We start from the raw sequence: 71236 nt of genomic DNA on the forward strand, positions 1-71236 counted from the left end.
CCGCACTTCTGAGCTGTCACCCCAAGCCTCCCGGGCCCTTCTCCCCCGAGGCAGCTCTAGTCTGTCCTGGGCGTCTGCGGCTTTTCCTCCTCTGGGCGCCTCGTGTCCATGGAGTTGCACACGCCGTGTCCTTGTGTGACCGGCTTGTTCTGCACAGCACGAAGATTCAAGGTTCACCCATGTCGTGTCATGGGCCACTGCTTCATTCCTTTTCATTGCCTACTAATACTCCATGGGGCGGACAGTACCATTTCTCGCTTCTGGCTTTCTGAGCAGAACGACCCTGGAGCTGGCGGCCAATCCTTTGCTAATGACTGCCGCTGGTTGGCAGTTAGCAATCCCCGGCCTTGCTCTTCCTCCCCATCTTTAGCTTATCTGCTGCGTCCCTACCTGATCCACATAAAAAATTCAGCAGAGAGAAGGGCTTTTAAGACAGCCTCTGGTGCATGAGCTCAGGAAGGAGCTTAGAGGGTGGTAGTTAGTGCTGACCACAGCGTGGAGAAGTGCTTCCACCACGGGCAGAGGACAAACCCACAGCGCCTTCCCACAGGGAAACTGGACTGTACGCGCCAACGCTGAAGAATTGTTCTTAACTCCGGATCCCGAAGTTTCAACACTAAGGACTTTCCTTAAAAAATCATCATGGTTGTGTACAAATGTTTGTGCAGGTAAAATATCAAGACAATAGAAATCGCTTAATGGCTAACAATAAGAAAACTGTAAGAAAGGAAGTGTGTGTGTGTGTGTGTGTGTGTTGTTACTGGGGATTGAACCCAAGGGCTTACAAGCTCTGAACCACATTCTCAGCCATATATATATATATATATTTTTTTTTTTTTTGAGGTACTAGGGATGGAACCCAGGGGCAGTCTACCTCTGAGTGACACCCCCAGCCCTAATTTTTTTATTCTTTATTTTTGAAACAGGGTCTCACTGAGTTGCAAGGGGCCTCACTAAGTAGCTGAGGCTGTCCGCGAACTGTGATCCTCCTGTTTCCGCCTCCCGAATGCTGAGATTACAAGCTTGTGCCACCACACCCAACTCCTATTTTTTTTTTTAAAACGGGATATTGCTAAGTGGCTAAGGCTGGGCTTGAACCTGCGATCCTTCTGTCTCAGCCTCTCAAATAGTAGGATTACAGGTGTGCACCACCATGATTGACTCATAAAGAAACTTTTATAGGTAGACTTCATGCAGGCATTAAAAAAAAAAAAGTTGTAGAAGAATCTTTGAGGGGCTGGGTGCAGAGGCACATGGCTGTAATTTAAGTATTTCGGAGGCTAAGATAGGATGGTCACAGATTTAAGACCGGCCACAGCAATTTTAACAAGACCCTGTTTCAAAATAAAAGTAAAAAGGGATGCAGGTGTAGCTTGGAGGTAGAATGCCCCTGGGTTCAATCCCCTGTACAAAAGAAGAACTTGAGTATTTAACTGGGTATGGTGGCACATGCTTGTAATCCAGTACTTGGGAGGCTGAGATCAGAGGATCGGAGGTTCAAGGTCAGCCTCAGCAAGTAGCAAGACTCTCAGTAACCTAGCCAGACCCTGTTTCAAAAGCAAAAACTAGAAGCTGGATATGGTGGTATACACCTGTAGTCTTGGGAGGCTGAAACAAGAGGATCGCAGGTTTGAAACCAGCCTCAGCAATTTAGTGAAACCCTGCTTCCAGATGAAAAATAAAACCAGGTGTGTAACTCAGAGTTAGAATGCCCCTGGGCTCAATCCCCAGTACCAAAAATGAAGGAAGGAAGAGAAAGAGGGAGGAAAAGAAAAAAAGAAAAAGAGCTGCGATGTGGCTAAGAGGTAGAATGTCTCTGGGTTCAGTTCCTGGTACCACAAAAAAAAGACTATTTGAGGAGTCAAAGAAATGTTCACAATACGCCATCAGGTGGCTGTCAATTATTATAACAAATGTCTGAGATAACCAGTGTACAAGGAGGAAAGGTGTATTTTGTCTCGGTGTTCTGGAGGTCTGTCTCAGATGGTGTGGGCTGGGGATGCCCTTCCTGGCAGGAGCAAGGGCGGAGCAAAATCATCCAGCTTGTGACCCGGAAGTGAAAAGTGGAAGAGAGGAAGGGACCGCAGTCCCATATTCTGTCCCCTGGCAACCTAAACAGCCTCACTTTTGGGCCCACTTACGTGTGTGTTCCAAGGCCCTGTGCGTGCTAGGCAAGCCCTCTGCCACTGAGCTCGCCTCTTGAAGTTCCACCACCTCCTAATTACACCAGATACTGAGGACCAAGTCTTTTGCACAGGGGTCTTTGGGAGACATTGAACAGCATATATTGTATGAAAAAAAGCAAGTTCCATGACAGTACTAACTGATCTTATTTTTATTTTATTATTATTATTATTATTTTATTTTTATTATTTTTATTTATTTATTTATTTTTTTTTTTGTGGTACCGGGGGTGGAACCCAGGGGCTTTCTACCTCCGAGCTATACTCCCAAACCTTTTTTATATTTTATTTGGAAATAGGGTCTCACTAAGTTGCTGAGAGCCTCACTAAGTAGCTGAGGCTGGCTTTGAACCTGCGCCATCCTCCTGTCTCAGCCTCCCAAGCGCAGGGATTACAAGCGTGCGCCTCCACGCCCGGTGTCTGATCTTATTTTTATAAAAAAGAGAACATCTATGTACGCAGGCAACAAGAAGCTAACATGACGACTTAAAAGAGAAAAGCAAACTAATTTTTCTCCTATATTTTATAAATGGCTGAAATGAACATATATTACTTTTTCTGTCTGCTTTGGTACTGAAGGTTGAACCCAGAAGCCTTTTACCTCCAGGATAGACCCCGTGTCCTATTTTTTATATTGAAATAGAGTCTCTCTAAGGTGCTGAGGCTGGCTTCAAACCTGCCATTCTTCTGTCTCAGGCTCCAGAGTACTGGGATTACAGGCGTGCACCACCATGCCCGGCAAAAAGGTGGTGTTTTTAACCACAAAATACTGGTGGCATGTTTATAAAAGGAAGTGTCTTTTACAGAATTATTAATCAACTAGAAATAGTGGGAAAGCTGTTTACTAAATAATTGTACAAAGATCAGGGGTTATTATAAATCAACAATTACCATTTAGAGAATATAGTGGTAATTTTTTTTTGTAATAGAACAAAAAAAAAACCCCACTAAGAATGTATTTAATAGAAAATGTACAGGAGAGCTGGGCGTGGTGGCACACGCTTGTCATCCCAGTCTTGGGAGCCTGAGACAGGAGGATTCCAGTTCGTGGCCAGGCTCAGCTACTTAGTGAGGCCCTCTGTAACTTAGTGAGACCCTGTTTCAAAACAAAGAATAAAAAATTGGGATGGAGGTGTAGCTCAGAGGTAGAATGCCCCTAGGTTCCAATCCCAGTACCACAAAAAATAAAAAAAGAAAAGAAAAAGTACAGGGGGTCAAGGTATGCACCTCAGTGGTAGAGTGCTTTCCTAGTGTGCATGCAGCTCTGGGTTCAATCCTCAGAACTGCCAGAAAGAAGAAAAAAAAATAAAATGTTTATTTTGCTGGGTGCAGTGGCTCATGCCTATAATCCCAGTACTTGGGAGTCTGAGGCAAGAGGATCACAGGTTGTGGCCAACCTCAACTACTTAGTGAGATACTCTGTAGCTTAATTAGACCCTGTTTCAAAATAAAAATTACAAGGGCTGGGAGTGTGGCTCAGAGGTAGAATGCCTCTAGGTTCAACCCCCAGTACAAAAATAAAATTAGTTCAAGAAGATATATTTAGCAATTTATTGATTGATTTTTTTTTTTTTGGTGGTACTGGGGGTGGAACCCAGAGGCTTTCTACCTCCGAGCTATACTCCCAGACCTATTTTCTATTTTTATTTGGAAACAGGGTCTCACTAAGTTGCTGAGAGCCTCACTAAGTAGCTGAGGCTGGCTTCGAACCTGCGCGATCCTCCTGTCTCAGCCTCCCAAGCGCTGGGATGACAAGCGTGCATGCCCGGCTTCTCCCACATATTTTAACAAAGCTGCACCCCCCCCATCCCTGTCTTAACATCTGCGAGATCAGGCAGCGTTTAGACTTAGTGATCTGAGCTGTCAAGATCAACCAGCAGGGTGTTAAAGTTACTGAAATTACAAAGTTATAATAATAACCTCTTATTCCATGACAGATCAAGAGGGCAAAAGTAAGGAAAAATGCAGAGAAATGCAAAAGGTGAAATCCCCAAAAATGTTTAAAACGCAGAACCCTTAAAACAGAGGAACAGACGATGCCCCCTCTGGGGAACCAGTGGCAGTCATCTGAACTAACCCTGGAGGAGCTCTGGGGACAATTCCACAGCAAGAAAACAGTACAGAGCCGGGCGTGGTGGCGCACGCTTGTAATCCCAGCATTCTGGAGGCTGAGACAGGAGGATCGCGGTTGGCAGTCTCAAGTACTTAGTGAGGCCTTCCACAACTTAGTGAGACTCTATTTTTTTATTTTTTTAGGTCTGGGGATAGAACCCAGAGGCATTCATCCTCCAAGCTACACCTCCAGCCCTATTTTTTATTCTTTATTTTGAAACACGGCCTCACTAAATTGCCGAGGGCCACATTAAGTAGCTGAGGCTGTCTGCCAACCGCGATCCTCCTGTCTTAGCCTCCCCGAATACTGGGATTACAAGCGTGTGGCACCACACCCAGCTTATTGAGACCCTATTTTAAAATAAAGAATAAAAGCTGGGGGTGGTGGCGCTCCTTTGTAATCCCAGTACTTGGGAGGCTGAGACCGGAGGATCGCAAGTTTGCAGCCAGCCTCAGCTACCGAGGCCCTCTGCAGCTTAATGAGACTCTATTTCAAAATAAAGAATAAGCCGGGCATGGTGGCGCACGTTTGTAATCTCTCCCTGCGCTTGGGAGGAGACAGGAGGATCCCGCGGGTTCGAAGCCAGCTGCGCTGGCTTAAGAGACCCTGTTTCCAAATAAAAATATAAAAATAGGTCTGGGAGTGTAGCCCGGAGGTAGAAGGGCTTCCAGGAACCCCAGTACCACTAAGAAGAAGAAGAAGAAGAAGGAGAAGGAGAAGAAGGAGGAGGGGGGGAGGAGGAAGAGAAGAAGAAGAAGAAGAAGAAGAAGAAGAAGAAGAAGAAGAAGAAGAAGAAGAAGAAGAAGAAGAAGTAGTAGTAGTAGTAGTAGTAGTAGTAGTAGTAGTAGTAGTAAAAACGATGTCCAGGGATGAGTATTTGAACTAGCAAAAAGTTGGAGCAATTAGCTTCAGGAAGGAGAGTAAAGGAGGCGGCAGGGCTGCGGAGGATGCTCTGAGACCCCCTAATTGAGAGCAAAGCGCCAGGCTGGGCCGGAGCTCGAGCACGGGAATGAATTATGCATGGGCCTGGTGAATATTTTATCCAGCCTTCTCCATTATTTGTCTTCATCGAGCTGAAAGAGGAAAAATCCCGCGTCGGAATCAGTCTTATTTTCCTCTGCTGCAAAACTGCCCCTAACACACACACACACACACATGTGCACATGCATGCACACGCATGCACACATGCTTGCACACACACATGTACACGCACACCCCTCCTGCAGCCTGGGTCACTGGATCCAGGGCGTCGGGCAGCTTCCCCTCCCGCCAGCTGGCCGGCCTTCGAGGGCACCAGCATTCTGCTTTGCTGAACGTGCTGTTTTCCAAACTGCAGCCGTGGCTTCTTGGCGATGCCCAGGAGGGGGGGCTTGAGTCCCCTGGGCGCCCGCGGTGGGAGGGAGAGGGCGGTGAGGCCCTGGGGGCCCCTGCCCTGGCTGCCCCCTCCCGGCTCCTCCCTCCCGTCCGTTTCCTCCCTCTCCTTGGCTCTGTGCGCCCGGCTGCGGGGGAGCATGCCAGTGCCACTGGGCACCGAGCTGGTGCCGGGCACCTGGGTGGAGGAAGGGCCCGGAGCTGCTCCGCGAACCTTCCCGTGGGCCACACCTCAGCCTTCAGGGTCTCCCGCAGGGACCAAAGCGGGGAGGCTCGGGGCTTTTGTTTCGCTCCTTCTCGGTTCTGGGGATTGAACACGGGAGAATTCCACCCCTGAACTCCACCCCTAGCCCTTTTCTTTTTTTTCTTTTGAAACAGAGTCTCACTAAGTTGCTGCGGCTGGCACCAATCCTGCAACCCTCCGGTCTCAGCCTCCCATGTGTTAGGATTCTAGGCATGTGCCACCACACCCAGCTTCGGGCATTTTTGGGGAGATTTATTTGCAAACACTTTTCATGGTCCGCCCGTGGATGCTGTGCGAGCCAGTGTAACTTCACATCTAGGTAGACCAGATGTGCGTGTGTGCGTGCGTGTGTGTGTGTGTGTATGGATTCATATACCCAGCTTGTTTTTTTTTTTTTTTTTTTTTTTTTTGGTGGTACTGGAGTTCCTAGAAGCCCTTCTACCTCCGGGCTACACTCCCAGACCTATTTTTTTTTATATTTTTATTTGGAAACAGGGTCTTCTGAGCCAGCGCGGCTGGCTTCGTACCTGCACGATCCTCCTCTCTCTGCCTCCCAAGCTCGGGGATTACAAGTTTAGCCCAAGTTTTGTTTTGTTTTTTGTTTTGTTTTGTTTTGGTGGCACTGGGGTTCCTGGAAGCCCTTCTATCTCCGGGCTACACCCGCAGACCTATTTTTATATTTTTATTTGGAAACAGGGTCTCTTAAGCCAGCGAGGCTGGCTCTGAACCAGTGCAATCCTCCTGTCTCTGCCTCCCAAGCGCGGGGATTATAAACATGCGCCACCGAGTTTTTATTCTGTATTTTTTTTTTTTTTTTGTGGTACTGGGGGGTGGAAATCAGGGGCTTTCTGCCTCCGGGCTATACCCCCAGCCCTATTTTATAATTTATTTGGATACAAGGTCTCTCTAAGTTGCTGAGAGCCTCTCTAAGTAGCTGAGGCTGACTTCAAATCTGTGCGATCCTCCTGTCTCCGCCTCCCAAGTGCTGAGATTACACCACCACGTCCAGCTTATTCTGTATTTTGAGATGGAGTCTCAATAAATTACGGAGGCCTCACGAAGTAGCTGAGGCTGGCCACGAACCTGCAATCCTCCTGTCTCAGCCTCCCAAGTACAGGGATTACAAGCTTGCACCAACATGCCCAGCTCATATACCCTGTTTCAAATCATCTCATGAGCCACGTGTGGTGGTGCACGCTTGTAATCCCAGCATTCGGGAGGCTGAGACAAGAGGATCGTGGTTCGCGGACAGCCCCCGCTACTTAGTGAGGCCCTTCACACTTAATGAGACCCTGTTTCAAAATAAAGAATGAAGCTGGGCGTGGTGGCGCACGCTTGTAATCCCGCACTTGGGAGGCTGAGACAGGAGGATCACACAGGTTCGAAGCCAGCCTCAGCTACTTAGTGAGGCTCTCAGTAACTTAGTGAGACCCTGTTTCCAAAAATAGGTCTGGGAGTATAGCCCGGAGGTAGAAAGCCTCTGGGTTCCACCCCCAGTACCACAAAAAAAAAAAAAAAAAAAAAGAATGAAAAAATGAAAAATAGGGCTGGGGGTGTAGCTTGGAGGTAGACTGCCACTGGGTTCCATTCCCAGTACTGCAGGGAAAAAAAATTAAAATCAAAAGTTGTATGGAGCCGGGCGTGGTGGTGCACGCTTGTAATCCCAGCATTTGGGAGACTGAGACAGGAAGATCACAGTTCGAGGTCAGCCTCAGCTACTTGGTGAGGCCCTTTGCAACTCAGTGAGACCCTGTTTCAAAATAAAGAATAAAAAATAGGGCTGGGGGTGTAGCTCAGAGGTAGAGTGCCCCTGGGTTCCATCCTCAGTACTGTTAAAAAAAAAAAAGTTGTAAGTAGTCTGGACATGGTGGCATATGCCTATAATCCCAGTACCTAGGAGACCCACAGGAGGATTGCAGGTTTAAGGAAAACCTCAGCAATTTACTGAGACTCAGCAATCTAGTTTCAAAACAAAAAATTAAAAAGGCCTAGGGGTGTAGCTTGGAGGTCGAATGCCCCTGCGTTGAATCCCCTGAAAAAATGGCAGTCAGGCAGGTTGGCGCATGTCTGTAATCTCAATAACAAGGGAGGCTGAGGCCGAAGGATCCAAAATTGGAGGCCAGCCTGGTCAATTTTGGGAGACCCTGTTTCAAAAGAAAAGGGGATCCAGGGGTGTAGCTCAGTATTAGAGGGCCCCTAGGTTCCACCCACAGTGATCCCAGTAGAAGGAAGGCCGAGACAGGAGGATTGCAGGCTTGAGGTCAGCCTTAGCAACTTAGTGAGGCTCTCAGCAACTTAGCAAGACCGTGTTTCCAAATAAAAAATACAAAAATCTGGGGTATAGCCCGGAGGTAGAAGGCCCCTGGGTTTCATCCCTAGTACCATAAAACAACAACAACAAAAACAGAAACAAAATAACCGTCACAACTCAAAGGACTGTGGTCCGGGTGATCCGAGTCTGGCTCACGGAGGACGCTGGGCCAGGCTTGTGCGAGGCAGGGGCGCGTGTCTGCCTCCTTCAGCCTCCTTCCCCAGCTCCGCAGCCGTTTACCTAGTTAATGATTCCGTGTCTAAGTCACTAAGCACACACAGCTTCGCTGGGTCAGGCTGGGCCGCATACCTGAGCAGCAGCTGGAAGCCGGAGGGAACCTGCGTGCAGCTCCCAGCGGCCAGGGCTGAGGGGCCTGGGAACGCAGCCCCCCATTAGAGAACGGGGAGGCGCTGGACTCAGAAACCTGCTCCAGGACTTAGAAACAATGACAAGAATGGTATTTCCTTGAGGTTTTGAGCTCGTTGGAGGGTCTGAAAGGGAAAGGAATGCTCGAGATAGGATCTGGGTGGGACTGTGAGTCCAATTCTAGCTTTTCCCGTCCTTGTCCTTTCCTCTCAGATAACTTCGCACAGAACACGGCCTGGTTGTCAGAGGCCTGGTTGTTCCGCCCCTGGAGTGATATGTGTGCAGATCTGACAGTCAGATCTGTAATTCTGAACAATAAGAATTCTGAGCCGGGCGTGGTGGCGCACGCTTGTCATCCCCGCGCTCGGGAGGCTGAGGCAGGAGGATCGCACGGGTTCGAAGCCAGCCTCAGCTACTTAGTGAGCCTCTCAGCAACTTAGTGAGACCCTGTTTCCAAATAAAATATAAAATAGGTCTGGGAGTATAGCCCGGAGGTAGAAAGCCCTTGGGTTCCACCCCCAGTACTACCAAAAAAGGATAAGTAAATAAAAGAATTCTGATCAATTTAGTTACTAGAAGGCGGGGTTCTCCTCTCTCGAGCTGGATTTAGCTGAACGCAGAAGCTTACTTCTGCTGAGTGAATTAACAGCCGCTCCCCAGCAGCTTGGGAGGCTGAAGCAGGAGGGTTTCAAGTTCAAGGCCAGCCTGGGCAACTTAGCGAGACCCTGTCTCAAAATAAAAAATAAAAAGGGCTGGGGAGAGCCGGGTGTGGTGGTCCTCGCCTGTAATCCCATACTTAGGAGGATGGGACAGGAAGATCACAGGATCGAGGTCAGCCTCTGCAAGGTCGTGAGACCTCCATTTCAAAATAAAAAAATAAAAGAAGGCTGGGGGTGCAGCTCAGAGTTACAGTGTCTCTGGGTTCAATCCCAGCACATGAAAGGAAGGAAGGAAGGAAGGAAGGAAGGAAAGAAGAAAGAGAAAGGGAGGGGCTGGGATGTGGCTCAGTGGTAGGGCACCTCTGGGTTCATCTTCCAGTACCAAAAAACAAACAGGACATTTTACATGAAACTATGGGCTTCTGAAATCTTCTGAAAAGTTAGAAAAGTTGACAACACTGGGTCTGTACAAGTTCAGCGGACAGTTATGGTGCATGTAGTCTTGGCCTCTTTTTTCTTTTTGCAGTACTGGGGATGGAACCCAGGGGCATTCTACCTCCAAGCTACACCCCCAGCCCTATTTTTTTTTTTTTTTTTTTGGTGGTACTGGGGATGGAGTCCTTCTACCTCCAGGCTACACTCCCAGACCTATTTTATATTTTATTTGGAAACAGGGTCTCTTAAGCCAGCGCGACTGGCTTCAAAGCTGCACGATCCTCCTGTCTCCGCCCCCCAAACGCGGGGATTACAAGCATGCGCCACCGCACCTGCTCCCCAGCCCTATTTTTAATTCTTTATTTTGAAACAGGTCTCACTGAGTTGCAAAGGGCTTCACTAAGTAGCTGAGGCTGGCCACGAACCCGCGATCCTCCTGTCTCAGCCTCCCAAATGCTGGATTACAAGCGTGCGCCACCACGTCCGGCTTAAAGGGTATAGTTTAAAAATTAATTGGTTTTAGGGAAATGTGTACTCCATTCCAAAGTGAGCGAGGGGCATGATCTCTGTGACTTGTTCTCAAATGGCTCCAACGAACGTGGGTACAGAAGAGCAGGGGCTGGGGCTTTCACGTGGCTCTTTTCTAAAGATAAAATTAGGCAAGGAAGTAGAATACAGTGCTTCTCCCCCTCCTTCAGAGGGGATGCCATGTCATATATCTGAAGTGCAAAATAAAGTTTGTCAAAGTGTTTTTCAAACAGTACATATGGAAACTGGTTTGAGGATGTCAAAATATACACTTTTTTTAGGGTTCTGCAATTCAAAATTGAAACATTTATTCTCGTTGCTTTAGAATCTGATAAGCGTTTCCAGATCATGCTTCCCAAATCCAGTCTTTGATATTTTCTGAACTTCTAAAGCCTAGTATTTATTCATTTATACTTTATTTATTTATTTTTTATTTGGTGGTACTGGGGTTCCTGGAAGCCCTTCTACCTCCGGGCTGCACTCCCACGGGCTACACTCCCAGACCTATTTTTTAACTATGTGGAAACAGGGTCTCTTACGCCAGCACGGCTGGCTCCGAACCAGCGCGATCCTCCTGTCTCTGCCTCCCAAGCGCGGGGATTACAAGCGTGCGCCACCACGCCCGGCTATTTTTATTTATTTTTGCAGGTCTGGGGATGGAACCCAGGGACATCCGACCTCTGAGCTATAATAAATACCCCCAGCCTTTTTTTTTTTTTTGGTGTGGGTTTGGGGATGGAACCCAGGGGCATTTGACCTCTGAGCTACACCCCCTGCCCTATTTTTTATTCTTTTATTTTGAAACCGGGTCTCACTGAGTTGCTGAGAGCCTCACTAAGCAGCTGAGGCTGGCTTCGAACCCGTGCGATCCTCCCGTCTCAGCCTCCCGAGTGCTGGGGTTACAAGTATGTGCCACCACATTTAGTTCGACCAAGTGAGTTTGAATTTCAGAAGATAAACCACCACATTACAAACTTCTGGATCCAGTAATCAGGAGCCACGCTGAAGGTAACGGTGGGTGCATATCACACCTTTCACACTGTCAGAGTCATTTCACAGCCCGAGGTGGTGGGGCACGCCTGTACTCCCAGTACTTGGGAGGCTGATTTAGGACCGTCCCAGGTTCGTTGCCAGCCTCAGCAACTTAGTGAGGTTCTTCTCAACTCAGTGAGATCCTGTTTCAAAATAAAGAATATAAAACAGGGCTGGAGCCGGGTGTGGTAGAGCACGTTTTCATCCCAGTACTAGGCAGGCTGAGACAGGAGGATCGTGGCTCACAGACAGCCCCAGCTACTTAGTGAGGCCCTTTGCAACTCAGTGAGACCCTGTTTCAAAATAAAGAATAAGCTGGGCGTGCTGGCGCACGCTTGTAATTCCCACGCTTTGGAGGCGGAGACAGGAGGATCGCGCGGGTTCGAAGCCAGCCTCAGCTACTTAGTGAGGCTCTCAGCGACTTAGTGAGACCCTGTTTCCAAAATAAAATATAAAAAAGGTCTGGGAGTATAGCCCGGAGGTAGAAAGCCTCTGGGTTCCACCCTCAGTACCACCAAAAAACAAACAAACAAAAAACAAAATAAAGAATAAAATCTAGTGCTGGGGGTGTAGCTCGGAGGTCGAATGCCCCTGGGTACCATCCCCAGACCCCCCCCCCACACACACACAAAAAGAACCCTCTCTGGCATGACCTTCCAGTCCTCACCCACATGCTCAAAGTCGCAGAAAATGTCCATCAAGGCAGTGCTCACCTTTTAACAATGACAAGCGATGGAACTGACAAGGCCCGCCGCCTGCAATCCCCGCTGCTGGAGGCGGAGGCGCAGGACCACATCCCAGGCCAGCCCGGGAACTTCTGGAGCCTGTCTAACATAAGAAATAAAAAGGGCTGGGGGTATAGTTCAGTGGGACAGGGCCTCAGTGTTCAATTCCCGGTATTGTGGGGGGGGAAAAATTAAGGATCTGTTTGTTAACATAGTAATAGCCAGTTTACATGAGAAATATGTATTGGGGTGACTTTTCACACAGTTTCAGACAAGAAAGTAGCCTTTATACAAGTCTATCTTTATTTGTAAAAAATAATATACAACTAAAGCTAATTTGATTTTTAAATCAAAGTTCATTTAGTGATAATGTACATTTTATAATAAAATTGTAGTAAAATACTGACATTTGATAGTTTAAACAAAGTATCATTTATGTAAAAATCATGTGAGAGCATGTAAAATTTAATTAGAAAATTCATAGTTCACAAAAGTACGTATATTTTGTTGACAGCTTGAGAACGTTATCATAAACTTACTTAAGATACAGAACAAAATTCACAGTTAGGCTTGACGTTTAGTACTATGAAGTTTTACATTGAATCCACTGATAAGTTTTGTTAATAAGGTGCACTTAAAATAATCGATTCGGCCTACCAATGAATTGACATTCCGTTGTATAACCAAGATCTACTGGTTTTACAAGACGTCTAGTCATCAATTATTTCGCCAATAATTTAAATGACAGAGATCTAGTTGTAAATACCACCGACACGTATCCTCAACAGGATGAAAGCGGCACTAGCAGCCTCGATTCCTGCATTCACCAACGGACGCCAGACACATCTGCGTCTTACAGTTAAAATTTGTACAAAAGTCAAGCCCTGAAGTACTTTTTCCCCAAGAGAAAAGTTCTAATGTTAAAACTTTGTTAAAAAAAAAAAAGAGACAGCGAGAGGTAGTGTGTAGAAGTGTTTTATAAAATGTCAAACCCCTGCACTTACATCACGAACGAAATTGAACCTTCCACACCTAATGTCATCTTGCCACCCGAGAGTCCAGGGTCCGAGACTCACAGAACACGAAGCCGGGCTGCTCGACGGAGGGGAGAAGGTGGGCGAGGCCGACAGGAAGCCCGCGGCTGCGGAGGGCGCGATGCGCCTGGCGGTGCCGCGGGCGACACTCGGGGAGGCGCGAGTCCAGGGACCATTTAATCGCGGCTTCGCTTCTTCATTTATTTTGCCAGAGAGAAAACATCCTTCAAAACGGAGTCATCGAGTCTTCATTGTCTTAATAGCACACAACTGTTACCTAGCCCTACTGTTAAGATTAATAAATAACTCTCCGCGAGCCCGGGACTTAGGCTCTGGTCCTGCTCTGGGTTCTATATACACGGTACCGGGGCTCATGCCGCCCAGCGGAGCGGGAGGGGCGGCAGCAGCAGCCTGGCTCTTAACTTACCCCACGTGGAAGCAGTGGAAAGTAATAAATAGCCTCATAAAATTCATAAGCTCTACCTGTCGTGGGTGAATACTACACACTTTTCATAAAGTGTAGTCAGTGTTCCTAGAAAGCCCACAGAGGAAAACCCAGTACCTTGTATAAAAAGTGCACACGCTTGTCCTGGATGTAAAAATCTCTTAACTGTGGGTGCCTTTTTAATCCAAAATGATCCACGCCACTCGAATACACTGAGAGGGTATAAAAGCACACCAACAAAACACACCAACACAAAAGGAATGATCTGCTGTGAGGAGTGGGAGGGCGAGGGCCGCGGAGCCCGGGGAGGGGCCTCCTGCACACGCCACCGCGGCGGGCGGGACCCCGCGCCCCGGCCCTCTAGGACGGCGGACGCCAGCGCTATCGGCCATCTCAGGCTTCAGTGCTGTGTAACTCAGGCAGCAACTCCTGAAAACGGCCAGCTGGCTGGATTTTGCAGAAATTGGGGGAAAAATGTGTTTGGGAAAATAGCTTGCTGCCATTAAACAGCGGGTGAAAAAAAAATCAAACTACAATACTGGGACACAATAGCTGAGGCCCCAGGGTACTAAAAGAGAATCAGCCCTCCTCGTGTCAGAATGCTAAAAACAGTGAACGGGACGAGAAGCTGGGCTCCGCACAGCGGGTGCAAAACACAACCGCCTCCAACGGAACGGATCCCGCGGACGCCCACACGGGCTGGGATGTGCTCGCGTTCAGGTCTCCACAGAAGAAACAGCAGACGCACGGCACCGCATCGACTGAAGTTCACCTCTGAGCCGCCAAAGTTCAGATGAACAACAACGACTGACGTTCTATTTTAATGACACTGTGGGCTTGCGACACTATTTTCCCCATGCCCAGGACCGCGCCACTGGTTCAGAGGAATGGATATTAGTCACCAGCCAAGTCTGCGGCCCCCACGGAGTCCTCTTCACTCGGAAGACATTCCGAAGCTGGTTCACAACGTTATGATCGTCCCGTCTTCTTCTAAGAGTTTGTGACCCGGAGCGCGTGTTTCCAATTCTGCGTTTGTGCCGCTGGCCACGGGCGCTGAGCTCGCTTCACGGGAGGGAAGAAACCCATTGTGCCCGGACTCGAAACTGAGCTCCACCTGTGCCAGAGACTCCAGGCTCTCGGCCGGGGGGGCGGCTCTGGGGATCTGCCGCGGGGCCCCATCGCCCTCGATGATGAGGTCCTCCTCCTCGCTGTCCTCGTCCTCTGGCTCGAAGCTGGGCTCCGCCGGCTGCGGGTGGCCCGGGAGGCTGTTGTCGGTGGACTGGCCCGAGCTGCCGGAGGCCCGGCTGTTCCTCACGACGTTGTTCCTCTGGTTGGCCGGCCGCACCGTGATGATGAGGTTGCGGCTGTTGGCGATCATCATGTCCGTCACTTGGTCCAGGCTTTTCCCCGAGACCTCGATGCCGTTCACTTCCAGCACCTCGTCGTTCACGGCCAGCAGTCCTGTGCTCTGAGCCAGCCCTCCGGGGACGAGCCTGGATATGAAGATGCCCGGCACCTTCTCCAGGCCGTGCGGCGTCACGCGGACACTGGAACCATCCCGGATGTAAAACCCCAGGGGCTTCTCAGTGCCGTACTTGTAAAGGCGAACCCGCCGATGCGTTTCCGGGAGAATATCCACGTCTATGATGGAAGACACGGGCCGGAAGTCTTGAGGCATACTGATGACTATGTGCGGCTTTTTTCTGTGGTTGTCGGGCCGTAACACGTTGGTTAAAACATTCTTCTTCTTTGTTAGCGTATCTGTACCAAAGGCACTGTAGTCTGCTTCTTCTGTTTTAAAAATAAAAGAAAATAATTAGAAATGTCCATTTACCTGTAGTTGTACAGACAGGCTAGCTCAAATGCACTCGGCACATAAACAAGCAAGCTAAAGGTCAGCTTATTCGATCAGTGTGGGAGAGTAGTGTTTGCCATGCCAGGAAGGTCCACTAGGGGGCGCCCCCAAACACCACGACGCCACAATGCTCACTGCCGGCTCACAGCCTTAAATACGGCAGTGACACCCCCGACAGACCTTTGGAGACGGTTCCTCTGTGTTGCCAGGCTGGCCTAAACGCCTGGCCTCAAGTGATCCTCCCACCTTCGCCTCCTGAATATCTGGGACTACAAATGTGCACCCGCAATTCCAGCTATAAACTCATTCCTAAACAGAATTTTAATTTTTGTGGTACTGGGGGTGAAACCCAAGAGTCGGCTACCTCCAGGTTATACCTCACCCTTCTTTAGTTTTTATTTGGAAACAGGGTTTCCCTAAATTGCTGGGAGTCTAAGTTGCTAAGGCTAGCTTCGAACCTGCAATCCTCCTGTCTCGGCCTCTCAAGTACTGGAATTACAAGTGTGTGCCACATCACCTGGCTATAAACATCATTTTATTTATTTTTTTTTTGTGGTACTGGGGTTCCTGGAAACCCTTTTACCTCCAGGCTACACTCCCAGACACCTATTTTTTATATTTTTATGTGGAAACAGGGTCTCTTAAGCCAGAGAGGCTGGCTTCAAACCTGCGTGATCCTCCTGTCTCCGCCTCCCAAGTGCGGGGATCATACAGGTTCGAAGCCAGCCTCAGCTACTTAGTGAGGCTCTCAGCAACTTAGTGAGACCCTGTTTCCAAATAAAATATAAAATAGGTCTGGGAGTGTAGCCCGGAGATAGAGGGCTCCTGGGTTCCATCCCCAGTACCACAATAAACAAACATACATACATACATACATACATACAAACAAACCACCTACTTGAGCTGGGTGTGGTGGGGTATTTCTGTAAATTCCTGTACTTGAGAGGCTGAGACAGGAAGATCGCAGGTTCGAGGACAGTCTCAGCAAGTAGTGAGACTCATCAACCTAACAAGACCCTGTTTCCAAATAAGAAATAAAATTGGGCTGGGTCTGGTGGCGCACACTTGTGATCCCAGCATGTGGGAGGCTAAGACAGGAGAATCAAGTTTCTCGGCCAGCCTCAGCTACTTAGTGAGGACCTCTGCAACTCAGTGAGCCCGTTTCAAAATAAAGAACAAAAACAGGGCTGAGGGTGAAGCGCGCAGAGGTCGAATGCCCCTGGGTTCCATCTCCAGTACTGCAAAAAAAAAAAAGAAAAGAAAAAAGAAAGTCTCCGAGGCCGCAGAGGCACATCGCGATGTTCCGGGGCTCCAGAGGTGTCCTTATCCCGGGGCTAAGCCATCGTCGCCCTAGCTGAGCCAGGAGGGCGTTCTGGGCACAGAACACGTGACGAGGTGGGACCAGAAGCCGGTCTTCCTTCTGAGTCGGCTCCCTCATGTTCACAGGAGGCGCGCCCGCGTCAGGACCGGGCACTGGTCTTCTTTTCCAGTGCTGTGTGAACTGTTCCAACCTTTCAAGTAAGTGTGTAGGAGAAGTGCGGCCCGTACTGCGGCCCCTCCTGCGCCAGGGCCGTTATCTCAGCTCATCAAGCATTGACACTGTGTTCTCACCAAGACGGAGACTCACCTCCATCCAGTGCTGGGATAAACCCACGGATGCAGGAGTTCTTTTGCAAAATGTGACCAAAAAAACCTATGGAGATTAGTCAACTGAATGTGCTTTCTCAAACACATATGTAATATTTTTATTTCAAAACAATCAATAAGAGCCTACATAACACTTATAAGGGACATTCCAGACCATACAAACTGAGAACAAAGCCAAGCTGCCTCCAAACCCACTCATGGGAAACCTGACCAGAAAACCCCCCAAATCTGCATAATTTGGCATCGCATCCAGACCCCATTTGAATGCTCTCCGCTAAATTCTCAAAAGCAATATTCTCCGGTACAAAGGCACTTTTGTTCTCTCATCTAGCTAATCAGTTTCCAGCCACTGGGAAAAGAAATATTTTGGCAGAAAGCCAGGGTGCAGGGTGTTAGTGTAAAGTGTAAAGGTGAACGGCCCCAAGGAGCCGCGGCCACGGGTGAGATGCACCTCGGAGCCCCGGGCTGGAGAAGAAGGGGGTTCGCAAACTTCACTTGCAGCAGCCTTCCGCTGGCGTGAGCCCTGACTTACGCAACAGGCAGGACAAAGGCCTATAAAGCAACCCCGCACTTATCCCAGCCTGTCCCAGAGCCAACAATCTCAGCTCGCTGCAAAGGGTAGGGACCCACCTAGGCAGCCTCGGGGGGCCGAGTGGGTGTCTTCTCCCGAACACAGGTCTCCTGCTCCCAACTTACAGGTGCCTCAAGACTCCAGACAACCTCGTGCTCTTGAAGCATTAGTTCTGAGAAGCTGGGCTCTCTCTCTCCTTAGCTCATGGAGGGTCCTGAGTAACTCACTCAGAGCGGAAGGTAAGGAAGGGTCCACTGTGAGCAGCAGGCACAGATACAAGAGGTAAAAGCCTATGCTGACCGGGCATGGTGGCACAGGCTTGTAATCCCCGCGCTTGGGAGGCTGAGACAGGAGGATCGCACAGGTTCGAAGCCAGCCTCAGCTACTGAGTGAGGCTCTCAGCAACTTAGTGAGACCCTGTTTCCAAATAAAATATAAAATAGGTCTGGGAGTATAGCCCGGAGGTAGAAGCCCCTGGGTTCCACTCTCAGTACCACACACACACACACAAATTAAATAAATAAAAAACAAAAGCCTACGCTGAACAGAAAGCAAATTCCAAAAAGAAAAAGAAAAAGAAATCTCTGTTTGAACTGTCAGCATCCCCACACAGCAAATAAAACAGTAATAATCCATGGCAGTCATCAAGAAAGCCCAAGATTATGCCCCGTTTGAAGGTCAAAGAAGCTGGGTGTAGTGGCACATGCCTGTAACCTCAGAACCTGGGAAGCTGGGACAGGAGGACGGCAGGTTCAAGGGCGGTTTCAGCAAGTAGTGAGACTAATCAACCTAGGAAGACCTTTCTTTCTCTCTTTCTTTCTTTCTTTCTTTCTCTTTCTTTTCTTTTTTGCAGTACTGGGGATTAAACCCTGGAGCATTTTACCTTTGAGCTACATCCCCAGCCCTATTTTTTATTATTATTATTATTATTATTATTAATTTGTTTTGAAACAGGGTCTCACTAAGTTGGAAGGGCCTCACTAAGTAGCTGAGGCTGGCTTTGAACCTGCGATCCTTCTGTCTCAGCCTCCCAAGTACTGGGGTTACAAGTGTGCGCCACCACACCTAAGAGCCTAAATAAGAAATAAAATTGGACTGGGGTGTAGTTCAAAGGAAGAACGCCCCTGGGTTCAATCCCCAGTATCACAAAAAAAAAAAAAAGAAAAAAAGAAATAAAAAGAAAAGAAAAGAAAGGGAAGAAGTTCAGAGAAAGACAGGAATGAAATAGCTGTTTAAAGCACTGGAATCCGGAGGCTTGTGGCCCTTTCCCATCAAGGGTCAGCTCCTGTCTAGGCAGGCCGTCTGGTCTCTTTACAAATGCAGCCGTAAGCAATACAGGAGTAAGTGTGGGTGTACTCCACGGAAACGTTATTTACAGATTACTGCCAGCGGGTCTTGGTTTGCTAGCCCTGGTCTAAGACAAAACAGCTAACTGAAAACAAAGCTGGCAGCCAGGCGCCACGGCCCACCTGTGATCCCAGCAACTTGGGGCCGAGGCGGGAGGACCACGGGCCTCCCGACAGGGAGCTCAGGGTCGTGGCCGCTCTCCTGGGACTCCCAGGCCAGCCAAGCGTGGAGCGGCTGGAGGACCGCACAGGCGCTGAGGGCCGTGGTGCGGGGCGTGCGAGGGGGACCCCTGTGGGGACGTGAGGCTTCTGCCAGGATGGGAAGAGCAGCCGAACTAACCAAGTGGAAGGGAAGGACGTGCCCATCCGTCACAGGAAGCAGAGGAGGCAAAGTGATGGCGGCAGCAGGCCGGAGGCGGCAGCAGGACCCAAGGAAGTATTCGGGTTTGCGGAGCTCGGCCTCACAGCCGGGGAGAAAACCAGGGAAAATGAGGGACACTGACGGCAGCCTCATCTGCTTCTGCAAGCTCAGGGCAGCAAGCTGGGGAAGGACTTCAGGGGAGGCTGGGAGACGGCAGCAGCGATTGTGATGGCGCCAAGCTGGAGCAGAGGCCGTGGAGATGGGGACAAGATGGGGACGCAGCGTGAGAAGCCATTAGGGCGTGGCGTCGATGGGCTTGGTGACTGACCGAAGGACAGGCTTTTTTTTTTTTTTTTTCCAGCACTGGGGTTGGAACCCAGGGGTATTCTACCTCCAAACTATACCCCCAGCCCTATTTTTTATCCTTAATTTTGAAAGAGGGTCTCACTGAATTGCAAAAGACCTCAGTAAGTAGTTGAGGCTGGCCATAAACCGCAATCCTCCTGTCTCAGCCTCCCAAATGCTGGGACTACGAGTACGCGCCACCGCGCCCGGCGAAGACAGGTGTGTTTAAGGTGATCCCCAGGTTTCTCTGATGAGAAGTGACGTCACCATTCCTTCTTACTCATCACTTCGGGGCCATACCTTCTGCTAAGCTGTATTTTGCAATTCACTATTAAAAAATTGTAGTCTACATTTTTTGTGTGTGTGGTACTGAAGATGGAACCCAGGGGCATTCTTCCTCTGAGCTACACCCCCAATCCTAATTTTTTACTCTTTATTTTTGAAGCAGGGTGTCACTGAGTTGCAAAGGGGCCTCACTCAGTAGCTGAGGCTGGCCGCGAACTGCGATCCTCCTGTCTCTGCCTCCCAAAAGCTGGGATTACAAGCCTGCGCCACCACGCCCAGTTAAAATGTGGGCTATTTTACTGCGATTCATTAGTGTGTAACCTCAATAAATTTACACAATAATGTTCAATGTGAGGTCAAGTCTACAAGATGAGTTTGTTGCCCAGTTACTGGTCTCTGGGCCACGGAGGTCAAGTCCTCCTGACGGCTTGTCCTAAGCAAGGCCCTCTGGCACTGCTGACCAACTCCTCTGGACAAGCCCGAGGTATAAACATGTTCCCCTGATACACAAAAACAGCAAGAAGCCTGGGCCCAGCCGCTCTGACGGGCCTGGCCTGCCTGGCGTGGGGGAGGGCGCTGCGCTCCAACATGTCCCAGAGATCCCAGAGCGGATCGGGACTGTTTGGGAGCCTCTCCCTGGCTGTGTCCCAAACGTACACGAATGACCTGGGTTAATCTTTAAAGGTACAACCTCAAACTCTTTCTAAAACTGTCTAGTGCACAGCAGTAACTGAACAAGAAGGCGGGCTAGGCCTCCTCTGCACCTTCTCGCCCTCTCCCGAATACATGAGACGGAGCTCAGCCCTCCGGCGGGGGACGGGGGAAAGAGCCGAGAGGCCCCTGTGAAAATGACTTCTGAGATATCAGGTGTTTTGTTGTGTTTTTGCTTCCATGATAACAGCCCAAGAAATGGGGCGTGGGGTTCTCCCTCTAACAATAAATTGCTATAAAACACAATGTGCAACCAGGCTCTCTCGGAGTTTGGTCTGTAAAGCAGTTAGATTCCATCGGGAGCTTTCGCTTCGAAGAAACTTTGCTACGGTATTAGATTTTAAAAGATCAACTGGTCTTGAAACTTAAATGGTTCTGGAATTTGTGTTTTGAAAATAACACGAGCAATCCCTTGCTTGGTTGGGGCTCAAGTGTGACTGCTGCCCTGCTGGTCCTGCGAGGAGCGAGGCCCAGAACCCGTGGTAACTAAGCGCGGAGCAGCTACACTCGATGTCATGCTATCAGTTTCCCGACCCTACTCTCAATGAAGGTTTACAAGAAACCAGCTTTCTAAGTAAGCATCTGCCCCGCTTAGCTTACAGGACAAAAAGTATCAACACGAATCCGCCGCCTAAGCCCCACATGGATGTGACGCTGGGCCTCTGGTAAACAGACAGAAGATGAACACGTCAACAGAGCTTAGACAAGGGCTTCCAGGCCCCCACAGGGAACTCTGAAGAGCAGGCCGGTGGTCGGAAGAGACCCGCCCGAGCTGCGGAGCAGCGGCAGCGGAGCGGAGGGAGAGCTGGGCTGAAGCGCTGGCAGGGAGGAGGGCTGCCGGCAGTGACCGGGAAGCGGGAGCGGGGAGCCTGGCGAGAACGGGAGGCGAGGAAGCCCACACCAGAAAGAGCGCTCTGATCACAGCAGAAGACCAACAGAGCCAGGCGAGGTGGACACGCCGGTCATCCCAGCATTCGGGAGGCTGAGACCGGAGGATCACGGTTCGCGGACAGCCTCAGCTACTTAGTGAGGCCCTCTGCAACTCAGTGAGACCCTGTTTCAAAATAAAGAATGAAAAATTGGGCAGGGGGTGCAGCTTGGAGGTCAAATGCCTCTGGGTTCCATCCCCAGACCCACAAAAAAAAAAAAAAAAAAAGAAAGAAAGAAAGAAAGAAAGAAAACCAACAGAAGCAAATGGCCTTAACCTACATTATTTTGTTATTTTGTTTGCAGGTTTGTAGCCAGCCTCAGCAACCTAGTGAGACCCTAAGCGACATTAAAAAAAAAAAAAAAAAAAAGAAAATATAGAGCCGGGCGCGGTGGCGCAGGTGGTGACTTGTAATCCCAGTACTTGCGAGGCTGAGACAGGAGGATCGCACGGGTTCGAAGCCAGCCTCAGCTACTTAGTGAGACCTTGTTTCCAAATAAAAATGTAAAATAGGTCTGAGAGTATACCCCAAGGTAGAAAGCCCTGGGTTCCATCTCCAGTACCAAAAAAAACAACAAAAAACAAAACAAAAAAACCCAGGTGTGGTAGTGCATACGTGTAATACAATACTTGGAAAGCTGAGACAGGAGGGTAGAAGGATTGAGACTTGCCTTGGCAATTTAGTGAGACTATCTGCCAACATAAAAATAAAGAGCTGGGGGTGTACCTGGAGGCAGAATGCCCCTGGGTTCAATCTTCAGTACCAAAAAAAAATAATAATAATGATCATTAAAAAATAGGACTGGGAGCCGGGCGTGGTGGCGCACACTTGTAATTCCCGTGCTTGGGAGGCTGAAACAGGAGGATCGTGCAGGTTTGAAGCCAGCCTGAGCTGGCTTAAGAGACCCTGTTTCCAGATAAAATATAAAATAGGTCTGGGAGTGTAGCCTAGAGGTAGAAGGCCCCTGGGTTCCATCCCCAGTACCACCAAAAAAAAAAAAAAAAAAAAAAAAAAATAGGACTGGGGTTACAGCTTGAAGGTAGAATGCCTCTGGATTCAGGTTCTAGTATCAAAAACAAAACAACAGCCGGGCGTGACAGGGCACACTTGTAATCCTAGCGCTTGGGAGGCTGAGACAGGAGGATGGTACAGGTTCGAAGCCAGCCTCAGCTACTTGGTGAGCTTCTCAGCAATTTATTGAGACCCTGTTTCCAAATAAATTATAAAATAGGGCTGAAAGTATAGCCCGGAGGTAGAAAAGCCCCTGGGTAACACACACACACACACACACACACACACACACACACACACACACACCAAAAAAAAAAAAAAAAAAAAAGCTGGTATAACCTGACTCTTATACTCTATCAAGGGGATAATCTAACAAATTTTTTTTCAGAGTTATAGTTTAAGAAGCTATTGTACATTTGAATACATATCAAGTAACAACTAAATTTTTAATGAAAATTATAATTGCTAATAAGGAAGGCTTATTATTGAGCCAAAACTATTTACATTAGTATGCTTAAAAAGACAAGTTCCATTAAAGTGCCGTGGCCTCGCCTCTCCTGGACCGCTCCTCCCTCTGCTGCGCCGAAACTCAGGTCTCAGGTGTGTTGCTGGTCATTCCCACTGGCCCCAAAGTCTCCACCCAAGACGCCGAAGGCCCAGTTTGTGCAAACTAGTAGTTTTTCCAAACTACTAGTCTCCATTCCCCCAAGCTCCAGCCCACCGTTCCCAATCTCCTGCTCCATGTTCGACTCGCCAGCCTGGTGCGACTGACTGCTTTAGGATTAAGCTCATTTCCTTCCGCAAATCAATCCTTCTAATGCTGCTGGGCGGACGCCGCAGCGCTGGCGACACCAGAAGCCGGCTGTGCTAGCCCCCTGCCGCCTGCCTTGGCCCCGCCCGGCCCGGCCCAGGGGCGGGTGCTCGAGGGTCTCGCCTCTCCACCTGCTCCCGGCTGTGCAGCAGGCCGCTACTAGCTCAGCACCCGAGCAGCCAAAGGAGCTCCGAAGGTCATGGCGGTCACACCACACCGTCAGACAGCGACGATGACCCTCCGGGGGCCTTGGGGAAATTAATTTGTGTGGCGGTCTTTGCAAGCGGGTCAAGGGACAAAGGATGACGATACCCTTGGCAGTACATTTTGGTGGTGGACTTGTTTCTTCAAACCCCAAAAAGCAAAGACCTGCGATCAATGGAGTTTCCCAGCCTGGGAGTGGCCACTGCGTATCAATTAATTGGATGTAAATTTCCACGACTCTGCAGGTTGGCTCACCAAGTCATAATTATGACCAACACCATAATTATCCCAGCAGTGGGCTTGCTGCTATCAGCTGGCTTCCCAAACCTCCATGTTTACCACAGGAAGGAATAAACAGCAGACTACGACTCCTGCCCTGCCCATCTGTGGGTGAGCGGGCAGGCGCACACACGCATACACGCATGCACGCGCGCGTGCGCAGGGAGGAGGCTATAAAGGTAAAAAAAACCCTCAAGTACTCAAGACACTTGAAACGCCTGCCAGAGAGTCAGGGCAAATGTTCTCATGAGACGCTGTCCGTACGTCTCCAAGGTCATGACTTGCTACCTCATTTTCTAGATAACTGGTTTTATACTACGTCATGAAACAGGTATCAAAAGGGAAAAGAAAGAAGATGTTTACTGGGTACCCAGGATACACACTGAACTCTTTTAATCTGTAGAGGACCGTTAAAAGCTATTATAGTCAGTCTATAAAGAAATGGAGACTAGGTGGGCGCTGTGGCCCCTACCTATAATCCACATAACTTGGGAGACTGAGACAGGAGGATTACAGGTTCAAGGCCAGCCTCAGCAACTCAGTAAGCCCCTCAGCCTCTTAGGGAGACCAGGCGTGGTGGCACACACTTGTAAATCCCAGCGCTCGGGAGACAAGAGGATCGCACAGGTTCGAAGCCAGCCTCAGCTACTTAGTGAGGCTCTCAGCAACTCAGTGAAACCCTGTTTCAAAATAAAGTATAAAACAGGTCTAGGAGTGTAGCCCAGAGGTAGAAAAAGCCCCTGGGCTTTTCTACATTCTACATACACCCCAGTACCACACACACACACATACCAAAAAAAAAAAAAAAAAAAAAAAAAGCAAAAACAAACAACAAAAAATACAAGCTGGGGTGTATGTAGCTCAGAGGTAAAATGCCTTTGGGGTCAATGCCTGATACTCTCCCCCCCAATAAAAAGAATTAAAAAGAGAAAGAAAAAGAAAAGACATGGAAAGTTAGAAGATGGGTCACTTTGTTTAGGTTTCTTTGAGGTGGTTAATAATACCTAAGGGCAGGTAACCACCAGAAACTGCAGTGTCTGACTCTAAAATAATATTCTCATCACTATGTCTTTCTGAGTGGACAATGATCCATTCAGTGAAGCACAGTAAATTTCTAATTTCTTTTTTTATTTTTTGTGGTACTGGGGATGGAACCCAGGGGCGTTCTACCTCCGAGCTCCACCCCCAGCCCTATTTTTTGCTCTTTACTTTGAAACAGGGTCTCACTGACTTGCAAAGGGCCTCACTAAGTAGCTGAGGCTGGCCACGAACTGTGATCCTCCTGTCTCAGCCTCCCAAATGCTGGGATTACAAGCGTGCGCCACCACGCCTGGCTTCTATTTTGTATTCTTTACTTTGAAATAGGGTCTAAGTTTTAGAGGCCCTCACTAAATAGATAAGGCTGGCCGTGATTTTTTTTTTTTTTTTTTTTTTTGGTGGTACTGGGGGTGGAACCCAGGGGCTTTTCTACCTCTAGGCTATACTCCCAGACTTATTTATTTATTGCAGATCTGGGGATGGAACCCAGGGGCATTCGACCTCCGAGCTATACCCCCTACCATATTTTTTATTCTTTATTTTGAAACAGGGTCTCACTAAATTTCAGAGGGCCTAACTAAGTAGCTGAGGCTGACTGCGAACCACAATCCTCCAGTCTCAGCCTCCCGAATGCTGGGATTATAAGCGTGCGCCACCAGGCCCGGCTCCCCAGACCTATTTTATATTTTATTTGGAAACAGGGTTTAAGTTGCTGAGAGCCTCACTAAGTAGCTGAGGCTGGCTCTGAACCTGTGCGATCCTCCTGTCTCAGCCTCCCAAGTGGGGGGATTACAAGCGTGCGCCACCACACCCGGCTTGGCCACGATTCTTAATCCTCCTGTTTTAGCCTCCCAAGTACTGGGATTACAGGAGTGTGCCACCATGCCCGGCTCCTCATTTCTATTTTTAAAAAACCTAGAAGCCGGGTATGGTGGCACACACCTATAATCACAATGCTTGGGAGGCTAAGACAGGAATATCTCAGGCTCAAGGCCAGTCTTAGCAACTTAGCAAGACCCTATTTCAAAACAAAAAAATTAAATTAAAAAGGACTAGGGGTATAGTTCAGAGGTAGAATGCCCCTGGGTTCCGGGCCGGGTGTGGTGGCGCACGCTTGTAATTCCTGTGCTTGGGAGGCTGAGACAGGAGGATCGCACAGGTTCAAAGCCAGCCTCAGCTATTTAGTGAGGCTCTCTATAACTTAGTGAGACCCTGTTTCCAAATAAAATATAAAAAAGGTCTGGGAATATAGCTCGGAGGTAGAAAGCTTCTGGGTTCCACCCCTAGTACCACCAAAAAAAAAAAAAAAAAAGAATGCCCCTGGGTTCAACCTCAGTACCAAAAAAAGAAAAGAAAACAAAACCTAGGGCATTGAAACAATCAGCATTGAAACAATCAAAACACAGCTGGGGTACACACCTGTAATCACAGTACTTGAGAGGCTGAAACAGGAAGATCACAGGTTCAAGGACAGCTTCAGCAAGCAGTGAGACTCTCATCAATCTAACAAGACCATGTTTACACACACACACACACACACACACACACACACACACACACACGACTCAAATTAAAATACAAAGAGTGAGAGGGCTCGCTAATGATAGTGACCCTGAATATCATTAAAAAAATTGACTAAACCAACAATATCACTAATGTGTTAATCTTTCCATTAACACAGGAAAAAGATTTATGCAGTATTGTTTTTTTTAACTAAGTTTGTGGCAAAGTCTATGTGTCCTATCAATCAATGGAGCAAACACACTACTTCTATTCCTAAAATGATTTTTGTAGACAGTGGTACTCACCCTTCTTTTGTATAAAAATCCTAAGCAGTGGATTGGCTGTTGAGACGGCCTTGTGGTAATTGTCGTCGTTATTTATAGGCAGTAAGTCTCCGTGGATGTCTGCGTAGCCCACGAGCACGTCAACGTTGGGGATCTTATGAACGTGCTGCAGTAGGCCGTAAAACTCCTCAAACTTTCCAGGCTTGGATCTTTCCAGTGAAAACCGACGAAACTCAGCTCCAAACTACAAATATAACAAACGCAGTGTTAAAAAAAAAAAAAAAAGTAATAGAAGGACCCAATTTGAAACTGTGTATCACAAAATAAAGAACAAGCATGGTGGTGTTTCCCTTGATACAGAAGATGGCCCATCGTCAGTGATCTGTTATCTGAAGTTTCAAAAGCAGAAGGATGAGCCGGGCGTGGTGGGCACACCTGTGATCCCCCGTGCTTGTGAGGCTGACAGGAGGATCCTGGGTTCAAGGACAGCCTCACCAACACAGTGAGATCCTGTTTCCAAACAAAAAAATAAAACAGGGCTGGGAGTGTAGCTCAGAGGTAGAATGCCTCTGAGTTTAATCCCCAGTACCCCCCCACACACACAGAAAGAGAAGGATGGCACAAGATTACGTCTCCTGACTGCTGGCCTCCACAGGGAAATCCAGCCAAGACACGCAGGCTCCACTCAGTCCCCGGGCACGAAGGCCCACCTGGGGGCTGCCAGGCACAGTGACTCAGCTAAACTCTGTAGGGCTGGGGTACCAAAGACCTGCCTGAGTCTATTCTGACCACTAGTGAAAAGCGTCTAAGCTCCTTGCCTACCAAAGGGACTACAATCTCAAGGGATGTGTCAAGAATCAATAGTAAAATACACAAAAAGGACTTTGAGCTTCTTGGCATAAGAGCGGGGCACACCATATAATAGGTGGAGGAGCCGGGCGTGGCGGCGCGTGCTTGTAATCTCGGAACCTGGGAGGCTGAGACAGGAAGATCAAGGTTTGCAGCCAGCCTCAGAAACTTAGTGAGACCTGGTTTCAAAATAAACAATAAAAATAGGATTGGGAGTATAGCTTGGAGGTAGAATGTCCCTGGGTTCAATCTCTAGTACCTCGGGGGAAAAAAAATTGGGTGTAGGGTTGGGGACATTCGTGGCTCAGTGGTAGAGTGTGTGCCTCATGGGCACAGAGCCCTGGCTCGATCCTGAGCCCCAACACCTAGGGTTAAGAAGCATCTTCCCTGCGTTAATGCATAAAAAAGCTTTGTTACTACATCAAATAAATGTCCTACCACTATCTAATTAACACAAGAAGTGTTTATGTGCTTGGCACTGGGCTAGGCCCTAGAGACCCGAGGGCTTAAGCCTGCCTCCGAAGCTCACCAATCAGTGGGTGCGGGGATAATTACTGCAGGGAGGCATTGAGGGAGAGGAAGACACGCCCGACTCCCTGCAAGTCAGGGGCTGAGAAGGACTGCAAACCTGAGGCCAACCTGGGCAACTCAGCGAGACAGTCTCAAAATAAAAAATAAGTAGGGCTGGAGATGTAGCTCAGTGGTTCAGAGCCCCTGGATTCAATGCCTAGTACTGAAAAATTGTAATTCCTACCAAAGAGGAAGACTGTCCGTGGTGCGAAGTGTTTCATCACGACAGTTCTGTTTTTCAGGTTGGCCTTCCTGTGGCAATCCCTTACCGTGGTTCCTATTCAACACCCAGGACCGGCTTTATCCACTCTGACACACAGGATTAATAACTTACTGTGGGACTAGAGTGGATGCTGCGCGCTCTCAAACAGGAAAACCTAAGACAAGTTAATCAGCCTTCCTCAGAAGTGTCCCCGTCGCCCAAGTTTGGGAGATGCTACCCGACTTTAACCACCCTCTTAGGAATCACTGTGCAGACCAACACAGGGAAGGCTCAGTCGGCGCAGGGGTGTGGCTGCGTGGTCACTGCCCAGCGAGCTTGAGGACCTGGGTTCCAGCCCAGCCCTTCCCTGCCCCTCCAAAAGGGCTTAGTTTTCTCTTACAGTTGATATATAAGAAAATTTTAGGTACATCTCTGCGGTGGAGCATATGTTCAACATGCACAAAGCCCTAGGTTCAATCCCCACTAGCACGGACGCGCGCGCGCACACACACACACACAATACACACACACACACACACACACACACACACATATGTATATATATATAATTTTTTTCAGTACTGGTGATGGAACCCAGGGGCATTCTACCTCCAAGCTACACCCCCAGCCCTACTTTTTATTATTTATTTTGAAACAGGGTCTCGCTAAGTAGCAGAGACTGGTTGTAAACCTGTGATCCTCCTGTCTCGGCCTCCCAAGTACTGGGATTACAAGCATGCACCACCATGCCCAGCTAAAAAAGTAATAATTTTAAACAAATGTTTGGCAAACATGTTTGACCACTGAATATGTATTTCAAATACTTGTTATTACCGGGAAATGTTAATGTGGCACAGGGACCCACTTGAGCACCTCATGCAGAGAAAGCCCCTCACACAACCACTGGAAGAGCTCACAACTATGTCTGTTTTCCCAAAGGCCCTCAGGGTTACCTGTGTGTGTGTGGGGGGGGGGGGGGTCACAAAGGCCCTCAGGGTTACCTGTGTATGTGTGTGGGGGGAATTCACTATCTTGCTTCTATCTAAAAGGTACAGGTCTGAGCCAGGCGTGGTGGCACCCACTTGTAATCCCAGCGTTTGGGAGGCTGAGACAAGAGGATCAGCTCCTACTTAGTGAGGCCCTTTGCAATTCAAAATAAAGAATAAAAATAGGGCTGGGGGTGTAGCTTGGAGGTAGAATGCCCCTGGGTTCCATCCCCAGTACCACAAAATAAATAAATAAATAAATAAATAGTCCTTCTGCCTGGCTTATGCCTACTCACTGGTTTATTTTTATTTTTTTCAGGTCTGGGGATGGAACCCAGGGGCATTTGACCTCCGAGCTACACCCCCTGCCCTATTTTTTATTCTTTATTTTGAAACAGGGTCTCACTGAGTTGCAGAGGGCCTCACTAAGTAGCTGAGGCTGTCCGCGAACCGCGATCCTCCAGATCTCAGCCTCCGGAACTACTCACTAGTTTAAAATCAAGACCCGGTGGCGCACGCTTGTGATCCCCGCGCTTGGGAGGCGGAGACAGGAGGATCGCGCAGGTTCGAAGCCAGACGCGCGCTGGCTTAGGAGACCCTGTTTCCAAATAAAAATGTAAAAATAGGTCTGGGAGTGTAGCCCGGAGGTAGAAGGGCTTCCAGGAACCCCAGTACCACCACCAAAAAAAAAAAAAAAAAAAAAAAAAAAATCACTAAAACCACCTCTTACCTCTAATAACTAAAACAGTTTCCAAAACACATTCCTGAAATATAAACACTAACATTTGTCAAGAAAAAATGGTGACTCATAGCTGAAGCTCAAAAAGTTTAGTCACACCTCCATGTTTCAGAGTCAATAAAAACGAAGGGCACGCCCTTCGTATCAGTCTTATGTTATCAAAGTCATAGTTTCTCCTCCATTTTCTTGACTCTGGTATCGACAGTCTAGGGCTTTCTGACTCATGCACAGGGTTTATGGGGACAGCGAGTCATTTCACCTTTTAGGTCTAGGGTTCTGCTAGAGCGTCTGGATGAAAATTCTTTGCTCGTTTCCCCCCTTTTAACTGTTATGATAAGAACAATGGAAAACCGTGTGGCTTCACAGTAGATGTGTCTTTTCACAAATATTGACAAGAAGGAAAAAAAAAATCCCCAAGAGAAACAGTTATGCTTCTTGCAGCTAAACAATAGGATTAAGAGAACGTTTTACCACATGAAGAAAAATACTAGCATAGAGATAAAATTCCGGGCATGCTGGTGCACTTGTAACCCCAGGATCTGGGAGGCTGAGCCTGGAGGATCGCGGTTCGAGGACCTACTCAGCTACTTGGTGAGACCCTCTGCAACTCAGTGAGACCCTGTTTCAAAATAAAGAATAAAAATAGGGCTGGAGGTGTAGCTCAGAGGCAGAGTGCCCCAACCAGATAGGCTCCATGACACATGCCTACTGTAACCCCAGTACTTGGGAGGCTAAGGCAGGAGGATTGCAGGTTGAAGGACAGTGTGCGGTAACTTAGCAAGACCTTGTTGCAAAATAAGAAATAAAAAGGGCTGGGGGTAAGCTGGGCGTGGAGGAGCACAATTAATAATCCCAGTACTTGGGAAGCTGAGACAGGAGGATCACAGGTTTACGGCCAGCCTCAGGAACCTCGTGAGGCCCTCTACAACTTACTGAGACCCTGTTTCAAAATTAAAACATAAAAGCTGGGCATGGTGGCACACGCTTGTAATCCCCGCGCTTGGGAGGCTGAGACAGGAGGATCGCACGGGTTCGAAGCCAGCCTCAGCTACTGAGTGAGGCTCTCAGCAACGTAGTGAGACCCTGTTTCCAAATAAAATATAAAACAGATCTGGGAGTGTAGCCCAGAGGTAGAAAGCCTCTGGGTTCCACCCCGAATACCACAAAAAACAAACAAACAAACAAAAAAAACAAACAAAAAAACCACACATAAATATAGGACTTGGAGGTGGAATGCCCCTGGGTTCAATCCCCATAACTGGAAGAAAAAAAAAGGCTGGGGATGGTTAATGATCCTGGGTTCAATCTCCAGTGCCCCGCAGCCCCAAAGACCCAATCAACATTGTTCAGTAGGTAAATCATCTATAACTTTTCCCTCCTGGTCTAGTGTGGGGCATCCTTTCTTCTAGCATTGCTGGTATATTCTAGAAATGCAAATCTAATTTTAATATTCTATTTTCCCTATCTGAATAATAATGAGATGTTATGGCTCAAAGACTGCTCCATGGTTATTCACCTGGTGATGGGAAAGACGTAACCCAGGTTCTCCTGCACGCTAGGCAGGCACTCTACCACTGAGCTGGATTTTCAGCTCTGTCCCACGGTTATTTTATCTATTTATTTATTTTTGCGGTCCTGGGGATGGAACCCAGGGCCCTTCTACCTCCAATCTACGCCCCCGGCCCTATTTTTTATTATTTATTTTGAAACAGAGTCTCACTGAGTTGCAAAGGGCCTAAGTAGTAGCTGAGGCTGTCTGAGAACGGGGATCCTCCTGTCCCAGCTTCCCGAATGCTGGGATTGCAAGTGTGGGCCACCACGCCTGCTGGTTCCAAGGTTATTAAAGGGCATCGCCATGATTATTAAAAACCCTCCCAATTCTAGAGAAACAATCAGGAAGATAAGTCACTTACTAGAGAAGTCATGTGCTGGCCCCTATCACAAATTTAACTAGTCATATTTACATTATCCATTATTTTACTATCTGTATCTTTTTCTCCTATCCAGAGCAAAGATAACAGAGTTGACACTACTTCTTTTGGTGCAGAAGAAGAAGAGATCCTGAAATGTGGACTGGAAGCTGGGTGTGGTGGCGCATTGTTGAAATCCCAGCACTTGAGAGGCTGAGACCGGAGGACTGTAGGTTCCAGGCCAGCCTCAGCTACTTAGTGAGGCCCGCTGCAATTTAGTGAGGCTCTGTTTCAAAATAAAGAATAAAAGCTGGGTTTGGCACATACACTTGTAACCCCAGTATTTGGAAGGCTGAGACAGGACAGACTCAGCTATTTAGTGAAGCCCTTTGCAACTCAGTGAGACCCTGTTTCAAAATAAAGAATAAAAAATAAGGCTGGAGGTGTAGGTTGGAGGTAGAATGCCCCTGGGTTCCACCCTCAGGCTAGGTGTGGTGGCGTACGCTTGTAATTCCAGCACTGGGGAGGCTGAGACAGGAGGATCGGAGTTCCCAGCCAGTCTCAGCTACTTTGTGAGGCCCTCCGCAACTGAGTGAGACCCTGTTTCAAAATAAAGAATAAAAATAGGGCTGGGGGTAGAGCTCAGAGGTAGAATGTCCCTGGGTTCCATCACCAGTACTGAAAAATAAATAAATAAATAAATGTGCATCTGCTTACTATCTAGATTTGGTTATAACCTCATAAGTCTTCAGTATTGTAAAAAGCTATGATATCACTAAAGTAGCATCAAAGGAAGTATTTTCAAAAATCTGGGCTCAGGGGTGTAGCTCAATGTTTAACTGCTTGCCTGGCATGTGGCCCTCAGTTCAATTCCAAGTACCTACCTCCACATTTTTTTTTTGGTGGTACTGGGGGTGGAACCCAGGGGCATTCTACCTCTGAGCTACACCCCCAGATCTATTTTATTCTTTTATTTGGAAACAGGGTCTCACTAAATTGCAGAATGCCTCAATATATTGCTGAGGCTAGCCGCAAACCTGTGATCCTCACATCTCAGCCTCCCAAGTACTGGGATTACAAATGTGCGACACCGTGCCCAGCCCCAAATATTTTTAAGTTGTTAAGGTGACGAATATCTTCTTTTTCCATGGTGGTGCTGGGGACTGAACCCAGGAATATTCTACCTCCAAACTACATTACAGGCCTATTTATTTCATTTTATTTAATTTAGAAACAGGGTTTCACACCTGGCAGGTTGGTGGCACTCCTGTACTACTAGTATTTGGCAGGGTGAGACAGGAGTATTGCAGGTTCAAGACTAACCTCAGCAACTTGGTGAACCCTGTGTTTCAAAATAAATAAAATCAGGCTGAGTGTAGGTCGGAGGTAGAATGCCTCTGAGTTCAATCCCCAGACACACACACACACACACACACACACACACACACACACCAAAGACCAGGGTCTCACTACCTTCGTGAGGGCCTCACTAAATTGGTGAGACTGGCCTCAACCTGTGATCCTCCTTTCTCAACCTCTCAAATACTGGGATTACAGGCCTTTGTACCAAGCCTGGTCAAATGTTTCCTTTAATCCATTAAAGATCAAATGTACCAACAATATATATTTAGAACATAAAGAGGCTCAGACAGGCTCTTACTGTGTCTATTCGTCTCCAGCTGGGACAGGACGGTACATTTTGCTCAGAAATTGTCTGCTTAAGCGATGTGGTTCACCAGAAGCAAGGCGGCAGGGCGGTTATACGCTATTAAGTTTAGACCAAAGTATGCGAAAGTTTCACTAAGCAGCGGACAGAAGATAAAGACAAAACACCTGAAGTTCCAGCCCTGAAGTGCTTGAGGTTTTCTACTATGCTAGAAATCAATTCCTATTTTAGTTTATCTATCGGTTGCCTAGAATCCCTGCTCAATTTTTCCTGTAATAAAAAATTAAAGGCTCGTTACCAAGATTAGGACCATAAACCGAAATTTTAGGAAAATGCAATATCACAAATGCGTTTCGTTTCTTTTCTTTTTCATTTTTGGTTCTAGGGACTGAACCCGGGGGGGGTTCTACCTTAGAGAAGATACAGCCCAGCCCAGCACTTTTTATTTTGAAACAGGGTCTCGCTAAGTTGCTGCGGCTGCCTGCAAACCTGCGATCTTCCGGTCTCGGGCTCCCAAGTCCCGGGATTACAGGTGTAGAGCACCCTGTCTGATCAAGTGTTTTTTTCTCTTCTTACTTCAGCTTCTACAAACAAAAACTAGATGCTTAAGAAATGCTGGGCTTGGAATCCCAAGCGCTACCACACTGCCAGGGGAACAGCTCCTTCTCTTTTGATCCATTTAAACCTTTCCATTCGAGCAAGTTCCCTCAATTTGCCATGCCGTACCCTTTAAATCACCGTTTCTATTCTCACTACACAGAACTATTTCTGAAACTAGAGCCTATGCTGACAGGAGTTTGTAATCGCAAATAGTGTTCAAAAAAACAACCACGCAGACCATTCTCAATGTGATTCTTAGTTACAGAAACTTACAGAACTTTGCTTATCAACCCTAGACAATAACACCATTCTACCCTGAGGCTCCAGGAAGCTTTCCTTAACACCACTCCAACCACTTCTCGGTTCTGCATTGTGTGTGTGTGTGTGTGTGTGTGTGTGTGTGTGTGTGTGTGTGCGCGCGCGCGCGCGCGCGCGCGCTACAGGGGATGGAACCCAGGGGCATTCTACCTCCAGGCAACATCCCCAGCCCTTTTTATTTTCTGTTTTGAAACAGGATCTTTTCAGAGTCTCCCTACATTGCTGAAGCTTGATCCTCCTGGTCTCAGCCTCCCGAGTACTGGGATTACCGGCGCGCACCACCACACCGGGCTGCCCCTGGTGTTCTTACCTTCCCCGAGGCTTCGTTATTTCTGAAGCTGATACGTATTTACACTTCTTTTACCTGGTCTGCCCTTCTCGATTCTAGATTACATGCTCCAAGCCCCCCACTCCTGTGTCCCCTGGATGTGTGTTCTATCGTGTCTAAAAGCTCTTTAGTAAGAAGGCTTTGTCGTAGGCAGAGCCTGGAGAAGTCCAAACCTTTCTGAGTCCAGCTTCTTAACTCAGCCTTGATCTCAGAGAACCCGCCGGGGTGATCTAAGCTCCTTCCAGCTCTTCAAAGCTGCCTGAAAAACGTTCCCGCGGCTGCCGACCACCTTCAAATTCCAGCTGAAAACCCCCTCTGGAAAGCATTCCCTCGCTAATCCCCCCGGGCTGCTCTGCTCCCCGAGCCTGGCGGACGCCGAAGTCCTCATCGGCAGCCTGGCGTGCCGGTGGTCAGGGGCGGAAGGCTCCCGGTGCGGGGCGGGCTGGAAGGGCACCGACGCAGGCTGCAAAGTGCTGCCCAGCGCAAGGCGGCCGCGCCAATTTCACGTCAAATGCATGCCGGCGCGGGCGCACTTCCCGGGGTCCTCCGGCTCCCTGGCCCCCGCGCCCCCGGACCCCCGCCCGCCCCGGCCCGCGCCTCCCGCCGCGCCCGCGCACCTTGCTCTTCACCTCCATGGTGCCCAGGCAGCCGCTGCCCGCGCCGTGCCGGTGGCCGCGGTTCATGCCGAGGCCGGGCCGCCCGGGAGCGGGCGCGCGCCGCGGCCGGCACCTGCAGAGCGGGGGCGCGCTGCTCCGCCGCGGGGCCGAGGTCCGACTGGCGGCGCGGCGGGCGGGACGCGGCGCCTCCCTCGGAGCCTCGGGGGCGGCGGCGGCCGCGGCGGAGGCGGAGAGGGCGGAGCGGAGGCCACAGGCGCCGCCGCAGCCTCGCTCAGGGCCGCCTCCCCCGCGCGCCCGCGCCCGCGCCCGCGCGCGCCCAGCCAGCCCGGGCCAGAGCCGCGGCGCGCGCGCGCGCGCGCGCGCTCACCTGCAGCCTCGGAGCGGCTCGCGCTCCACCCACACCCAATAGGAAGCGCGCACCTGCGCCCGCGGCGCCAACCAATCGCCGTGCGCCTCGCGCGGCACGTGGGCGGGCCGTCTACGCGAGAGCCCCGCCCGCCGCCGCGCGATTGGTCCCGTGCTGCGAGGGAGGGGCGGGATCACCTGAAGCCCGGGGCCTCCGCGGCGGACCCGGCAGGAGAGCTGGAAAGCGCATGCGCGGGTCTCCGAGTTTCCGCCCCGAGAAGGCCGGGCAGGGAGGCCGGCCGGAAGCGGGAGCGCACCTGGAGAGGGGCGCGAGCGTGTGGGCCCGTTGCGCACGCGCGGACGCGCGCCCGGAGTCGGGCCGGCTCCGAGCTGGGGTGGCTGGGCGCTCGCGGGTCGCACGCTCAGCCTGGGGATCCCGGTGCGCCGCTGGGCTGGTTATCCCGGCACCGTGGTGCAGCTCCGTCTCCGTTCGCCCGCTGCTGGGCTTGCACTCTGGAAGACCCTCGGCCACGCTTTTGCAACGTTTAAGCGTCAGGCTGCAGCGCTGGGTTGCAACGTTCAAGTTTTCCCGCCTCTGCAGCAGCTCCCGGGGAGAGCCAGGGCTCGCTCGGCATCTTTTGTCCCAGGACTCTGCACCGCTTACCCTAAATGCGTTTGCTCCCGAGGTGCCATGGGGAAGGAAAGCGGCCTGAAGCCGGTGTGGCTCCACGCAGGCCCAGGCTCCCCGGGAACCCACAGATCGGCCCCTCTGGGCTTTTGTTTTATTCTTTTTAAACCTCTCAACTCTCCCCGCCAGCCATTTCTTGGCCGGCTACTGTTTCCACAAACGCAGGCTCTGAATTGTGTTGGGTTCCCCCAGTGACCAGGCTGTGTCCCTGGTAACAGAACACCAGAGCCATCGCTGAGCTCCCTAGGCGGGGGTTCTCACACCGGCCATTCCCAGGTCTCCCACCCACAGGAGGCCTCCCTGAGGGGCTACAGGTCCGCCCTGGGGGCCCGGGGCTGGAAGGAGGGGTTCTAACCCGCCATGGGCGAGGAATTTCTTAGGGTGTTTCCGTCCCAGGGGTCTCCTCATCTCCCTGCAAACTCCTCCTAACCCCTGGCACCTCTTCTTCCCAGCTCCTGGACAAGCTCCCTCCACATTTCTTTGTGCGCTTGGGGTTTGGGAATCCTCTTCCTCCACCCCAGTGAAAGCTCTGAGGAGGCTGGGGTCGCTTCTGCTGCGTCCAGAGTGCAGCGCAGAGCCTGCCAGGACGGGCTCTGGGATACCGTCTTTGCCGGGTGCTGGAGCTGAGTGGTTTTTCCAAGCTACCTTTGTCCCCTGGGTTCAAAGACAGGAGCCTATTTTTCCCTGAAGCATTCAGCTCACTGAATGTTTATGGGAGATTTTCAGGTTTTTCTGAATAATAATGCCCCCCCCCCTTCCGGATCCCCTTTAGAAAGTATTTACATGATTCAAACTCAGCCAGAAGCGAGTCCTGCAGTCCTGCCGGGGTAGTCAGGGCCTGAACCTCTCTTAACTGGATGAGGACAGCAGTTCTCAACATCTCTGATTCTCAAGACCAATTTTATATTCATAGTAAAAAATGATAGAAGACCTCAGAGCACTGTGTCTATGTGCGCTCTGTCAATATTTAGGATATTAGAGTTTCAAAAAGGAGGCACGTTTAAACACAAGAATACCCAGGCACGCATTGCAGTAGTCATCAGAATGATGTCATCACGCTGTCATATCCCTTCTGGAAAACACTGCAGACTTGTGGGACGACAGGGGTGAGAAGAAATGACGTCTCAGTATCGTGGAAACAGTTTGGCCTCGCGAACCCACAGGCAAGGTCTCAGGCTCCCTCCCAGAGGATCCTGGGACCAGGGGGATGACCGCTGGACTGGGAAACAGGTTAAAACCTTGGGAGGGGGGGCCCATTCCCAGCTGTCACCCTGCTCTCAGCCACGCCCTGGGAGCCAGGGCCCAGCTCTGGGTGAGTGATTGTGGGGTGGTTGTGCTTTATTACTGTTATCGGTACTGATTTATCAGGCCTCTTAAGAAGGAAGTTCAGAGGTGCCAACGCACCTGCGTGGGCCCTGAATTCCTAAAGGTGTCGTCACATCCTCCCTCCCTCTCCGGGAGTGGCATTGCTGTTGGACTTTCCTTTTGAGAAGGGAGGGCCAGGCCGTAGCTTCCTGGATCTCCTAAGCAGGATGGGCTCTGAGGCCTGCGTAAGGGAGGAATGTGGGAAATATTTAGTTTGAATTTGATAAAGGTATTGTGGAGGAGGGGAACCCTTCATAACACAAGCTGTGTATTCACCCAGCCTGATTCTTAACCCTTCTCGAGAAGCAGGAAGCCCAAAGAAACAGCAATCAAGACGATGTCATCTTATTTGAAGACTGACCCTAATCTCATTTCTCCCGGCATCCTTCCCTGCCCCCAAATCCTTAAGCTAAAGCCGATCGAGACCTAGAGTGGGACACGCTTGTCATCCCAGTACTTGGGAGCCTGAGACTGGAGGATCACAGTTTCATGGCCAGCCTCAGCTACTTAGTGAGACCCTCTTTCAAATAAAGAATAAAAAATAGGTCTGGGGGTGTAGCTTGGAAGTAGAATGCCTCTGGGTTCAATCCCCAGTCAAACAGATAAACAAAGACCTACTTGTAGACGTGTAGAAAGAAATCTAGTCCCTTGCCTGGGAGAATTCACAGTCAGTGGCCTAGAGCGACAAGGGAGGTGACTATCTGTCAAGACTATAAATTATAGGTTCCGCAAACCATCGGTTGAGAATGGGCGACCAGAGTGTCACCCCCACACTGTCTGGCCTCTGCCCCATTTCCACCCTCTGAGCAGTGGGTGAGGGTTGCTTTATCCTCTCCCGAAAACATTCTGCCTTTAAGTTTCACAAGCACCCTGGCATGTTCCTGTGAAATTTGTACTTTTCCACAATTTCCTTAATTTACATTTAGCATGATGATACTTCTTCCTCCAGCTCTTGGGGCGGGGGAGAGGCGACAAGAAGACATGTACAATCTGAGTATAATTTTTTTTCTTTTTTGGGGGTACTGGGGATGGAACCCAGGGGCATTCTATACCTCCGAGCTATACCCCCAGCCTATTTTTTTCTTCTTTATTTTGAAACAAGGTCTCACTTGAGTTGCCAAGAGCCTCGCTAAGTAGCTGAGGCTGTCGGCAAACCTGGATCCTTCGGTCCCAGCCTCCCGAACGCTGGTATTACAAGCGTGCGCCACCACGCCTGGCTCGATTGTTTTTTAAAGGAATTTCTCTTGCCAGCTTTTTCTCCTTCATTGCTCGGGTTCCAGTTCAGATGGAGCTGGTTAATAATTCCTTGTAAAGAGCTGAAGTGTGTACTTATGAATCTCGGACTACTCACTGAAGCATGCTAAGCTCTTTAGCAGAGGAGGCTGAAGCCACATGACCTGCTGGCTGGTTAATGGCTTATGAGGCTTTACTAGTTCGTGCAGGAGGCGGGGGCGGTGGTGCTCACAGCTGGGAACCCAATGAATTCTTTCCTACAGGCTTTTAAGAAGCCAGGTGCCTTCTAGGTAACAACTGGGCTCTGTGGGAGGCAGTCTGGGCCTTGCCCTCCACTGGTCCTGCCTGGAGTTTGCTCTCTGACCTTTTCCCTCTCTGGGCCTCATCTGTAATTGCAGGCACCAGACGAGATCATGGCCACCGTCTCCCAGCTCTGAACAATCTCTGGTTCCCCAGGGGTCATGGAGACTGAGCATGATTTCAACATTAACAGGACAAACTGACCTGAAAAGAGGAGCCTTTCCATCAGTGTTAACGGGCAGGATGTGCTCGCCGCCATCACGTTCTAGTTTCCAAGCGGTATTGATGAGGATGCTGTTGGTTTCCTTTTTTTTTTTTTTTTCGCTACTGGTGATGGAACCCAGGGGCCTTCTACCTCCGAGCTACACCCCCTGCCATATTTTTTATTCTTTATTTTGAAACAGGGTCTCACCGAGTTGCAAAGGGCCTCACTAAGTAGTAGCTGAGGCTGGCTTCGAACCTGCGCGATCCTCCTGTCTCAGCCTCCCAAGCGCGGGGATGACAAGTGCGCGCCACCGCGCCCTCTTTATATGTTGACTTACACTTGTTTGTTTAAGCCCTTTCTCTGCCCTCGCCTGCTTGTGGGCTTGACCCTGTCCCCTTAACCACTGAGAACCTCGGAGTCGTCTCCTCACGAAGAGGGCAGAGGGCAACGCCTGCCGCGTCCCACTGTAGAGCTCAGCTATGAAACTGCGTAAAACTGCTCTGCAAAACAAGCACAGCTCGAATATTAGCGATTATTATTTAGCAAATAATGTTGTTTACCAGCCGGGCATGGTGGCGCACCCCGTAATTCCAGTGTTTGGGAGGCTGAGACAGAGGGGTTGCAGGTTTGTGGTCAGCTTCAGCTTCTTAGTGAGGCCCTCTGCAACTTAGTGAGACCCTGCTTCAAAATAAAGAATAAGAACCAAGGATGGGGGATAACTTGGAGTAGAATGCCCCTGGGTTCAATTCCCAGTACTGGAAAAAAATATATATTGCCTGCCAAAGCCTTTGAAAGAAATCCCTTGAAATAAAGTGGAAATGTGTAATAACCTTTTCTTTTTGTTTTCACACAGGGCAACTTTGGGAGAGTGTGTAATGGTGATTGAAGCCAGGGGTCTTCTACTGACCTACACTCCTGACCCTACTTAGTTTTTTATTTTTATATATCTATTTTTTTGTGGTACTGAGGTTGAGCCCAGGACCTGAAGCTACATGCCGAGTCCTATTTTAGTTTTTTTGTTTGTTTGTTTGATTTCTGTTTTGTTTTTGCAGTAGTGGGCATGGAAGCCAGGGACATTCTACATCTGAGCTACACCCCCAGCCCTAATTTTTTTAATTATTATTTTTTGGTGGTACTGGGGGTGGAACCCAGAGGCTTTCTACCTCCGAGCTATACTCCCAGACCTATTTTCTATTTTATTTGGGAACAGGGTCTCACCAAGTTGCCGAGAGCCTCACTAAGTAGCTGAGGCTGGCTTCAAACCTGTGCGATCCTCCTGTCTCAGCCTCCCAAGCGCGGGGATGACAAGCGTGCGCCATCATGCCCGGCTCCAGCCCTATTTTTTATTTTTATTTTTATTTTTTATTTTTTGGCAGGTCTTGGAATGGAACCCAGGGGCATTTGACCTCGGAGGTACACCCCCTGCCCAATTTTTTATTCTTTATTTTGAAACCGGGTCTCACTGAGTTGCAGAGGGCCTCACTAGGTAGCTGAGGCTGTCCACGATCCTCCTGTCTCAGCCTCCCAAATGCTGGGATTACAAGCGTGCGCCACCACGCCCGGCTTTTATTCTTTATTTTGAAACAGGGTCTCTCTAAGTTGCAAAGGGCCTAAGTAGCTGAGGCTGTCCATGATCCTCCTATCTTAGCCTCCCAAATGCTGGGATTACAAGCATGCGCTACCACGCCCCACTTGTAGTTTTATTTTGAAACAGGGTCTCACTAGACTGATGAGAGTCTCACTACTTGCTGAGGCTGTCCTTGAATCTGCAATCTTCCTGTCTCACCCTCCCAAATACAGGGATTACAGGCATGTGCCACCAAGCCCAGTTTAATTATTATTATTATTTGCAGGTCTGGGGATGGAACCCAGAGGCATTTGACCTACACCCCTGCTCTATTTTTTATTTTTTATTTTGAAACAGGGTCTCTCTGAGTTGCAAAGGGCCTCTCTAAGTAGCTGAGCCTGTCCACGATCCTCCGGTCTCAGCTTCCCAAATGCTGGGATTACAAGCGTGCACCACCATGCCCAGCTTTAATTTTTATATTTCAAAACAAGGTCTTGCTAGGTTGCTGAGGCTGTCCTCAAACCTGTGATCCTCTTGTCTCTGCCTCCCAAATGCTGGATTCTAGTCATGCACCACCATGCTGGGCTCCCAGCCCAAGCTCTTGACTTCTCTGAGCCTCTATTTCCTCATCTGTAAAATAAAGATAATAAGAAAATTAATTGCCAGCTGGGCATGGCGGTGCACCTTTGTAATTCCAGTACTTGGGACGCTGAGACAGGAAGATCGAAGGTTAAAGGTTCACAGCCAGCCTCAGCTATTTAGTGAGGCCTTCTGCAACATAGACCCTGTTTTCAAATAAAAAATGGAGCTGGGGGTATAGCTCAGAGGTAGAAAGCCCCTGGGTTCAATCCCCAGTATTGATGATGATGATGATAATAATAATAATAATAATTAATAATAATTGCCTTAAATCACATACTAAAGACTTAGTATAGGGCCTGTGTTACCTCTGAATGTCATTACTATCTAACTGCTTAATTACCTACTGCTGTAACAGCGTATCAAGTGTTTATTAAGCCCCAGATGTATGTATCACATCGCGCTTGGCATGGAGGTACAGGATCGCAACAATAACGACCCTGTGCGAGCTGGGCACGGTGGTGCACACCTGTAATCCCAGCACCCGAGACACTGAGATGGGAGGATCTTAAATTTGAGGTCAGCCGTGACAACTTAGTGAAGGCCTGTTTGAAATAAAAAAGAGAAAGGTCCAGGGGTGTAGTTCAGTGGTAGAGAACTCTTGGGGTCCATCTCTAGTCCCCCCTACACACACACACACACACACACACACACACACACACACACACAAGTGACCCGTGATTCCTACCGCAGAGCTGCGAGACTGAATCAGCTGATATTCCTTCAACACCCACCCAGGAGGAGACGAGGAAATGGAGTGGGAGGAAGATAGCATGCTTAGGCCTCAGAAACTCAGAGTCTGGGAGAGAAATCAGACCCATGGAGAGAGAACGGCAAACCAGCCCGGGAGGAAGGAGGAAGGGGTGGGCATCCAGAGCCACAGCTGGCTCTACCTCTGACCAGCTGTGGGCCCTTGATTCATAATCTCTTTCCTCAAAGGATAGTAATATAGTAATATCTACCTTCAGTTTCTTCTTATTTATTTATGTATTTATTTATTTATTTTGCGGTACTGGGGATGGAACCCAGGGGTGTTCTACCTCCAAGCTATATCCCCAGCCCTATTTTTTATTTTTGGTTTGAAACACGGTCTAACAAAGTTTCAGCGGGCCTCACTAAGTAGCCGAGGCTGGCTGTGAAACTGTGATCCTCCGGTCTCACCCTCCAAGTACTGGGATTACAAGCAGGTGCCACCACGCCTGACTTACCTTCTTCAATTTCACTTTTTTTTTTTTTTTTAATAGTTTTTGAGCTAAGATCTCCAGAGGTTACCCAGGCTGGACTCCATCTCTTGGATTCAGGGAAGTCCTCCTGCCTCTGACTCCAGAGGAGGCGAAACTCCAAGCGTGTACACAATGCCCACCGCGCCCGACTCTCTCCCCTCTTTGATTCAATATATTTACCCGGTGCCTGTGTGCCAGGCAGCCAAGGAAATGGAAACAGAAGTATATGTGCTTGGGGAGGAGGAACCTAACATTCCAGGTGGGAAAGACAAAACACAAAGAAATTAATGAAAATATATGGTGCTTGTAGGAATGTATCACTTTGTTATTTTGTTTTTGTGTTTTGGAACTGGGGATTGAACCCAGAGGCACTCAATCTCCAGGGCTACCCCAAGCCCTTTTTATTTTGAAACAGGATCTCGCTAGGTTGCTGAGGGTCTTAAGCTGCCGAGGCTGGCCTCGAACCTGTGACCCTCCGGTCTCAACCTCCCCGGTAGTGGAATGCCAGGTATGCACCCCCACGCCTGGCTGGATGCATCACTTTGAACCTTACCAGGTTGTATAATTACAAGGTATCAATAAAAGTATAAACAAGTGTAGCGATTAGATAAGGGAGCCTCAGAGAGAATCCGGGAGGGGTGTGGGAGGCCTGGGCCGGAGCCACTGCCAGCCTGGCCAGCGGGGTGAGCAGGGAGCTTGGGGCCCGGAGACCGTCCAGGAGGGGCTTGGGAGCCAGGAGATAAGCGCGCCCGGTGCCTGGCACACAGGGAAGACACCAGCAGCTGTTTTAAGCCATTACTCAGAGCTAAGGCGAAAGAGAGGAGGTGGGAGCCGAGAGGAGGACTGAGTCAGCAGGCCTGGAGCGCTTCCCGGCGGCCTGAGCTCCGGCGGGAGGCCGGGGCATTCCTGGGGAGGGAGCTGGGGGCCCGGGTGGGTGGGCGGCGCAGCCGCGGGCGGCTGGGGCTCCCCGGAGATGGGGGCTGGGATGTCGGTCGATGGAGAGCAGACCAGGAAGGGTCTGGGTGTGGAGTTTACGCTGGGAGACAGAAAATGTAAAACCTGGGGGCGGAAAGAATCAGATTTGTACTTTAATAAGATGGACTGAGGAGGCGGCAAAGTGACGTCTGGCAAAGCCGGGGGATTGCAGGGCAGAGCGGGAGGCTTCCGGAGGGGCCGGGCAGCGCTGCCTCAGCCGTGTTTCTGTACTGAGGGCCAGGCACAGGCCAGATGCTGGGCCACGCTGCTGGTTAAGGCCAGGACACTGGATGTGGGGGCCTCCTGGCCCTGGCTGACAGCTGGAAACAGCCAGGAGGCTGGGTAAGGTCGCCGGACGGGAGCTCTGGCCCCCGGGACTCAGTGCGGCGGGCTGGGTGGCACTCAGCTTCCCAGCGGCCGGCCTGCTGGTTCTTCAAGAGAGACTGGACCCTTGAGCCTGAAGTTGCTGATATTTATTTATTTTGTGGTGTCCTTCCTCTGAGCTACAGCCCCAGTCCTATTTTATTTTATCTTGTTTTTAAATCTTATTTTATTTCGAAACAGGATCTTGCTAAATTACTCAGGGCCTTGTTAAATCACAGGAGACTGGCCTCGAAGCTGTGATCCTCGGATTTCAGCCTCCCCAGCACCGGGATTACAGGTGTGCACCACCACGCCTGGCAAATCTCTGATCTTTATTTTTTTTAATTTTTCATATTTATTTATTTGGCACTTGAGATCGAACCCAGAGACATTCTACCTCCAAACTCCACCCCCAGCCGGTACCAGTATTAGGCATGGCCTAGGAAGATTTGAGGAACAGCCCTATTTTTTAAAAAATTTTATTTGGAAATAGGGTCTTGCTAGGTGGATGAGAATCTCACTACTTGCTGAGGCTGTCTTCAACCTGCTCACATGCACGTGTGTGCGTGTGTGTGCGTGTGCGTGTGTGTGCATGTGTGTGCACTGCTGCAACAAAGTCCAGTTGCTCCTCCTACCACAGGTCAGGATCCGAAAAGCCCGTCGCAAGGTGAAATGCCCTTGCGGACGCCTCTCCGGCCTGGCCTGCACGCCCGCACCCAGCCGCACTGCGCTGACGTCCGGCGTCCACCCTCCTGACGGGGCCGACCTGCTCCTCTGGGCATCTCACCCGAGCCTGCCAGCCGGCAAGACCAAAGTCAAAACTCGAAGTGTGGTTCCTAGTGCATCTGTGGCCTCCGAGCCGTCTGAAGCGCCGGTCCATCTGCCCGCGAGCTGGGCTCCCACGACAGACGCTCCCTCGCAGCTCAGGGACGGCTGCTTCCGCTGTGTCCTGGCTTCTGGAGGTCCTAGTGACTCCCAGGCCCCCGCTCCGAGATCTTCTTAGCCCATCTCCCACATCACAGGCGCCCCAGCCTCAGAGAATCTCCCTGCCGCCTCCGTGTCTGTTTAGGGAATCCAGTGGTTAGCTTTAGGGCCCATCCTAATGAACTCATCTGAAGGTGATTTTCCCAAAATCCAATTTCTAAATAAGGTCACAGTCACGGGTACTGGGCTGAAATATAGCCTCTTTTTTCTTTTTTTTTTCCTTTGCGGTACTGGGGATTGAACCCAGGGGCATTCTACCTCTGAGCTACACCCCCAACCCTATTTTTTTATTCTTTATGTTTGTTTTTGAGGTACTGGGTACTGAACCCAGAGGCACTTTACCTTCGAGGTACACCCAGCTGTATTTTTTTTTTTTAATTTTATTTTAAAACAGGGTCTTAGTTGCAGAGTCTCACAGTAGCCGAGGCTGGCTGTGAGCCTGAGATCCTCCTGTCTCAGCCTCCCAATTACTAGGATTACAAGCATGTGCCACCACGCCCAGCTAAACCCTCCCCTTTTATAGGGACAAACAGATGTCACAGATTGGCTTAAAACGATTCCTCCCTTTACAAAACACATCATCTTGCTTGAGAGCAGAAACCCCAGCTGTATCTTCCCCTGGCCCCAGACAATCCTGCAGGTAAAGGAGTCAGGTTGCAAGGCTCCCTGCCTCCAAGAAAGATGACCCCTCATCTGTCCCACTGCCCCAGTGTCTGATGGGAATTCCTCATGGGAGTTTTTTTTTGTTGTTTGTTTGCAGGTCTGGGGATAGAACCCAGAGGCATTTGACCTCTGAGCTGCACCCCTAGCCCTATTTTTTTATTCTTTATTTTGAAACAGGGTCTCATTAAGTTGCAGAAAGCCTCACTAAGTAGCTGAGGCTGGCCTTAAACCGCCATCCTCCTGTCTCAGCCTCCTGAATGCTGGAATTACAAGTGTGCGCCACCATGCCCGGCTTATTCTCGGGAGTTTTTAAGGAGGACGGAGAGTGGTTAACCAGGGGGAAAGTTTTCAAAATGAAAATAAACCAAGCAACAACCCAACTTGCTAATGGGGGTCCAGTGACTTAGCCTTGGGAAGCTCAGCGCCAAGGCGGGAGAAGAGGGTGGCTTACAGGAATCTTTTTTCCCTCGGGAGACATTTAAGAACTGAACTTGTTTTTAAGAATTTCAAGGAATGCCAAGTTTATGTAAAATTATACCAACAGTGACGGAGCTTGAGAACAGCAACCAAGCCAGCCAGAGGTCGTGCCCGTCACCCGGCGCTCTCGGGAATCCCAGAAACCACCAGCATTCTGAGAGCGGGGTGCCCGGGTGTCCTGGCCGCTGCCTCTCAGCTGGGAGAGCCTGGATGGCAGCCTTGTCGCCACAGCGGGGTGCTGCGAGGCGCTAGCGCAGAGGCCTAAGAATTCCACAAGCCGGCAAGGTGGGCCTCACCTGTCATCCCAGTACTGGGGAGGTTGACACAGGAGGATCACAGATTCGAGGCCAACCTCAGCAACTTAGAGAGCCCCTCAGCAACTTGGTGAGACCCTGTTTCAAACTAAAAAATAAAATAAGGCCGGGCATGATGGCGAACACTTGTTATCCCGGTACTTGGGAGGCTGAGACAGGAACATCGCAGGTTCGTGGCCAGCGTCTTGGTGAGCAGCCAGGTCTCTTAGTGTTTCAAAATAAAGAATGAAAAATAGGGCTGGGGGTGTAGCTTGGAGGTAGAATGCCCCTGAGTTCCATCCCCAGTACCGCCAAAAAATAAAAAATAAAAAATAAAAAATAAAAAATAGGGCTGGAGATGTAGCTCAGAGGTAGAATGCTCCTGGGATCCCTAGGAGTGCAAAATAAATAAATAAATAAATAAATAAATAAATAAATAAATAAATAAATAAATAAATAGATAAATAGGTTTGGTGGAGTAGTTCAGAGGTGGAATGGCCCTGGGTCTAATTCCCCAGTACCTCTCTCTCTCTCTCTCTCTCTCTCTCTCTCTCTCTCTCTCTCTCTCTCTCTCTCTCTCACACACACACACACACACACACACCCCTTGAAAATCTCAAAAATCAACTTTGCAGAGAAGAGCTTAAAAAAAAAAAATCCAGGGCCGGGCGCGGTGCCGCACGCTTGTAATCCCCGCGCTTGGGAGGCAGAGACAGGAGGATGGCGCAGGTTCGAAGCCGGCCGCGCACTGGCTTAGGAGACCCTGTTTCCAAATAAAAAAATGTAAAAATAGGCCTGGGAGTGTAGCCCGGAGGTAGAAGGGCTTCCAGGAGCCCCAGTACCACCAAAAAAGTAAATAAATAAAAATAAAAATGCAGTGTCAGTGGCTGTGACGGCCCACGCTGACTCCCAAGGACTTCGGGAGCTGATGTAGGAGGATCCAGGTTCACCACCAGCCTCAGCAATTTTGCAAGGCCCTGTTTCAAAAATAAACAAAAAGAGCTGGGGGTGCAGCTCAGAAGTAGAATGCCCCCCAGGTTCAATCCCTAGTACCACAAACAAAAACCAAAAAACCCAACAAGACAAATCTCACTTTTGGTCGCTTTTGCAATTCAAGATCTGTCCGTTCCAGGGAGTTTTGGAGTGGAGCAGGGCCTGGCCGGTGTCTTCGTGACCCAGACCCAGACGTAAACACTTCCCGCAGAGGGTTTTTCCCACCTGCTGCCTGCGGCTGCATCCAGGAGACCCAGGAGGGAGGAGCGCCCAGGGGGCTGCGCCTGGGGCCCTCGGCCTGGGACTCCTCCTTACCCTGAGCTAAGTGTGTGCAAAAGTCTCCGCTGGCAACAGCAGAGCCCGATGGAAACTGTGCCTGTCAGTCCTGGGAGGCTGCGGAGAGCTTTGTCTGTTAACCCTTCTCTGTCTTGAAACCACCTGCAAGTAGGTGGTTTTTTCTTTCTTTCTTTTCGTGTTACCAGGGATGGAACCCAGGGGCAGTCTACCTCCGAGCTACACCCCCAGCCCTATTCTTTATTCTTTATTTTGAAACTGGGTCTCACTGAGTTGCGGAGGGCCTCACTAAGTAGCTGAGGCTGTCCGCGAACAGCGATCCTCTGGTCTCAGCCTCCCGAATGCTGGGATGACAAGCGTGCGCCACCATGCCCGGCTTTATTTTTTTATATTGAAACAGGGTCTCAGTTGCTGAGGGTGAGGGTCTCAGTTGCTGAGGCTGGCTTCAAACCTGAGATCCTCCTGTCTGTCTCAGCCTCCCAAGAACGGAAATCGCAGGCATGTGCCATCACACCCAGCTGCTAAAAGCTTTTATAGGGAAAAATGTCTTCCCTTCACCCCTCCTCCTGAGTCTTTTTCTCTACAGACAGAGCACAGGGCTCATTCTGTGCATACCTTTCTGACAACTCCCCAGTGGACCTGTGACACTTCCTTTTACACCCCCATGCCTTCCTCATTCTTTTTCCTGGCCGTCTAGCTTGCCAAGGTATAGGTGTATCAAAGTTACTCAGGCAGTCTTGTGATGCTGGAGCGTGAGGTCATCCTTAGTCACCGTGTTGCAGAACAGCCTGTGTCCGTGTCCTGTGCGCTCGCTCGTGTGTCCGTAGCTCCAGGATCGACACCAAGAGGTCCGTGGATGTGCACGTTGTATTGGGGATTGAACTCACGGGCCTTCTACCTCCAAGCTACACCCCAGTCCTATTTTATTTTTTATTTTGAAACAGGGTCTCAATAATTGTGGAAAGCCTCACTAAGTAGCTGAGGCTGGCCTTGAACCCGCTATCCTCCTGTCTCAGCCTCCCAAGTACTGGGATTACAGGCACAGGCACCATACCTGGATGATTCTCCTCCTCCTCCTTCTCCTTCTTCTTCTCCTTTTCCTTCTCCTTCTTCTCTCTTCTTTCTTCCTTTTTTTTGTGGGTCTGGAGATGGAACCCAGGGGTATTCGACCTCAGAGCTACACCCCCTGCCCTATGTTCGTTCGTTCTTTCTTTCTTTCTTTCTTTCTTTCTTTCTTTCTTTCTCTCTTTCTGTTGGTACTGGGGGTGGAACCCAGAGGCTTTCTACCTCTGGGCTATACTCCCAAATGCTGGGATTATAAGCGCATGCCATCACGCCTGGCTTTTTTTTTTTTTTTTTTTTTTTTGTACTGGGGATTGAGCCTAGAGGTATCTTACCTGTAAGATATGCCCCTGGACCGATTTTTTAATTCTTTGTTTGGAAACAGGGTCTCGCTATTTTTCTGAGAGCCTCGCTACATTGCCGAGGCTGGCTCTGAACCTACGATCGATCCCGTCGCAGCCTGCCAAGTACTGGGATTACAGGAGTGTGCCACCATGCCCCGTTTATTCATTATTTTGAAACAGGATCTTGCTGGGTTGCTGACAGCCTCACTAAGAAGATGAGGCTGGCTGCAAACTTGCGATCCTCCTGTCTCAGCCTCCCGGTACTGGGATTACAGGTGTGCGCCCCTACGCCCAGCTGGGACGTGCACAATTCACCTGCTGTGTGCACTGGCAGGGTTGGCCTTCTGATAGCACCAGCCATCATCAGATTCAAAGTGGCCAAGTTTGCTATTGGACACCCTCCCACACTTAAAACATTTTTAAGGGGTGTGTGTGGGGAACTGGGGATCGAAACCAGGGGCATTCTGCCTCTGAGCTTTGCCCCCAGCCCTCTTTTTCTTTTTTTTTTTTTTTTTTTTTTGTGGGTCTGGGGATGTAACCCAGAGGCATTCTACCTCCGACTTCCACCCTCAGTCCTATTTTTTTTTTAATTCTTTATTTTCAAACAGGGTCTCAACAAGTTGCAAAGGGCCTCACTAAGTAACTGCGGCTGTCTACAAGCTGTAATTCTGTCTCAGCCTCCCGGGTGTGTCCCACGCCCGGCCCCGCAGCTCTTCTTTTTTTAAAATTTTATATTTATTTATTTATTTTTTGCAGGTCTGGGGATAGAACCCAGAGGCATTAGACCCCCGACCTACACCCCCTGCCCTATTTTTTATTCTTTATTTTGAAACCGGGTCTCACTGAGTTGCAGAGGACCTCACTAAGTAGCTGAGGCTGTCCGCGAACCGCATCCTCTGGATTCAGCCTCCTGAATGCTGGGATGACAAGCGCGCTCCACCACGCCCGGCTGGGAATAAATTTTTTTTTTTTAATTGCTGAGACTAACCTTGAACCTGTGACCCTCCTTTCTCAGCCTTCCAGGTAGAGAACACAGGTACAAACCACCGGGCCTGGCTGAGGTTGCTTTTTTTTAACTTATCACTCTGCAGTTCAACTTTCAGAGACTTAAAAAGATAAGGCTACAGGCACATTAAGGAGGTTATTTAAGGACACCAGGCGGCTACATACCAAAATTCCGTGGACACTCCCCAGGCTCCTGGACTGTCTCGGGGAGAAGGTGGTGGGGTCTTTATCTCACAGGCGATCTGTTTCTGTTAAGGGCATTGCTATCTCCCTGGTCTTCCAAGTCTCTAACTCTTTTTTTTGGGGGGGAGGGGTACTGGGGATGGAACCCAGGGGCATTCGACCTCCGAGCTACACCCTCAACCCTATTTTTTATTCTTTATTTTGAAACAGGGTCTCACTGAGTTGCAGAGGGCCTAAGTAGCTGAGGCTGGCTGCGAACCACGATCCTCCTGTCTCAGCCTCCCGAATGCTGTGATGACAAGCTCGCGCTACCACGCCGGGCTTTTAATTGTTTATTTTGAAACCGGGTCTAAGTTGCAGAAGGCCTCACTCAGTACCTGAGGCTGGCCTCAAACCTACAGCCCTCCAGTCTCAGCCTCGCGAGCCCCGGGATGACAGCTTGTGCCACCACGCCCAGCTCTGTTCTCCCACGCCCTGAGTCCGCAGGGCTGCGGGACTCTAACAGGTGCCTCCCCCAGCACAGGCCCCCCCACCCAGGTTCGACCTTCACCCCCTCAGCAGAGCCAAAGACCACGCCCTGCCAGGAGCGTCGGCGCCCTCCGGCCTCGGTCCCCCCCCTGCAGGTGGGAGACGCCCTCCCCGCCCTCCTGGACGCCGGCCATCTCCTGGGTACCAGCCACACCCTCCCGTCGGCCCACAACCTCGGCGGCCATCCCTGGAGAGCTGATGGGCGGGGCCTGTGGGGGCGTGACGTCACTCCGCCCTCTGTCATCGGGTCCTATTTATGGCTGAGGAAACCGAGAGGCTGGTCGTCCTGCGGCCCAAGGCCACACCTGCAGTCCCCGGTGTCTGCAGGGTGTGTCCAAACTCTGGTCCTCGTGTCCCCGTGGTGTTCAAATAGCCCTGCGCCCGGCGCGTCTGTAATCCCCGCACCCGGGAGGCTGAGGCCGGAGGATTGCAGGGCAGAGGCCAGAGGCCAGTGGAGAGACTCGTCGGCCATGGGGACTTGGCTTCAAAATAAAACGCCAGTAGGGCGGGGGAGGAGCTCGAGGTTGAATGCCCCTGGGTTCAATATCCAGTATCACACGCGCACACACAAACGCACACGCAACACACACGCGCACACATACGTGCGCGCGCACACACCAGTGTTGTTATTTATTATTTAAAAAAGAAAGATTAAGCTGGGCACGGTGGTGCATGCCTATAATCCCAGTGCTCGGGGGGCTGAGACAAGGATCGCAGGTTTGTGACCACACACACAAATAAAGATCAGTGTTATTATCATTTTGGTTCTGGGGGTGGAACCCAGGGCCATTCTACCTCTTGGCGAAACCACCAGCCATTTATTTATTTATTTATTTATTTATTTATTTATTTATTTATTTATGGTGGTACTGGGGATGGAACCCAGAGGCTTTCTACCTCTGGTCTACACTCCCCGACCTATTTTATATTTTATTTGGAAACAGGGTCTCACTAAGTTGCTGAGAGCCTCACTAAGTAGCTGAGGCTGGCTTCGAACCCGTGCGATCCTCCTGTCTCAGCCTCCCAAGCGCAGGGATTACGAGCGTGCGCCACCACGCCCGGCTCATTATTTTGTTATTATTATTTTTTTTATCATGCTGGGGATTGAACCCAGGGGCATTCTACCTCTGAGCTATACCCCCAGCCTGAATATTTTTATATCTATCTATCTATCTATCTATCTATCTATCTATCTATCTCTTAATTTTTGTAGCACTAGGGAATGAACCCAGGAGCATTCATCTCCAAGCTACACCTCCAGCTCTATTTTTTATGCTTTATTTTTAAGCAGGGTCTCACTAAGTTGTGGAGGGCCTCACTAAGTAGCTGAGGCTGTCCACGAACTGTGATCCTCCCGTCTCAGCCTCCCAAGCGCTGGGATCACAATCCTGCACCGTTTTGCCTAGCTTGTCTTTTTTCCTTTTAACCTCCTCTCCCTCCCTCCTCTGTTTTCTCCTTAGGTTTCTCCTGCTCTCCGGGCAGCACTGGAAACAGATTCCCAAGGTCCGCGCCTCGGCCAGCCCCGTCCCGTGCTGGCGGGCGTTCGGGTCACCGGCAGGCCGCGCAGGCTGGTGTCCTCCGAGGTCACCGTGGGGCCGCCCCTCGCGACGCGGAGGCCATGCTGACCTTGTGGCCAACGAGTAAGTCTGGCCTCACGGCGACACCGGTGTCAACAAACGTCCTGGGCCTCGGGCACGAAAGCCCAGCGGTATAATTATGCGCAGAGCGTGACACTCCACTGTGGTTGCGAGTGCTGGGTGGCTGGTTTATGGAGGTGCTGGACGACGTTTCTGTTATTACCTTAGAGTTTGCTCCTACTTATTAGAGAAAGAGGTGGCGGTGCCCAGTTGGCAGCCGCCCCGCCTCTGTCTCGGCATCTCTGCACGTGACTTATTCTGTAGGACGCAGGCAGCCGCCCCGCCTAGGTCTAAGTACACCCCAGGGCAGGAAGGCCACAGCGCCTCGCCGCACATTTCTCCAGACCCATGCCAGCCAGGACGACACTTCTGAGAGGCGGGGACCCCCTTAGGACCATCCCCAGGCTGGAGACCACTTCACCTGGCCAGGTCTTCTTGCCGGACACAAGCGGGTGAGATCCGAGATGCGGGCGTTGGGGTGGCGCCGGGGCTTGAACCCTGGGGCATTCTATCTCCCAGCCCTACTCTATTTTTTAATTTGAAAACGGGGTCTTACTAAGTTGCTGAGGGTGTCTGTAAGTTGCTGAGGCTGGCCATACACCTGCAAATCCTTCTGTTTCAGCCTCCTAAGTACTGGGATTACAGGTGTGCGCCACCACGTCTAGCTGAGAGACGGACTTTTAAAAAATTATTTTATTTATTTTTTTGAAGATTTAAAGAAGTTTATTAAAAAGATAGAAATACAGAAAATACTGCCGGGCGTGGTGGGCACGCTTGTCATCCCCGCGCTTAGGAGGCGGAGACAGGAGGATCGCGCAGGTTCGAAGCCAGCCACGCGCGCTGGCTTAGGAGATCCTGTTTCCAAATAAAAAAAATGTAAAAATAGGTCTGGGAGTGTAGCCCAGAGGTAGAAGGGCTTCCAGGAGCCCCAGTACCACCAAAAAAAAAAAAAAAAAAAAAAAAGAAAGAAAGAAAAAGAAATACAGATAATAGAAATATAGCCCCATGCCAAAGTGGCATGGAGGGGTGACTCGAATGAATACACCCTTTTTTTTTTTTTTTTAATGGTACTGGAGATGGAACCCAGGGGCATTCTACCTCCGAGCTACATCCGCAGCCCTATTTTTTTTTTTTTTTTTGTGTGTGTGGGTCTGAGTTACTCTTTGCAACTCAGTGAGACCCTGTTTTAAACTAAAGAATAAAAACTCGGCTGGGTGGTGGCGCACGCTTGTAATTTCCGCGCTTGGGAGGCAGAGAGAGGATCGCGCTCAGGTTCAAAAGCAGCCTCGCTGGCTTAAGAGACCCTGTTTCCAAATAAAATGTAAAATAGGCCTGAGAGTGTAGCTCGGAGGTAGAAGAGTTCCATCCCCAGTACCACCAAAAAAAAAAAAAAAAAGAATAAAAAATAGGACTGGGGGTTTAGCTCAGAGGGAGAATGCTCCTGGGTTCTATCCCCAATAGCAGGGGGGGGGGATAAAAAATAACAAATAGGGCTGGGGTTGTATCTCGGAGGCAAAACCCCCTGAGTTCCACCCCCACTACCACAACAATAACAAAAGAAGCTGAACACAGGGGGTTTGGTTTGGGTCGATTGCTCAGCGTGAAGCCAGAGAGGGGGGCCTCCCTGTCCTCCCCGTCGCCCCTGGAGGCAGGTGTGGGCTAAACTCTCCGCACCTACGCCCCACCTTGGAGTGTCATGGCCCTCAATCCCGAGCGCGAGTGCTCCCCCAAGAAACTTGTTATTGAAGCGTTCCAGGACTGGAGATGGAGGATACAAAACTCAGATGCAGGAAGAGCCCTTCGGGCTCCAGAGGAGAAAGGATGAGATAAAGTCCTGGCTCTGCGCGGGACTTACTGTCAAACAGACCCGAGCTTACAAACCGCCAGCCCCTTCGCACAGGGGTGACCTCAGGTCAAGTCACCTGGGCCTCTGCGGCCCTCAGACTCCCACGAGAAGGGGAGACCGACTGGCAGGGGGGCCGGGGAAGCGGGAAGACTGGTCTACCGTCCACTGTTGTGACTGCAAATTTTTTTTTTTTTTGCAGTACTGGAAATGGAACCCGGGGGCATTCTACCTCTGAGCGATACCCCAGCCCTATTTTTTATTCTTTATTTTGAAACAGGGTCTCACTGAGTTGCAGAGGGCCTCGCTAAGTAGCTGAGGCTGTCCGCGAACCGCGATCCTCCGGTCTCAACCTCCAGAATGCTGGGATGACAAGCGTGCGCCGCCGCGCCCAGCTTCAAATGATCGCAATTTTTGCTTTCTTTCTTTCTTTTTTGGTGGAATAGGGGCTCGAATCCAGAGACAGTCTACTTCCAAGCTACACCGGCCCTAATTTATTAAACAGGGTCTCGCTAAATTGTTGAGGCTGGCCTTGAACCAGTGATCCTCCTTCTCAGCCTCCCAAACAATGTTATAGGCGTGTGCCACCATATCCAGCTTTGGCTTCCCTTTTTACCTGGCTAGAGGAAACCATCACCCCGAGCACTTCCCAGCCCTGGCCCTGTGCACTTCCCAGCCCTGGCCCTGTGCGGCTCACCTGCTGCCCCTCCCAGAGGTCCTCCACAGCAGCAGGAGTCATTCCTGCTGCTCTTATCTTCTCTTATCTCACGTCTGCCTGATGGACATCTGTGACTGAGGCTGTCACACTGGGGTTGGGGAGGAGCCTGCCCTTCGTCACCTCCCAGTCACCGGCCTTTGCCTGCCTCCTGGCCTCCTCCACGGCCATCTCTCCAAAACGCGGGCCTCTGTGGCCACTGAGATGCCTAAGACCACACCAATGGCTCCGGAGTAGTCCGAGGTTGAAGACAAAACGTCAGCACCGAAGCGGGGCGTGGCGGCGCTCACCTGTAATCCCAGCATTTGGGAGGCTGAGACGGGAGGATTGCGGTTCGCGGAAGGCCTCGGCTACTTAGGCCCTTTGCACTCAGTGAGACCCTGTTTCAAAATAAAGAACAAAAAATAGGGCTGGGGGTGTTGCTCGGAGGTAGATGCCCCTGGGGTCCATCCCCAATACTGCAAAAATAAATAAATAAATAAATAAATAAATAAATAAATAAATAAAGCTGGAAGAGGGCCTCTGGATTCCACTCCAGCACCACACACACACACACACACACACACACACACACACACACACACACACACACTAAGCCAGGTGTGATGGCACACATCTGTAATCCCAGTACTTGTGAGGAGATAGAAAGGAAATAGGCAGATAGGGAAGAGGCCTCAGTAGAAAAAACTTAATTTCCTGAGGGGTGACTTCCAACGCTCAGAACGACCAAAGCTTCACAAAACCATACGTTTAGTAATCAACAAACCCAGGAGCCATCACTGGAGCAAGTCTGACACTCCTACTGAAAGGAGACCCTTCAAGGACATGCAGATACCCTATGCAAATTTTGAGAGCTGCTTCCCAGAATTCCCAGAATCCCAAACCCACCACAACCAACAGAGGACATGCAGACATATATAAACCCCTAGCGTAGTCACCAAGACGGTTTTTCCCTCTCGGGGACTCCCTCCCCTTTTGGGAAGCTTTCCTCTCTCGCAGGCCGTGTTAGCTTTGAGAGAAGGTGGGGTGCAACTGACAGCACGTGGCCCGGGCTACACTCGGGTAGAGACCTGAAGGCCTCTGCTGGACATCAAGGCCGACCAGGGCCTCTAGTGGTGACCTGCACTTCCTTTCTGGCAGATCGCGTGGACTCTGGGAGAAAGCAGCTTGCAACTGAAGGCACGTGGCCCGGGCAACACTCGGGTAGTGATCTGAAGGCAGCTGCTGGACACCAGAGCCCCGACAGCCCTAGAGGTGTTCTGCCACTGTCCCTATTCCCTTCTGGCAGATCGCGTGGACTCTGGGAGAAAGCAGCTTCACAGCCTTTAGGGGTGTTCGGCCACTTTTCCCTATTCCCTGCTGCTCCCAATAAACCATTTACTCCTCTTCCTGAGGTCTGCGGGTATCATTCTTCGCTCACTATAGACAAGAACCCGGTAAGGAAATGTCTAGTTTCTTCTCAAGAAACCCCCCGTTTCACTTGGGGGGACCAAGAAAGGAAGATTGCAGATTGGCGGACAGCTCTCAACAATTTAGTGAGTCCCTTCCTATTTTTTTTTTTTTTCCCAGTACTGGGGATGAAACCCAAAGGCATTTGACCTCTGAGCTACACCCCAACCCTATTTTTTTTTTTTTTGTGGTACTGGGGATTGTTAAGTTGGGTCCTGCACTCATGTGACTTTGTGTCACATGACCTCTGCAGGGCAAGGGAGGGGCTGAAACCTCCGCGAGAATTGGGCATTCCCGCGAGTAAACCCTCATCTCACGAGATGCATGCCTTTAAAAGGAGAGCCCGCGTCCTCTAGCTTCGGACAGGCGCGCAGGCCCCACGGTGCCTCGCCCTGATCCCCGGGAGAGCCGTGCCATTAAAACTTTACATGCCACGTGTACCGGACCTCTCTCGTGTTTTTCACACTCCGCCGTATGCACATTATTTTTATTTTACTCGCATTTAATTTTTTATTTTACTTATCATTTGGTGCCGAACCGGGAGAACTCTTGGGTCCCTCCCCATTTTTTTTTTCCTTTTTTTTTTTTTTTTTTTCTGTTTTCTCTTTTTATTTTTACTCTCTTTTTGAGCCCCGGACTCTCCGACCCGCCAGCAGCTGACTGCGAGGTCCCACACCAGCGCTCCGCTTGCAGGCGTTGCTCCCACCACTGCCGCCGCTGCCGCCCCGTGCCTGCGTGGACTACCTCCTGCACGGGCCAGGACCTCTGCCTGCCGCTTGGACCTCCTAAAACCGCCGTTCCCGCCTGCCCACGCCGCCCGCCGCTGGAATGGGACCGCGCCGCCCGCGGACTGCGCCACACCGCGCACCTATGTCTTCTCCACGCCTGGCGTTGCTTAGACCCGCCTGCCGGGGCCGCCTGCCTCCTCCATCTAGGCGGCCGCCACTCTGCTAAACAGCCCCCAGCCCGCCAAGTCCAGCCCGCGCTCCAGCTGGTTCCTCCACTCGGACTCGCGCCCTGGCGCCCTTCACCCTGTGCCTGCCCACCCCTGCTGCCTGGGCCTGGCCATTCCGGTAAGCAGCCACATGGGATTACTGGGGGGGGGGGGTCGCCAGCTTTGGCCCGCCATCTTGCACACGTGGAATCACTGGGGGGCCGCCATCTTGGCCCCACCATCTTTAACCCCTCCCACCTCATGGCCTCACTGGAGGCCTCGCCATCCTTAACCCCTCCCACCTCATGGCCTCACTGGAGGCCTCGCCATCCTTAACCCCTCCCACCTCATGGCCTCACTGGAGGCCTCGCCATCCTTAACCCCTCCCACCTCATGGCCTCACTGGAGGCCTCGCCATCCTTAACCCCTCCCACCTCATGGCCTCACTGGAGGCCTCGCCATCCTTAACCCCTCCCACCTCATGGCCTCACTGGAGGCCTCGCCATCTTTAACCCCTCCCACCTCATGGCCTCACTGGAGGCTTCGCCATCCTTAACCCCTCCCACCTCATGGCCTCACTGGAGGCCTCGCCATCCTTAACCCCTCCCACCTCATGGCCTCACTGGAGGCCTCTCCATCCTTAACCCCTCCCACCTCATGGCCTCACTGGAGGCCTCGCCATCTTTAACCCCTCCCACCTCATGGCCTCACTGGAGGCCTCACAATCTTTAATCCCTCCCCCTTTCCACTCCTAACCAATCCTAGGAGTCGGCGGCCATCTTTCCGGCCCGAGCCAGGCAGCTTGGCACTTGCTCTGCCTGCCAACCACCTGCGCGGGCCAGGACCTCTGCCTGCCGCTTGTACCTCCTAAAGCACCGTTCCAGCTTGGTTCTCCGGTCACCGCCGGGACCTCTGGCCGGTTTGCCCCACCCGCCCCGAGCCAGGCTCACTGGCGGTGCTCCTCGGGGCCCAGCCTCAGCGTCTGGCGTGTGCCTGGAAGCCATTTTGTCTCCACGCCGCGGGCCCGGCAAGCCATGCCGCCTGCGCACCCCCACTGATCCCACCTGCGCCAGCCGCCAGTGCCATCCACACCAGCCACCGGCATCCACGCGCCCCGGCTCCACCACGCTCCCAGCAGCTTCTCAGCGCTTCTGTCGAAGCCAGCGCTGGCTGGCAACACTTCACTCCGGTAAACTGCCTCCTTCCCTTGGTTAGCGGGTTCCGGACTTGGGTCTCCCGGTCCACTGGGACCTAAAAATCCAAGCGCTTGGTGACCCATTGTCCCCCGGTCCACTGGGACCACGCTGCGGATGACCAGGTCATCCTCCGGTTTTGAGAAGGAATGAAGACGTTCTTCCCTATCTCTTAACCTCTGTTTCCGAACGATTGAGCAGGGAAATCGGGGACGCCCATTTCCTGTTCTTCGTTTCTGCCCGCGAACCAATTATGGAGAGTCGAACCTTTATACTAGCAGATGCCCTGAGAGCCTGTCTGCCTTGATACGAGTTGGGAAATAGGTTGCGGTGGCCCAGGAACAGTTAGAAACTTTTATAAGCGGTCTGGTATCCCTCCAAATGCTCTCCCCCATCAGCTTCCATTTATTTTCCCGCCAGCTGCCATTTTGTGATGGGGCGTAGTCACTGCCTGGTGATGTCACAGTCGCCATCTTGGCCCGCGCCAGACTGCAATTTTGCTGGGCGGCCCGCGTGGGCGCGCCCTAGGTGCTGTGGGAAACGCCGGGGCTGGGGCGACACTCTCTGTCTGCCCGTGCGGAGTCCGCGTTGCCATTCTTGCTAGACACCCATCTTGGGACGTGCTCTTTGTGAGTATAGGTCCGTCGCAGCTGACAGAACCTTAACATGGCATCTAAGTTTTAATTCCAGAGAGAAACAGGTGGAGATGGAGCGTACACTCTTGACTTTGCCAAAAAGCAGATCCCTGGTAGCTGCCCTTTGGCTGGTGGTGGCGGCTCAGCCCTCTGGAGCGCCACCTAGGTGTGGAGGACTGCAACAACAACTACCTCCAGGAGCCTGCCTCAAGTGGGGCAAAGCCACGCCTACCAATCAGACTGCTCCGTGTGTGGCCAGGAGGGCCACTGGAACAGTGCCCTTGGAAAAGGCCCTTGCCTGTTCAAGCCTCCTCAAGCGCACATCACTAAGCTGTCCAGGGTAACCTCCAATTCGCACTGCAGCTATGCACCCACCTGCATCCCCTTCTGGGGGACTGGACTCCCAACTCCTCCCGGCCTGGGGCCCCTGACGACGCCCCTTGACAGCAGGAAGAAGCTAGAGGGTCCAACGTCATCCATTATCCCTACCATCAAAAGGCCGGGTTTCGGCACCAAATGATAAGTAAAATAAAAAATTAAATGTGAGTAAAATAAAAATAATGTGCATACGGCGGAGTGTGAAAAACACGAGAGAGGTCCGGTACACGTGGCATGTAAAGTTTTAATGGCACGGCTCTCCCGGGGATCAGGGCGAGGCACCGTGGGGCCCGCGCGCCTGTCCGAAGCTTGAGGACGCGGGCTCTCCTTTTAAAGGCATGCATCTCGCGAGATGAGGGTTTACTCGCGGGAATGCCCAATTCTCGCGGGGGTTTCAGCCCCTCCCTTGCCCTGCAGAGGTCATGTGACACAAAGTCACATGAGTGCAGGACCCAACTTAACAGGGATCGAACCCATGAGCATTCTACCTCCGGGCTACACTCCCAGACCTATTTTATACTTTATTTGGAAACAGGGTCTCACTCAGTTGCTGAGGCTGGCTTCGAACCTGTGCGATCCTCCTGTCTCAGCCTCCCAAGCGCTGGGATTACAAGTGTGTGCCACCAAGCCAGGCTTTTATTCTTTATTTTGAAACAGAGCTTCACTGATTGCAAAGGGCCTCAGTAACTAGCTGAGGCTGGCTGCAAACCCGGATCCCCCTGTCTCAGCCTCCCAAATGCTGGGATTACAAGTGTGCGCCACCACGCCCAGCTTCCTATTTTTTATTCTTTATTTTGAAACAGGGTCTCACTGAGTTGCAAAGGGCCTCACTAAGTAGCTGAGACTGGCCGCAGACCGAAACCACGATCTTCTGGTCTCAGCCTCCCAAATGCTGGGGTTACAAGCATGCACCACCACGCCCAGCTTTCTCTATTTCAAAATAAGAAATAAAACCGGTCTGGAGGTGTAGCTGGGAGGTAGAATGCCTCTGGGTTCAATTTCCCGCACCACAAACAACAACAAAACATGATTGAGGGTGTAACTCAGAGGTAGGATGCTCCCAGGTCCGATAAAATAAAAGAGAAAGGATTGCAGACACCCCCAGGACAGCAGCCACCCCACATCCCCCGCAGTGCCCGGGGCGCGGGTTTCTTCTCCAGACTCATCTTCCACAAGCCTGGGCTCTCTGGCTCTGACCCCGCACCTCCTGGTACTTCTCCTTCTCATCCTGGAAGAGGCCCGTGGCTCTACCCTGGCCGATCCCGACATCCACAAGTGACGTACCCTCCCTGGCGACACAATCAAATGGGTGTGCGTAATTCTCAAACTACGAAACAGAGGAGAAAATGTGGAAAGTTGTTTATAATGCAATTATATGGCTGCTTTCCAGACCTGGAAACAGCCGGCTCCAGACCCTGTCCCTGCAGTATAACCCATTGCCCCAGGCACGGCCTTTCTGTTCCTGGGAATGACCCATTCCAGACACTTTCCCTGGAGGGAGACCTTTTTCCTCTGCCCACAGCCTGCACTGTTCTCTCTCTCTCTCTCTCTCTCTCTCTCTCTCTCTCTCTCTCTCTCTCTCTCTCTCTCTCCTTTCTTTCTCCTTCCTTTCTCTTTCTTTCTTTCTTTCTTTCTTTCTTTCTTTCTTTCTTTCTTTCTTTCTTTCTTTCTTTCTTTCTTGATACTGGAGATGGAACCCAGGGGCGTTCTACCTTCGAGTGACACCCCCAGCTCTATTTTTAAATTTTTTATTATTTTGAAACAGGGTCTCACTGAGTTGCAAAGGGCCTCACTAAGTAGCAGAGGCTGGCTGCAAACTGCAATCTTCCCGTCTCAGCCTCCCGAATGCTGGGATGACAAGCGTGCGCCATCAGGTCCAGCTCACTCGCCCTTCTTTCTTTCCTTCCTTCCTTCTTTCCTTCTCTCTTTCTCACTCTCTTTTTCTTTTTTTCTTTCTTTCTTCTGGGGATTGAGCCCAGAGGCATTCTACCTTTGAGCTACACCCACAGCCAGAGTTTATTTTGAAACGAGTCTTACTACTTGCTGAGGCTGTCCTTGAACCTGTGACCCTCCTGTCTCAGCCTCCCAAGTACCAGGAGTACTTGGTACCCATGCCCGGCTTCACGGCCTTTCTTACCTGGTGGCTTCATTTCTAAATAACCCTCCTGTACCCCCATAATGCAATCCTATACGCTCTAATTCCGAGAGTCCCCGTGCGGCAGTCGGGCGCTGAACGCGCTGGTGGGATGCTACGCAGGTGCCAGGCTCCAGCGGTGCGGGGGTGGGGGGGGGTTGGGGGGTGGGGGGGGTGGACCAGCCCAGTTGCCCTCACTGCACAACTGGGGTCGAGGCTTGTAAATTCCCCAGGACAGGGAAGGGCAACCTTATCTCCATTTACATTCCAGGAAATGCAAATTCCAGGCCCTGCGTTCCAGCCGGATTCCCCGCCAGGGCTCTCAGTGCTTAAGTGTGACTGGGTTCCAGATCAGCCCCAGGGCACCCAGTGAGAAAACTCCTGGCCGGGCTCCCCCCCTCCTCCCCAGTCTTGCGTCAGGCGGCCACCTCGCAACACAGAACACAGAGCGCGCCTCCTCCCGCAAGCTCTCTGACCCTCGTGGCTGACCCTCGCCGGGCCAGGTGTGGTCTCCTCCAGGAACCCCAGGGGCTCGTGGGATGGCTGCCAGCCTCTAAGGCATATCTCTCTCTCTCTCCCTCTCCCTCTCTCTCTCTCTTTACTGAGGATTGAACCCAGAGACACTCTTTTTATTTCTGAGCTATAACCCCAGCCCTTTTTATTTATTTTTTATTTTTTTTATTGTTTTGTCTTTTTCTATTTTTTTATTGGTGCATTGTAGTCATACATCTTTTTTTAATTTATTTTTATTGGTGCATTGTAATCATACATCACATTGGAATACAAGACTTGAGAGGATAAACAAGCACACACATCATCCAATTAGCCCTCATCCAGCCCCCATCCCATTCCCTCCCCCTCCCTCGATCCCACACTTGTTTGGTTATTAATTTTGATACATTTGTTTATGTACCTCCTGAGTTTTAAAGAGGCTCCATCCTCCCCTATTCCATACCCTCTTATTGGTCACCTTAGTTGCTTCACTATAGGGCCCTTTCTATAGCTCGACCTCTTCCTGTTGCCCCTTTCCTCCTAGTTATTGCTGATTAGGAGAAGCATCTGGTTTTTATTTTCTGTGATATTTTTCTGTGCATGCCGCGTTGCAAGTACCGATCCCACTCTTGACAGCCCCAGTAGTGGCCTGGCTACCCGGTGGACTGATCCAGGCCTCGCTGGCTCAAGCAGCAGCCTTGCCTCATGGGAGGCCCCAATTCTGGCCTCGCTGGCCCCCACACCATCCAAACCCCTCGGCTGGCTCCGATCCCGGCCTCGGAGGCCCCAGCACCGGCCTAGCCTCAAGGCAGGCTCTGTCCCAGCCTTGCTGACCCTGGCACCGGCCTAACCCCTCGACAGACTTTTATCCTGGCATTGGAGGCCCCAGCACTGGCCTTGCCTCACGGCAGGTTCCAATCCCAGCCTCGCTGGTCCCGGCACCGGCCTAACCCCTTGGCAGGCTCCAATCCTGGCACCAGCCTACCCTCTCAGCAGGCTCCGATCCCGGCCTTGGAGGCCTAAGTAGTGGCCATGCCTCATGGTAGGCTCTGATCCCAGCCTTGCTGGCTCCGGCACCAGCCTTACCCCTCAGCAGGCTCCAATTCAGGCCTCGAGGGCCCCAGCACCAGCCTTGCCTTACCACAGACTCTGATCCCGGCCTTGCTGGCCCCGGAACCAGCCTATCCCCTTGGCAGGCTCGGATCCCGGCCTTGGAGGCCTTAGTAACAGACTTGCCTCAAGGTAGGCTCCCATGCTGACCGCTGGCCCCGGCACCGGCCTACCCCTCGGCAGGCTCTGATCCCAGCTTCGGAGGCTCCAGTGCGGCCTTGCCTCACAGCAGGCTCCAATCCCAACCTTGCTGACCCCAGCACCGGCCTAATCCTTTGGCAGGCTCTGATCCCGGCCTCGGAGGCTCCGGCACCGGCCTACCTTTCGGCAGGCTCCAATCCCGGCCTCGGAGGCCTTAGTAGCGGCTGTGCCTCATGGCAGGCTCCGATCCCGGCCTTACTGATCCTGGCAATGGCCTTACCCCTCAGCAGGCTCCAATCCAGGCCTCGGAGGTCTCAGTAGCGGCCTTGCCTCAAGGTAGGCGCTGATGCCGGCCGCTGGCCCCGGCACCGGCCTAACCCTCAGCAGGCTCCAATCTAGGCCTCGGAGGCCCCAGCACTGGCCTTGCCTCATGGCAGGCTTCGATCTCGGCAGGATCCGATCTCAGCCTCGCTGGCCCTGACACCGGCCTAACCCCTCAGCAGGCTCTGATCCCGGCCTTGGAGGCCTCAGTAGTGGCCTTGCCTCATGGAAGGCTCCCATGCAGGCTGCTGGCCCCGGCACTGGCCTAACCCCTCGGCAGGCTCCAATCCCAGCTTTGCTGTGTCCGTCGCTAGCCTCACCCCTCGGCAGGCTCCAATCCGAGCACCCTCTTCGCCCAGCCATTTGTCCCACGTTCTCGAGGGTGCGTGGTGGTAGCATTCTGCCTCTGGGGTCATTACTTCAAAGGTTCCAGGTGTAATGCATCAGATCTCTGCCTCCCCTGAGTGCTGGCCACTGCCATTGCCACTACCTCCACCATTTCAAATCTTTCCCAAGCTCTTTTTCCACTCTGAATGTTGTCCAGTGTTCCTAAGCATACGTGATTGTAGCCTTCGATGTTTGGTGTAATTTCTCCAAAAAATAAGGTTGGTAGGATCATATTTCTGCCTCTCCTGAAACAAGTCTCCACCGCCATCGCGGAGACCACTTCCAACACTGCCTTTCTCCTAGGTCTCCGCTAAACTCTCTCCTTACAGGTGATGTCCAAGATTCTTAAGAATGCAGAAAAGCAGTCCTCCTTCGAGGGGAATTTTTCCAAAAGTTCCAGTTCATTTGGATAAGTTTTGTCTGCATCTCCATTATCCTGGCATCTGCCATGGCCTTCTTGACCCCTCTCCGATATTTTTTTTTCTTTTTCTTTTCCTTTTTTTTTTTTTTTTTTTTTAAATAAGAGAAGACAGTATGTGTGGTTTGAGGAGGTAGTGGGCTCAGGCACTCAGTAGCACTGTGACCCGGGCCCGGTTTCCCCGGGGGTCCAGCATGCTCCGCACGACTCTGCCCGGGGCCCAGAGTCCTGCGACCCAGGCCCTGGCTCTTCCGGGAGTCTGGCGAGCCCCGCCTGACCCCCACCCGGGGCCCAGGGCCTTGTGACTGGGCTCTAGTTTCTCCAGGGGTCTGGCGTGCTCCGCGCGATCCCACCCGGGGCCCAGAGTCCCTTTTTATTTTTTATTTTTATTTATTTACTTTTGTGGTACTGGGGATGGAACCCAGGGGCATTCTACCTCCGAGCTACACCCCCAGCCCTATTTTTTATTCTTTATTTTGAAACAGATTCTCACTAAGTTGCAAAAGGCCTTACTAAGTAGCTGAGGCTGTCTGTGAACCCAGATCCTCCCGTCTCAGCCTTCCAAATGCTGGGATTACAAGAGTGTACCACCACACCCAGCTTATTTTTTATTTATTTAAAAAAATGTTTTAGCTGGGCATGCCATGCTTGTAATCTCTGAGACCGGAGGATAGTGGTTCCCGGACAGCTTCAGCTACTTAGTGAGGCCCTCCGCAACTTAGTGAGGCCCTGTTTCAAATTAAAGAATAAAAAGAGGGCAAGGGGTGTAGCTTGAAGGTCAAATGCCCCCAGGTTCCATCTCCAGACCCGCAAAAAAAAAAAAAAAAAAAAAAAAAAATTTTGGTACTGGGGAAGGAACCCAGAGGCATTCTACCTCCGAGTTATACCCCCAACCCAATTTTATTTTCATGTCTTATTTGGAAACAGGGTCTCCCTAAGTTGTCGAGGCTGGCTGCAAACCTGTGATCCTCCTGTCTCAGCCTCCCAAGTACTGGGATTACAAGCGTGCGCCACCACATCCAGCTTTATTTTTTATTTTTGCAGTACTGGTGATGGAACCCAGGGGCCTTCTACCTCCAAGCCACACCCCAGACCTATTTTTTGTTTGTTTGTTTTTATTTTTAAAAAATTATTTATTCCAGGTGTGGTGGTGCATGGAGACAGGAAGATCGCGCAGGTTCAAAGCCAGCCGCGCTGGTTTAAAGAGACCCTGTTTCCAAATTTTAAAAAGTATAAAAATAGGTCTGAGAGCGTAGCCCGGAGATAGAAGGGCTTCTAGGAACTCCAGTACCACCAAAAAAAAAAAATTATTTATTAATGCACTGCAATTATACATCATAGTGAGGTTGACTATGACTTTAAAAATACATGGAAACAGCTTTTTGTGTATTTCCTTTCACATGGCGTCTCCTCACCAACATGTACACATCAGCAACATTGGTAGCAATGCTTTGTACATTGCCATAGAGTTATTTGACCTGTTTCCTTCCCCTCCTGCCTTCCACTGCCCTGCTGGTCTCCTCCTCAGTCCCTGAGGTTTCCTATGCTCTCTTTAGCTTCCATATATGAGAGCAAACATACAACCCTGATTTTCTTTTATTTATTTATTTTTTATTTATTTTATTTTTTTTAAGGGGAGTAAATGGCTTATTGGAAGCAGCAGGGAATAGGGAAAGGTGGCCGCACACCCCAAAGGGGCTGTCGGAACTCTGGAGTCCAGCAGCTGCCCTCGGGACAATACCTGAGGGTAGCCCAAGCCGAGTGCCTTCAGTTGCATTGACAACTCTGATGTGCTAAGACTGGCTGACCTCACTTGCCATAATACTCTTAGTTTCAACCATTTTCCAGAAAATGACATCTTTTTTTTCTTTTCTTTTCTTTTCTTTTCTTTTTTTTTTTTAGGGGTACTGGGGATGGAGCCCAGGGGCCTTCTACTTCCAGGCTACACTCCCAGACCTATTTTATGTTTTATTTGGAAACAGGGTCTCTTAAGCCAGCTGAGGCTGGCTTCGAACCTCCGCGATCCTCCCGTCTCCGCCTCCTAAGCGCGGGGATCACAACGCCCGGCTACAATGACATCTTTTATTCAATGTGTGTATATACCACGTTTTCTTTACCTAGTCCTCTGTAGTTTTAATTTTTATTTCCCTGATTGCTAAAGGATGTTGAATATCTTATCATTTTATCATATATATTTTTGGCAACTTTGCATTTCTGCCTTTGAGAAATGTCTATTTAGTTCAATTGCCCATTTATTCTTTTTTTTTTTTTTTAGTGTTAGGCTTTTTCAATCTTTTATATATTCTGGATATTAGTCCTCTGTCTGAGGAGTACAGAATCTCCTATTCTCTTGATTCTTTTATTTTTTCTGGTTTTTTATTGGTGCATTATATTCATACATCATATTGGGGTAAAAAACGTGTGTGGACATACATGTACACTATTTTTTATTCTTTATGTTGAAACAGGGTCTCACTGAATTGCAAAGGGCCTCACTAAGTAGCTGAGGCTGGCTGAGAACCGCGGTCCTCCCATCCGTCTCAGCCTCCCGAATGCTGGGATGACAAGCGCGCGCCCCGCGCCCGGCTGACAACTGCTGTATTAACTGTGTGAGCAATTATTCACTCGCTGCTGTGTGACAACGCACCTAGAAGCCTAGTCTTGAAACGACAGCAGTTGGGTCATTTCTTGTCATCCTGTGGGTTGGCCAGCCGAGCACCTGGTTGCTGGCCTCACCCGGGAACCACAGGCGGCCACATTGGGTCATCTGTCCATCTAGGGGTCCGAGGCCCCGCACTCACCACCCGGCTCTGGGACTGGGGTCAGCTGGGCGCTGTGGCTCCTGCCCTGGCGACGTCCCTCCTGCAGCCTGGATGATCGAGGCTCTACAGCGACTAACAGACTGAAGGCCTGCTTCAAAGCCACGCGGGGCCATGAGTTCTGCCTCTTAGACCCAGTCACCGCGCTGCAGGGTCAGGACGCGGAGGCCCAGGCCTAGCTTTGGGGGGAGGCACCGCCTTGCCTGCCCCTCCTGGTGGCCCAGGGCTGCAGGTCCAGGATCCAAGGGACTCTGACCGCAGTGCTCGCCCCGGCCACCTCCCTGGAGCGCACGCAGCCTCTGTTCCCCGGGCTGGAACAGGAACAGCGGCAGTTCAGGGTCTCGCTCCGGGGCGGAGGGTCTTCCCTCTGGACTGCCCTCTGGGCCTGGAGGTGGACCGGGGAGCTGGAGGGCGTGGGGCAGAACGTGCTCTTGTCCAGATTTGGTTTTGGTTTCAGCAGATTTAATTGGTTTGGGTAAGTCATGCGAGGGCGCGTCCTGCCACGTTTTGGGGATGCTCTTCCAACCCAGCTGCAATAAAAAGCCGACACAATGGAAACTTCCAGCTGGTTCTATAGATCTGACTGCCGAGGCCCCCAGGGTTGAGTGTGTGGGTTCTAGAGTCAGGCTCCCAGTTAGAACGTGGCTCTGTGGGTCACAGCTGCAGGGCTTGGGGAGGTCTTCAGCTTCCTGGACCTCAACCTCCCTGGGTTTGTTTTATTACTTATTTATTTATTTATTTATTTTATTATACTTGAGGATTGCCGGGCGTGGTGGCGCACGCTTGTAATCCCGCGTTTGGGAGGCGGAGACAGGAGGATCGCGCAGGTTCGAAGCCAGCCGCGCTGGCTTAAGAGACCCTGTTTCCAAATAAATAAAAAATATAAAACAAGGTCTGGGAGTGTAGCCCGGAGGTAGAAGGGTTTCCAGGAACCCCAGTACCATAAAATAAATAAATAAATAAAATAAAAAATAAAATATACTTGGGGATTGAACCCAGGGATGTTCTACCTCTGAGCTACACTCCTGACTCTTTTTCATTTCATTTTATTTTATTTTTGCAGGTCTGGGGTTGGAACCCAGAGGCATTCGACCTCCGAGGTACACCCCCTGCCCTATTTTTCTCTTTTTTATTCATTATGAAACAGGGTCCCAGTAAGTTGCGGAGGGCCTCACTAAGTAGTTGAAGCTGGCCATGAAATTGCGATCCTCCAGTCTCAGCCTCCCGAATGCTGGGATTACAAGTGTCTGCCGCCACGCCCAGCTGACTCTTTTTTATTTTAAAACAGGTCACACCAAGTTGCTGAGCATGGCCATAAACCTATGATCTTCTTGTCTCAACCTCCAAAGTACTAGAATTACGGGCATGCACCACTGTACCAGGTTAAGGTCTCATTGTGTGTGTGTGTGTGTGTGTGTGTGTGTGTGTGTGTGTGTTTACTAGGAATTGAATCCAGGGGCTTTCTACCTCCAAGCCACATCCCCCAGCCTATTTTATTTTTTATTTGGAAACAGGATCTCATCAGGTTGATGAGAGTCTCACTACTGGTGGAGGTTGTCCTTGAACCTGCGATCCTCCTGTCTCAGCCTCAGGAGTCGTGAAATGACAGGCGTGGGCCACTGTGCCCAGCTGATCCTACATTTTAATGTGATCCTATGCCAGGGAGAATTGTGGGTGTGAAGGGAGTTGATGGAATATACTTAGAGCCCCCAGCACTGTGAATGTCAGGTACCCGGGCTGTGCGCAGGGCAGACCCCGCCACGAGACGGCAGGGGAGAGAGCCTGCCTAGGGCATTTGCCCAGAGCGGGAGTAGGTGTGGGTCAGAAAGCGGCTTAACTAAAAAGCAGTCTGGGTGCTGGGCTGGTGACGCACTCTTGTAATCCCAGCATTCGGGAGGCTGAGACTGGAGGATCGCGGTTCTCAGACAGCCTCGGCTACTTAGGGAGACACTTTGCAACTCAGTGAGACCCTGTTTCAAAATAAAGAATTAAAAAATAGGGCTGGAGCCGGGCGTGGCGGCGCACGCTTGTAATCCCAGCATTCGGGAGGCTGAGACCTGGAGGATCGTGGTTCGTGGCCAGCCTCGGCTACTTAGTGAGGCCCTCCGCAACTCAGTGAGACCCGGTTTCAAAATAAAGAATAAAAAATAGGGCAGGGGGTGTAGCTCGGAGGTCAAATGCCCCTGGGTTCCATCCCCAGACCTGCAAAATAAATAAATAAATAAAATAAATAAAAAATAGGGCTGGGGGTGTGGCTCGGAGGTAGAAAGCTCCTGGGTTTCACCCCCAGTACCGCAAAATAAAAAAAATAAAAAATAAAAAATAAATAAGTAAATACATAAATTAAAAAAGCAGTCCGGAATCTCTTAGCACATCCACAAGGAACAACACTAGCTTGCAATATGCCCTGCAAGTCATGGCTGACTCTCACTCCAGCCCCATTACGAGGTATTTGCGCTTTGGAAATAAACTGTAAGTCTAAACACACGCAGGGTTAGTGGCCTCCCCCCCCCCCCAAGCAGATTCCAACCAGCGTGAAACCAGCCAACCCAAATAAAGTATGCACTGGAGTGTATTGTTTCCAGCAACATGTAAACTGTGGGGTTGCAGGGAATCGCTTTGAAGAGGGGGCCCCCTCCCCAAGCGTGCTGCCCGCATCAGGGTTCAATTTAGGCGGCGCATATTTACTAGAAATTTGTGGCAAAGAAAGCCGTGCCTGGGGAGGGGCGGATGGCTCTTATCAAATGGTGCGGGAGTGCGGCTACAAAGCAGGGGCGTGCGGTTATAAAGCACTCGAGGACAAGGCAGAATTCCCCAGCTGGCCCAGACATCTGGGGAATGCAAAGGATCGCTCGCAGGGTTATGTCTGCAAGGGGTGACGGTCGCCCTGGAGAACGTGGCTTCTGGGGCGAAGCCCTGTGGGCGCTCACGTGCAGAAACTGTTTACCAAACTGGAATTGGTTTCTGAGAACCCAGGACTGCTGGAGAGCCCCCGGGGGGCGTGGGGAGGGTGTGTGGGATTTTGCTAATCCCCCGGCTGATAAGGCTCCAGGATTCCAGGGCAGATGCCCAGGTTTAGGGTCCCGGCGAGGCCTGTGCTATTGCAGTTTCCCCCAGCGCCTCCACAGAGCAGACCTCGTCTGGGGGGGCAGTTTGTCACGGGCCAGTAGAGGGGCCTGGAACGAGGCTCCAGAGAGGCCAGAGGAGGCAGAGGAGGCGCATGGGGGATGGACTGGAATATCCATCTCCAGGAAGATTCCGGGCATCTGACATTCCTGGCGGGTGTGTGTGTGTGTGTGTGTGTGTGTGTGTGTGTGTGTGTGTGTGATGGTGTTGATAAGGGAGGGAATTTTGATGTCTTCAGGGAAATAACAGGTGGGAAGCCTGGGGAAATACTCTTCCTGTGGACGACGACTTCGATCCTGTACTTAGAGTGAGAGACCCCTTTGCAGTCCAGTTTTTTTTTTTCTTTTTTCTTCATACTAGGGCT

The 71236-nt window shown here is 50.6% G+C and overlaps 1 protein-coding gene across 1 annotated transcript; it reads right to left on the reverse strand.

Annotated features, from left to right (window-relative positions):
- Positions 1-14407: 14407 nt before the first annotated feature.
- Positions 14408-35477, reverse strand: PARD6B (par-6 family cell polarity regulator beta; the record flags this gene model as incomplete). The annotated part of the gene is made up of 3 exons (XM_080716249.1): positions 14408-15237; positions 26648-26870; positions 35412-35477. 3 exons carry the CDS (start codon positions 35475-35477, stop codon positions 14408-14410), a joined length of 1119 nt encoding a protein of 372 aa, XP_080572375.1.
- Between the last annotated feature and the right edge of the window lie 35759 nt (positions 35478-71236).

This window comes from Muscardinus avellanarius (assembly GCF_963383645.1).
Source record: "Muscardinus avellanarius genome assembly, chromosome: 19".
Classification (NCBI taxonomy): domain Eukaryota; kingdom Metazoa; phylum Chordata; class Mammalia; order Rodentia; family Gliridae; genus Muscardinus; species Muscardinus avellanarius.